The sequence below is a fragment of the Puma concolor genome, chromosome B2, assembly GCF_028749965.1.
Source record: "Puma concolor isolate L17-30 chromosome B2, mPumCon1.1.hap2, whole genome shotgun sequence".
NCBI classification, from domain to species: Eukaryota; Metazoa; Chordata; class Mammalia; order Carnivora; family Felidae; genus Puma; species Puma concolor.
Genome location: NC_141671.1, coordinates 208,254 through 278,767, shown reverse-complemented (window position 1 = coordinate 278,767; position 70,514 = coordinate 208,254). Strand labels below are relative to the sequence as shown.

Here is a 70,514-nt window from a genome sequence, read left to right as displayed (position 1 = left end):
TTCATTTGCCCTTTGTCATAGATTCTGGGTCTGGAGTTCTCTCTTGCCCATCAAGAAAGCAGTACGCAGGGTTGAAATGCGAGAGAGGCTCCTGTCCTGGAGGAGACAAGAGCCCCAAGTCAGGGTCCTTGCTCCATTTTTATCAGGATCAGGCTTACAAGCATGATGGGCTGATGGGTGTGCACAAAGAGACAATGAAACCGTGAACATTTACTCATGGGCGTGGGGGAAAGGGAGTTTTGAAGATATATGTGTTAGGGGTTTGAGTCAACACAAAACAAAATTCTGGTGGCACCACCTCTGTTTACCTAAACTGACCTGGGGACAAGAAAGACAGAGCAAGCTACCTCAGGGTCAACAAGGCACCTTTCTCTTTCTAATTAGCTCCACTCTGGGCAACTTCACCCCACAGCAGTCTAAAGTCCTGTTTTTCCTGTTTACCTAATTTGGTCCTTCCTTCCTGTGAAAGCAGCTTTCTGCTATTGGACTAAATTGGAATACCTAATCTTGTTTACCTAATCTTGTATATTTTTATCCTGAGACTTCCTATTCCTACACCTTTGTATAGGGGCTTTTGCCCCATTTACCTAATTTTGTTTACCAAATCTTGTTTACCCAAACTTGGGTGTGTTCATCCTATGGCTTTCTAATTCTTTATGCCTTGTTAACCCATTGGTGCAAGCTCGGGGAATTCCTAAACTTATTCCCCATAGCCCTTCAAACAGATTCAGAAGAACAGCCTAGGTAAAATGTCATGCGACAGAGGTCTTACCAGCTCATAAAACGAAGGTGTCAGACACATACACGTACAAACGGTACAACCGGCCAGTGTGACTCCCTCAAAAACCAGGCAGGTCAGTGCCGGTGCCGGGCGGGTCACTAGGCAGGTCACTGTTATCAGGACAGAGGCCCCTCTTATGTGTTTTCTGGTGTCCCAGGGGGCATGTGGAAAACGGCCCAGAGAGCTAGAATACCACTTCAGAAATGCCAACCAAACTCCATCACAAAGTTCCTGAGAATTTTCATTTATTTATGATTGGAAAAACAATTCATCCACTCTCATGAAGGACAATGTGGAAATACTTACAAATGTAAGTCTTTATTTCTGGATTTTTCCATCATAGTCCATTGATTTGTATGTCTCCCTTTATGTCACTACTACACTGTCTTTATTACTCAAGCTTCATAATAAGTTTAAAATCAAAGTATAATTTTGCCACCTTTTTATTTTTTACAAAGTGTTTTTGGCTATTCTTAGTCCTTTGTATTCTAACTTTTAAGATCAGCCTGTCAGTTTCAAAGGAAAGAAAGAAAGAAAGAAAGAAAGAAAGAAAGAAAGAAAGAAAGAAAGAAAGAAAGAAAGAAAGAAGAAAGAAAGAAAAGAATCCTGCTTTTTTAATAGGTATTGTATCCATAGAGAAATTTGAGGAGAATATCCACTTTTACATTTTCTTCTAGAATTTTTTTTAATTTTCTTATTTATTTTAAAATTTACATCCAAATTAGTTAGCATAGAGTGCTACAATGATTTCAGGAGTAGATTCCTTAGTGCCCCTTACCCATTTAGCCCACCCCCCACAACCCCTCCAGTAACCCTCAGTTTGTTCTCCATGTTTATGAGTCTCTTCTGTTTGGTCCCCCTCCCTGTTTTTATATTATTTTTATTTCCCTTCCCTTATGTTCATCTGTTTTGTCCCGTGAAGTCCTTAAATGAGTGAAATCATATGATATTTGTCTTTCTCTGACTAATTTCATTTAGCATAATACCCTCCAGTTCAATCCACATACTTGCAAATAGCAAGATTTCATTCTTTTTGATTGCCGAGTAATACTCCATTGTGTGTGTGTGTGTGTGTGTGTGTGTGTGTGTGTGTATACACACACACATATATATACATATATATGTGTGTATATGTATATGTGTGTGTGTGTGTATATATATATATATATATATATATATATACATATATACATATACACACATATATATGTATATATACCACATCTTCTTTATCCATTCATCCATCGATGGACATTTGGGTTCCTTCCATACTTTGGCTATTGTCAATAGTGCTGCTATAAACATTGCGGTGCATGTGTCCCTTTGAAACAGCACACCTGTATCCCTTGGATAAATACCTAATAGTGTAATGCTAGGTCATAGAGTAGTTCTATTTTTAGTTTTTTGAGGAACCTCCATACTGTTTTCCAGAGTGGCTACACCAGCTTGCATTCCCACCAGCAGTGCAAAAGAGATCTTCTTTCTTCGCATCCTCACCAACATCTGTCCTTGCCCGAGTTGTTAATGTTAGCCATTCTGACAGGTGTAAGGTGGTATCTCATTGTGGTTTTGTTTTGTATTTCTCTGATGATAAGTGAAGTTGAGCAGTTTTTGATGTGTCAGTTGGCCATCTGGATGTCTTCTTTGGAGAAGTGTCTATTCATGTCTTCTGCCAATTTCTTCACTGGATTATTTGTTTTTTGGCTGTTGAGTTTGAGAAGTTCTTTATAGATTTTGGCTACTAACCCTTTATCTGATATGTCATTTGCAAATATCTTCTCCCACTCTGTCAGTTGCCTTTTAGTTTTGCTGATTGTTTCCTTCGCTGTGCAGAAGATTTTATTTTGATGAGGTCCCAGTAGTTCATTTTTGCTTTTGTTTCCATTGCCTCCAGAGATGTGTTGAGTGAGAAGTTGCTGCGGCCAAGATCAAAGAGGTTTTTGTCTACCTTCTCCTCGAGGATTTTGATGGCTTCCTGTCTTCCATTGAGGTCTTTCGTCGACTTTGAGTTTATTTTTGTGTATGGTGTAAGAAAGTGGTCCAGATTCATTCTTCTGCATGTCGCTGTCCAGTTTTCCCAGCACCACTTGCTGAAGAGACTGTCTTTATTCCATTGGATATTCTTTCCTGCTTTGTCAAAGACTAGTTGGCCATACATTTGTGGGTCCATTTCTGGGTTCTCGATTCTGTTACATTGATTGAGTGTCTGTTCTTGTGCCAGTACCATACTGTCTTGACGATTGCAGCTTTGTAATACATCTTGACATCCAGGATTGTGATGCCTCCTGCTTTTGTTTTCTTTTTCAAGATCGCTTTGGCTATTCGGGGTCTTTTCTGGTTCCACACAAATTTAAGGATTATTTGTTCTAGCTCTGTGAAGAATGCTGGTGTTCTTTTGATGGGGATTGCATTCAATATGTAGATTGCTTTGGGTAGTATCGACATTTTAACAATATTTGTTCTTCCTATCCAGGAGCATGGAATCTTTTCCCATTTTTTGGTGTCAATTCAGTTTCTTCCATAAATTTTCTACTGTTTTCAGTGTATAGATTTTTCACCTCTTGGGTTAGAGTTATTCCTAGGTTTTTGGAGCAATTGTAAATAGCATCAATTCCTTGATCTCTCTGTTGCTTCATTGACGTTGTATAGGAATGCAACCGATTTCTGTGCATTGATTTTATATCCTGCAATTTTGCTGAATTCGTGAGTCAGTTCTAGCAGTTTTTTGGTGGAATCTTTATGGTTTTCCATATAGAGTATCATGTCATCTGCGAAGAGTGAGAATTTGACTTCCTCCTGGCCGATTTGGGTGCCTTTTATTTCCTTGTGGTGTCTGATTGCAGAGGCTAAGACTTCCAATACTATGTTGAATAACAGTGGTGAGAGTGGACATCCCTGTCTCATTCCTGACCTTAGGGGGAAAGCTCTCGGTTTTTCCCCATTGAGGATGATATTAGCATTGGGTCATTCATATATGGCTTTTATGATCTCGAGGTATGCTCCTTCTATCCCGACTTTCTTCAGGGTTTTTATCAAGAAAGGATGCTGTATTTTGTCAAATGCTTCCTCTGCATTTATTGAGAGGATCATATGGTTCTTGTCCTTTTTTTATTGATGAGATGAATCACATTAATTGTTTTGTGGATATTGAACCAGCCCTGCATCCCAGGTATAAATCCCACTTGGTTATGGTGAATAATTTTTTTAATGTATTGTTGGATCTGGTTGGCTAATATCTTGTTGAAGATTTTTGCATCCATGTTCATCAGGGAAATTAGTCTATAGTTCTCCTTTTTAGTGGGGTCTCTGGTTTTGGAATCAAGGTAATGCTGGCTTCATAGAAAGAGTTTGGAAGTTTTCCTTCCATTTCTATTTTTTGGCACACCTTCAATAGAATAGGTGTTAACTGTTCCTTAAATGTTTGGTAGAATTCCCCTGGAAAGCCATCTGGCCCTGGACTCTTGTTTTTTGGCAGATTTTTTATTACTAATTCAATTTCCTTACTGGTTATGGGTCTGTTCGAATTTTCTATTTCTTTCTGTTTCAGTTTTGGTAGTGTACGTGTTTCTAGGAATTTGTCCATTTCTTCCAGATTGTCTATATTATTGGCATATAGTTGCTCATAATATTCTCTTATTACTGTTTTTATTTCTGCTGTGTTGGTTGTGATCTCTCCTTTTCATTCTTGATTTTATTTATTTGGGTCCTTTCCTTTTTCTTCTTGATCAAACTGGCTAGTGGTTTATCAATTTTCTTAATTTTTTCAAAGAACCAGCTTCTGGTTTCATTGATCTGTTCTATTGGTTTTTTTTTTTTTTTTTTTTTTTTTTTTTGGTTTTGATAGCATTAATTTCTGCTCTAATCTTTATTATTTCCTGTCTTCTGGTGGTTTTGGGTTTTATTTGCTGTTCTTTTTCCAGCTCCTTAAGGTGTAAGGTTAGGTTGTGTATCTGAGATCTTTCTTCCTTCTTTAGGAAGGCTTGGATTGCTATATACTTTCCTCTTATGACGGCCTTTGTTCTGTCCTGGAGTGTTGGGTTGGGGTGGTATCATTTTCATTTACTTCCATGTACTTTTTAATTTCCTCTTTAACTGCTTGGTCAGCCCATTCATTTTTTAGTAGGATATTCTTCAGTCTCCAAGTATTTGTTACCTTTCCAAATTTTTTCTTGTGGTCGATTTCGAGTTTCATAGCATAGTGGTCTGAAAATATGCACGGTATGATCTCAATCTTTTTGTACTTACTTAGGGCTGATTTGTGTCCCAGTACGTGGTCTATTCTGGAGAACGTTCCATGTGCACTGGAGAAGAATGTATATTCTGCTGCTTTAGGATGAAATGTTCTGAATATATCTGTGAAGTCCATCTGGTCCAGTGTGTCATTCAAAGCCATTGTTTCCTTGTTGATTTTTTGATTAGATGATCTGTCCATTGCTGTGAGTGGGGTGTTGAAGTCTCCCACTATACTAGTATTTCTATCAATGAGTTCCTTAAGTTTGTGATTGACTTATACATTTGGGTGCTACCCCATTTGACACATAAATGTTTACAATTGTTAGGGATTTTTGGTGGATAGACCCCTTGATTATGATATAATGCCCTTCTGCATCTCTTGATACAGTATTTTAAAGTCTAGATTGTCTGATAGAAGTATGGCTACCCCAGCTTTCTTTTGTTGACCATTAGCATGATAGATGGTTCTCCATCCCCTTACCTTCAATCTGAAGGTGTCTTTAGGTCTAAAGTGGGTCTCTTGTAAACAGCATATAGATGTATCTTGTTTCTTATCCATTCTGTTACCCTATGTCTTTTGATTGAAGCATTGAGTCCATTGACGTTTAGAGTGAGTACTGAAAGATATGAATACATTGCCATTACATTGCTTGTAGAGTTGGAGTTTCTGGTGGTGTTCTCTGGGCCTTTATAATCTTTGTTGCTTTTGGTATTTATTTATTTATTTTAATTTTTCATCTTTTCTCCCCTCAGAAATACCCCCTTAAAATCTTTCAGTGCTGGTTTAGTGATCACTAACTCCTTTAATTTTTGTTTGGGAAACTTTTTATCTCTCCTTCTATTCTGAATGACAGCCTTGCTGGATAAAGAATTCTTGGCTGCATATTTTTCTGATACAGCACATTGAATGTATCCTGCCACTCCTTTCTGGCCTGTCAAGTTTTTGTGGATAGGTCTGCTACAAACCTGATCTGTCTTCCCTTGTAGGTAGGGACTTTTTTTCCCTTGCTGCTTTCATGATTCTCTCCTTGCCTGAGTATTTTGTGAATTTGACTATGATATGCCTTGTTGATGGTCAGTTTTTGTTGAATCTAAAGGGGGTCCTCTGTGCTTCCTGGATTTTGATGTCTGTGTCTTTTCCCGAACTAGAAAGCTTTCAGCTATGATTTGCTCACATAACCCTTCTACCCCTATTTCTCTCTCTTCCTCTTCTGGGACCCCTATGATTCTGATGTTTTCCCTTTTTAATGAGTCACTGATTTCTCTAATTCTCAACTCGTGCTCTTTTGCCTTAATCTCCCTCTTTTTTTTCTGCTTCATTATTCTCTATAAGTTTGTCCTCTATATCACTGATTCTCTGTTCTGCCTCATCCATCCTTGCCACCACAGCATCCATCTGTGATTGCAGCTCATTTATAGCATTTTTTATTTCATCCTGACTAGTTTTTACTTCTTCTATCTCCACAGAAAGGGATTCTAATCTATTTTTGACTCCAGCTAGTATTCTTATTATTGTGATTCTAAATTCTGGTTCAGACATTTTGCTTGTATTTGTGTTGGTTAAATTCCTGGCTGTCATTTCTTTGTGCTCTTTCTTTTGGGGTGAATTCCTTCATTTTGTCATTTTGAAGGGAGAAAAGGAATTAATGTGGTAGAAAAATTAAAATTAAAAATTAAAAATTTAAACACACACACACAAAATCAAATAAATGATGCTAGGTCCTAGGTGTGTTTTGTTCTGCATGTTGGAAGTGGTTTCATAGATTAGAGAAAAAAGGGGGATAAAAGGGAAATCATTTGAGAATTTGAAAAAATAAATACACTGAAGTAGACTAAAATGAAATGATGGGAGTAAAATAGAATTTGAAAAAATTCTGGTAAATGTAAAAAATATAGTAGAAAAAAATCAGAAAAATATTTTTAATAAAAATTAAAAATAAAAATAAAGTTTTCTTTTTCTGTATTCAAGAGAAAGAAAAGAAATGAAAAAGAGGGAAAAAGGAAATTGAAACTTTGAAAAATTGAATACACTGTAGTAGACTAAAATAAAATGATGGAAGTAAAATATAATTTGAAAAAATTTCCATAAAAGTAAAAAATATAGTAAAAAAGTTAAGAAAAATATATTTAATAAAAATCAAAAATAAAATGATTTTTTCTCTTTCTATATTCAAGAAAAAGAAAAGAAGTGAAAAAAAGAAAAACAAAGAAAATTGAATAGATGGACCTGCTAACAGATTGAAATACGACTGAAATTACTTATTTTTCTGCTAGAAGTCAGACTGTGAACTGCTTTATAGCCCATAAACTAAGCAGGCAATGAGACTTGTGTCCCTGAAGAGCGAGGTTGGCCCAGTTGGGCAGGGCTTAGTGTAATGGCTCTGTCCTCCACTAGATGGCACTGCTAGCCTACTGGGGTGGATTGTTGTGGTGCTCATGGGTACGTATGCGCAGGAGCGGTGAAAATGGCGTCTCCCAGCTACCCAGTCTCTAGTATCAGAACTCTGTTCTTCCCAATCAGCAATTGTGCACCATCCTTTGTCATCCACTTTTGTCCACTACCCGCTTTTTCACTGTCAGTGACCAAGCCCCAGACAGTACTTCTCTCCCAAATTTTGTCTCAGATGCAGCTGTTTTTCCCAGCTCCTTACTTCTGAGGGACTGTGGCTTTGACCCATTCCGTGCTTCTGCAGAAGGGTCTCACTGAGCAATGGCCGGCTGCACCCAGGAATGTTTGCTGGTCCCTGCTGCTGCCAGTGTCCTGAGACTGCAGCCAGGTGCCAGCCCACCCCAGAAAAAGTTTGTGAGATAGCGTAGCAGCAGCCTTTCAGGGATTATGGAAAATCCCAACACACATCTGGCACCAGGCTTTACCCTTAACGACCTTGTTCCAGAACCAGCGAATGTGGCTGTTCTCTGGGGTCTGCTGGGCCCAGGTTGCCTCACAGCCTCTACCAAATGTCTTTCCAGCAGTGGGGATTTGCCCTTACCACCAGAGCACCTCCAGGTATCAAGCTGTGGAGTTGCAGACTCTGCGCCCCACCCTGTTTATAGAGTCTTAATGGAATTTAATCCCTCTCCTTTCTCCTTTCTCCCTTCTTAGTTTAGTCCCTGTGGCTGTTTCCAACTTTCCACTTTCTCTCCAGCTGCTTTTGGGGAGGGGTGCTTTTCCCATATTCTCCCCCCACCCCCACAATCTCTGACCTCTCTCCCAATGCAAAAGTGGCTCCCTGCCATCCAAGGCTTCTCTCTCCCCCAGTTTACCTCTCCGCGCTGCATATCTGGTGAGTTCTGTGGTTCAGGTTGTGCAATTGTGTTAATCCTCAGATCAGTTTTCTAGGTGTGCAGGATGGTTTAGTGTTGGTCTGGCTATATTTCATGGATGCTAGACACACAAAAAATTTCTATGCTGTTCTGCCATCTTGGCTCCCCTCTCTTCTAGAATTTTAATAGTTTAGCAGTTAGGTCTGTGATCCCTTTTGAGTTAGTATTTTTGTGTGGTTTGAGGTAAGGAGGTCCAGATCAAAATACTTTCTGTGTGTGTGTGGTATTAATATCTGATTGTCTCATGACAATTTTTAAAACTACTCTCTTGTCCTCATTTAATTGCCTTGGCTGCTTGTCTTTAAGACTTACAGAGAGCATCACGCTTTATAGTCCCTGGGTCTTGTTTTCCTCACCCAGTAGGTGTCTGGCACGTGATCATATTCTTGCTTGCTTGTGTAATCCTCCCGTGCTCATTGCTGGTGATATTCTACTAGTCACTTGTCTAGTTCTGTATGACAGAAAGGTATTTGGGTTGTTTGGCCCGGGACATGTTTTAGTGTTGGTAGCTGGGTCTGCGGCAGTGTGTGAACGCCAATGAGCTACACACTCGTGGGTGCAGGATGGGATTGGGCTGGTGGCCATGCGGAAGTGAACCCAGTCTGACTCTCCTACTTCCTGTGCCAGTTACCTACACACTCTGAAGCTCTGTACTTTCTTCTGTACGTTGGGGATTTGACTTAGGATCCGGCTGTGCTATCATTAGCAAACACCTAAAAATATGTGGCTTTAAAACAGATGGAAGTATATTTCACTCCACATCAAAACCTGTAGGTAGAAGATTCAGAGTCAGTATGGTAGTTCTCTCCAAAAACACTCAGGGCTAGACTCCTTTGACCTCTACTGCTCTTAGGATATGGTTTACGTTTTTATGGTCTGACTGGTAGTTAGCAGCTCTCTTCACTGAGTGGCTGCATCATGAACTGAGGTCAGCTTTTCTCACTCCACCATTTGTCATAAGGTACACCTCCCTCCAAGGCAGATTAAAGGTGGTTACAAACTCCAGGACAATCCTCCCATGCAGGGGGTCTGTTTCCCCCACTCTCAAATCTAGGTTTGTCTGTTTTAAGAGAACCGGCTGTCCTGCCCTGGTCTCTTACTGCCCCAAGTCACCATGTAAGAAGTTTGACAACCATGTCTGAGGGACCATGGGAGAGGTCCTAAGATAACAGGTGGATGGAACGGGATCCAGAAGGATCCAGACAATTGTTGAACAAAGGGGCTAATCATGTGAGTAAAGCTGTCTTTGACTCTGGAGCAGTCCATCTACTGGTTGAACCCCTCTGGACTGTGGACCCAGGGTCCTAACAGAATTAATATTCCTGTCCCTCCCTCCATGGTAATTCGGGACTGGTTAGTGGTCTGTGGGCTGTGGGACCCAGGGTCCTAATGTAATTAATAAGCTCTTTCTCTCCATGGGATGGGAGTCACGCAATCTCTCGCTCCAGCACCATATCAGCCCTTCTCCCTCCTGTGATGCAGAAACAGCCGACCTTCCCCAAGCCTCAGAGCAAAGGCTGGTGGCAAGGAGGGGCTCTGACCTGTATGGCCTCACCTCCCTCTAGGGGTGTGACACGTGGCCCCTACAGCCAGCCCACTTGGGTTCAGATGCCAGCTCTTGTGCTCACCAACTGCATTGTCTGAGGCAAACGATGTAAACTTCCTCTGCTTCGGTTTCCTCCTGTTAAAGAGAGGGGCACGTAGGGTAGGAGGGTGATTACAGGCAAGCTGGTGAAGGTCTGGCCACCAGCTAGGTTGGGGGAGACAGAGCCTCCGTTTGAAGGGCTGGCCAATTTCTGTGGTGTAGACATTCCCGCCGTGGCTGGCCCACCCTTCTTACCAAATTCCCTGCACTGCACAGTCCAGCGCTGGCACGCAACATGGGCCTAGTGGAAAGCTGTAGCAACCCTGCGAAGACCAGAGACCACCGTGCCGGAAGGTCCAGTACCCTTGGCGTCCACGTGGAGACACCGGTTAAGAGTTTGTCGTCACCGCAGCAGAGGGGAGTTTCAGTGCTCCTGAGGGTAAGTGGGAAGTGTGCTCTCCTGGGAGAGGGTAGTTTGGACACGCCCTCAATAGCAGAGTCCAGATCCCACTGCGCTGGCACCTGTGGCCTAGTGACCTCAGCCAAGTTTCTTAACCTCTGAAACAATTTACTTCTTGGTAGAAGTGGAATAAGAGGATCTTCTTTGCAGGGTTTCTGTGAGAACTGGGTGGGTGGGCCGCTTGAGACACAAAGGAAGGACTGAGCACACGGCAGATATGGTAGCAAGTAGGGATCTCTGGGCTCTTACTCACTCTTCTCAGTGGGCTCCCCAGCCCAGGCCCTGGCTCCCAGCGCAGTGCTCACACTCGTGGGGCCAAAGAAACGAGGAAATGCAAAAGCCACTGGATGAATGTGAGGGGAGAAGAGCCAGGAACAAAATGGTAGATGAGAGATAGTGGAGAAGACAAAGATTGGGGGAGGAAAGACAAGGTCCCTAAGGGAGAGGCCACCTAAAGAGATTCAGGAAGAAGAAAGGGGAGCATGGAGAGGCCAAGAGGATGAGGATGAGGATGAGGAGTTCAGAAATGAAAATGAGTTGATTAGGACAATGGCTGGTGGGGGACAACAGAGGCGGGGCTACCATTCAGGGTACAGGACTTGTGAGTCACAAAGAAGTAAAGGGGGTGACTGCCCATTGTCAAGTTCTTCTCTGCCAGGAGATGCTCTGGAGTTGAGGACATTGGTTGCACACCTGGTGAACATATTATAAACCATGAAGTTGCACTCTTTAAATGGGCAAATGTATAAATATATCTCCACAGAAGAAAACAAAGGAATGGTTCATTAGAGATTCAGCGTGGTGGTTGCATCTGGGGCGTGGGCACACTTGGAACATTTGCTCAGCTCTGTAACCTAGTTGCTGGTTGACTTTCTTACTCATTGAACTGTAGACATGTGCTTACTCACACTTTCTTGAATATATAAAAATATGGAAAAAAATTAAAATATGTCCTATAAGAATGATGACAGAAAAAGAAGAAAACCAAGTATGATACAGAAACAGAAACATCCAGAAGATGTACAGCAGGCTGGGAACCAGTGTGAGGAGATGTGGAGGCTGCCCTGCCCTCCGCTTCCCTGAGTGTGGAGGTCACCTAAGGCCAGGAACCCCTGAGTACTTGTCTCTCAACTGCCCCTAGCTACAGCCTCCTGCCCCATCTCTGAGTCAGCCTTCTATGCCCCAATACTCCTCTTTTCTATAGAAGAAACAGTCACCTCCTCTAGGAAGCTTTCCCTGATATATCCACCCAAAGTGGTCTTTCACCTTATTACAAACCCTATTCCCTCATTCACTCAGTATGTTGGAATTACTGACCTTTATATTTTTCAAAATGTTTATTCATTTATTTTTGTAAGGGGAGGAGTGGGAGTGAGAGGCAGAGAGAGAGGGAGACAGAGAATCCCAAGTGCCCTGGTATTACTGACCTTTAGAGCTTGGGGTCTCATCAAGATAAAAAGCTTCTGCACAATGAAGGAAACAATCAACAAAATAAAAGGCAACCAACAGAATGGGAGAAGATACTTGCAAATGACGTATCAGATAAAGGGTTGGTATCCAAAATCTATAAAGAACTTATCAAACTTAACACCCAAGAAACAAATAATTCAGTGAAGAAGTGGGCAAAAGACATGAATAGACATTTCTCTAAAGAAGACATCCAGATGGCCAACCAACACATGAAGAAAATGCTCAACATCACTCCTCATCAGGGAAATACAAATCAAGACCACAATGAGATACCACCTCACACCTGTCAGAATGGCTAAAGTTAACAACTCAGGCAACAACAGATAATGGTGAGGATGTGGAGAAAGAGGAACCCTCTTGCACTGCTGGTGGGAATGCAAACTGGTGCAGCCGCTCTGGAAAACAGTGTGGAGGTTCCTCAAAAAATTAACAATAGATCTACCCTATGACCCAGCAATAGCACTGCTAGGAATTTACCCAAGGGATACAGGAGTGCTGATGCATAGGGGCACTTGTACCCCAATGTTTATAGCAGCACTTTCAACCATAGCCAAATTATGGAAAGAACCTAAATGTCCATCAACTGATGAATGGATAAAGAAATTGTGGTTTATAAATACAATGGAATACTACTTGGCAACGAGAAAGAATGAAATCCTGCCATTTGCAGCAACGTGGATGGACCTGGAGTGTATTATGCTGAGTGAAACAAGTCAGTGAGAGAAAGATATCATATGTTTTCACTCATATGTGGATCTTGAGAAACTTAACAGAAGACCATGGGGGAGGGGGCAAAATAGTTACAAACAGAGAGGGAGGGAGACAAACCATAAGAGACTCTTGGATACAGAGAACAAACTGAGGGTTCATGGGGGTGGGGGAGAGGGAAGAGAGGGCAAAGTGGGTGATGGGCAGGGAGGAGGGCACCTGTTGGGATGAGCACTGGGTATTGTATGGAAGCCATGAACCACGGTAATCTATGCCAAAAACCAAGAGCACACTTTACACACTGTATGTTAGCCAATTTGACAATAAATTATAATTTTTAAAAAGCTTGGAGTCTTTGATAATGTTTCTGTGATATTAATGACGATTTAAATGTGCTTGTGGCTTGCGTCCTGCCTGTGAGCGTCTCAGGGCAGTGACAGACCTGTCTGTGAACCGGGTCGTTAGCCGCAAAGGGAAGACCTCTCTCCTAGATACAACCTCGGTCCTTGACGAGCCCCCTCTCCCCCCGCCCCAACCCCTGCAAGGAGGACGCACGGATTATAAGCAGCCCCACAAAATTCCTCTGACAAATAGAGAAATGATCCACTCCACAGACATAGCTTATAACCCGAAAATCCACTCAAAACACACATGACTTTGCTGGTTCTTCTGGCAAATGCTCAGGGAGGACACAGCTCCCCCAGCAGCACTCAGAGCACAGGGGCGCCAAGGGCACGCAGTGCTGGAAATTTCCACTAGCCTCCTTCACCCGCAGCCCGCCAGCCCCAGACCCCGTTGGAAGTTCCACCCCTCCTTCCGGACGCCCCGTCCCCGCCGCCCCCTCCCTGTGCCCCTCCTCCGAGATGCCTCACCACCGTGCACTCTCCTCCAGGATGCCAGCTCCCCCACCTCCGCGCGCCCCTCCTCCAGGACGCCCCACCGACCTGGTGCACCTGCCAGACCAGGTGAGTTCCGTCCAGTCGGGACAGGAACCGGCCGTGCCAGCAAGAGCTCCCCGGGGGACTTCTCTGCACACCCAGGGCCCAAAGGAACCCCCTGTGCAGATCCAGGGGGGCAGCACCCGCATCATCCTGCTGTCAGTGCAGGCCCCCAGGCTGCACGCCCTGAACCTCTCCTTAGATCTATGCTTCAGCGCAAGCTGCACCGCCCAGATGTGGCCCACCTGGGGCGAATACCACCAGCCTCCTGGGCCGCCCGTTCCTGGGGACCACGGAGTGCGTGGCCACCGCTACGTGGCCGTCCGCTGGCCCCTGCACCATGCTACCCCTGCCTGAGCCAGCAGCTGGCGGCCACCACCTGGGCCACTGGCCTGGTGGAGTCAGCGGTCCTGACACCACCCCCTCTCTGTCTGCTCTTGTGTCCCCACCGGCAGGTGGGTGATATTTTTGTGTGAGGTCCCGGCTCTGATTGCACTGTCCCGCGGAAACGCCACTTACGGTGAGATGCAGGTGGCTGTCGTGGTCCCTCACTGCCCCTGCCCGAGCAGTGCTCAGGTCAAGTCTGCCACAGGGTGGAAGAAGGCGTTCCGGATGCACCCCTCCCACCTCGCGGTGGTCACCCTCTTACGACTCAGTCATTACTGTCTACCTGCAGCCCCCAAATCCTGACGTTCAGCAAAGGGGCAAGTTGTCCAGTCTCTGCTATGCGGCAGGCACTCCAGCACTTAACAACCCTCTCGTTCACACCCTGAGGAACAGAGGGGTAAAGGGGGCACTTGGGACGCTGCTTGGGAGGCACAGGGACCCAAGGGAGTGCTGAGAGCTGCCTGGGTGCTTTCCAGTCCCCAGGGAATCAGCCTGCTTCTGTGGGGATGCCTTGTGCCCCACACCACGCCCTCCTCACCCAGGGCGCCACAGGGCTGGGCAGTAGCTGTGTGTGTGTGTGTGTGTGTGTGTGCGTGCACACACGTGTGCCTGTGTGTGCGCAATGCGTGTGTCCGTCTGTGTGTGCGTGTCAGTCCGTGTGCGTGTCAGTCCATGTGCATGTGTCTGTGTGCGTGTGTCTGTCTTTGTGTGCATGTCCGTCTGTGTGCGTGTGCATCTGTGTGTGTCCATCTCTCTGTGTGCGTGTCTGTGTGTACGTGTCCATCTGTGTGTGCGTCTCCGTCTATGTGTGCATCTCCGTCTGTGTGTGTCCATCTGTGTGTGCATGTATGTGTGTGCACGTCCATCTATGTGTCTGTGTGTGCATCTCCGTCTGTGTATGTGTGTCCATCTGTGTGTGCTTGTAATCGTGTGCATGTCCATCTATGTGTCTGTCTGTGTCTGTCCATCTGTGTGTCTGTGTGTGTCTGTGCGTCTCCATCTGTGTGTGCGTCTCCATCTGTGTGCGTGTCCATCTGTGTGTGCGTGTCTGTGTCTGTCCATAAGTGTATCTGTGTGTGCATGTCCATCTGTGTGTCTGTGTGTGGGTGTCTGTCTGTGTGTGCGTGTCCGTCTGTGTCTGTCCATCTACGTGTGTGTGCATGTCTATCTGTGTGTCTGTGTGTGCATCTCCGTCTGTGTATGTGTGTCCATCCGTGTGTGTGTCCATCTGTGTGTGCTTGTAATCGTGTGCGTGTGCATGTCCATCTATGTGTCTGTCTTGTGTCTGTCCATCTATGTGTCTGTGTGTGCATGTCCATCTGTGTGTCTGTGTGTGTCTGTGCGTCTCCATCTGTGTGCGTGTCCATCTGTGTGTGCGTGTCTGTGTCTGTCCATAAATGTATGTGTGTGCATGTCCATCTGTGTGTCTGTGTGTCCGTCTGTGTGTGTGCATCTCCATCTCTGTGTGTGTGTCCATCCATGTGTCCGTCTGTGTGTGTGTCCATCTGTGTGCATGTGTCCGTCTGTGCGCCATGTGTGTAAGGTAGAGATGGAAAACCTGCTCAGAAGGCACGCACCTCCATGCGAGGTGAGACTATAGGAACCATCATGTATCCGTCCTCTTTCCTTTCTTCCGTCCCGAACTGTCCCCATCTCCACACCATGTGCCTGTGTGCCTGGATCACCGGTCACATCACTGCTTCACCCCCACGTCTGATCCCTGCCACATCATTTTGCTTCTCCCTCAAGTTGTTTCCACTTCTTTATGTGTGTTTGATATTTTCCATCCATTTCACCCTCTCAGATGACAGCAGAACAGGGGAGCCTCAAGCTCTGAAACCAGCCCAGGAACACGCAGCTGACACCTAAGATCCAGGCCCGGCAACCTCTCAAAGGCACTCAAATGTCACAGCCTCCTTAGGCCTGGGGCCAGATGAAGCCCATATGCCAAGCGGGGGTGGTCACCTGGGCACCTGCACCCCACTCCCAATGCCCATGTGTTACCTGGGCACCAGCATTTCTCCCCGCCCCCTCCCAGAGTCCACAGGTCGCCTGGGAACCAGCGTTTCTTCCCAAGCATCCAGGGGTCACCTGGGCACCTGCATCCCGCCCCCAAAGCCCATGGGTTACCTGGGCACCAGCATTTCTCCCCCGCCCCCCCCTTCTCCTCCCCACCCCCGCCCGGGGCCACGGGTCACCTGGGTACCTGCATTCCCCACCCCACACCCACACCCCCACCCCCGCGACTCCCAGTGCCCAAGGGCCCTGCCCGGATCCGCAGGCCAACCTGCAGAACCCCCAGAGCCCTGGCCGTCGGAGGCACGGGACCGTTTGCACAACGCGGGCTCTGGCGCCCTCTGCCGGCTGCTCTCGGCACTGCGCCTGATGTCGGGGGAGGGACCTACCTACCTGAGGAAAGGTGTGTACAATACACATCCCCGTACACATTTCAGGTACCATTTAAAGTAATTTACACATATTAACGCATCAATCCCTGTCACAACACCACGAAGCAGATACTAGCTTTTTCAGATGCACAAACTAAGAAAGATATTTTGGGGCGCCTAGATGGCTCAGTCATTTGAGCATCCAACTCTTGATTTCCACTCAGGTCATGATCTCAGGGTTCATTAGATCGAGTCCACCATCAGGCTCTTCGCTGATGATGCAGAATCTGATTGGAATTCTCTCTCTCCCTCTCTCTCTGTGCCCCTCCCCTGCTCTCTCTCTCTCTCTCCCCCTCTCTGCCTCTCCCCTGCTCACTCTCTCCCTCTCTCTCTGCCCCTCCCTGCTTACTCTCTGCCCCTCCCTGCTCATTCTCTCCCTCTCTCTCTGCCCCTCCCCTGCTCACTCTCTCCCTCTCTCTGCTCACTCTCTCTCCCTCTCAAAATAAATAAAAATAAGCCTTAAAAAAAAAAAAAAGTAAGGCACAGTTTAAGTAGCAGCTGAAGAAGGTCAGTGATTGGTACCCAGGTGGGTGGAGTCAAGTCTGTGTTCTTAACCCTGTGTTTTGGTACAAACAGTGCCTCTTTAGCCCAGGTAGGAAGTCTCAGCCTTTCAGCAAACTTTGAGGAAATCATCCCAATCTAGAAATCTGATTTTCCACATGAAGGAGGTTTCCTCCTGGGAGTGAGAGTTTATCACATGCCTCAAAGCTGCTGGAAGTTTTGTTACAGCTCATGGTTTGTGTTCCTGGCTCACACACACCTCCACCCCTGGATTTCAGGCTCTCAGAAGGCAAGGACTGAAATGTTGCAGAAAATTGGCACCCAATTAATTCTATAAATGAGCAAAGGATTAAATAAATAAATATCTACCAAAAAATGTGTAAAGCTTTCTGGAAGGTCCTAATCCCACAGATGTGGTCTCTTAGCTTTTCCATGGCAATGGCAATTCCAAGTTCTCTTTGGTACATGCTGATAAGAAAAAGAAAAATCCTATGTTTATTCTAGTCCCAACACAAAGTGGCTTTGGCTGAACATGCACAGAACAGCTGTGTTAACTCTCTCCATCCTCCTCTTTCCAGCCATCCGTCCAGAGTAATTTTATTGTCTCCTCCGCCTCATGTTAGACTATGTCCTGATCTTAATGTAGATCCCCCCCATCTTATATTAATATCCTAATCTCATCCCCACAAGTAATGTTGACCTTAATTCCACTTTTCAAATTGCTTAGGTAATTTCTTTTTCCCATGACCACGTCTGCCCTCTTCCTCTCACTGGCATCTGGAAACCTCCAGTCTTTCTGCCTCTTTATCAGCTCTGTTCACACGGAGGCCCTGGTGTGGAAATATGACAGAGAATTAAATGAAGCAGTCTAAGAAACTTTTAATGAAACCTGATTTGTTGAATAAATGCTTTAACACAGGCTTAAAACTAGCATCTCATTCTGAATTAATTCTATGTGTAAAGTTATCTACTAGAAACTTCAGGAGAAAATCTCTACTAAGATTAGTCAACCACAATCCTCAGTGTCCCGAGAAGATACAGATGCTCAGAGGCATATTTCTAGCCTGATTAAGCACCACACAAGTGACTTCGAGGCTCTTGGCCTTAGTAAAAACTGCCAGTCATTTTACCAGCACAAGGAAAAAAGAGAATTACAATCTGGGACAAACAGGTAGGCAAGTCCAGGGGACAGAGGAGAGAGCACACATTTTAAGGACAAAAGGGATGAGGTGGATGAGAAAATATTGGTTCAGAGCGAATGGTCAAGAAAGACTTCTTTTCTTTTTAAAGCACAACTTCCCTAGAACTTAATGTAGTTGGCTTTTTTCTTTTTTACTTTTTTTAACGTTTGTTTTTGAGAGAGAAACAGAGCATGAGTGGGGAAAGGGCAGAGAGAGAGGGAGACAGAACCTGAAGGAGCTGTCAGCACAGAGACTGACACGGGGCTTGGACCCATGCACCATGAGATCATGACCTGAACTGAAGTCAGACACTTAACCGAGTTACCCAGGCGCCCCAGGATTCTTGAGGCATCTTCAGTGTAAAAACATGGTTTTATTAAAGCACAGGAACAGGACCCATGGGCAGGAAGAGCTGCACTAGGATTGTAAGGAGGGACTGATTATATGGTCTTAGTGGGGATAAGTAAGTCTGTAAGGGATTTGGGAGCAAGTTTCCCAGGACTTTGAAGGGATAGCTCCTGTTAGGAAAAGGTTATTGACTACAGAGTAGTAAAATCTCAGTTATGAGACCCTCCAGATGTGTATCAGGGGCTATAAGCTTGGAGGATGATTGCCGGCATATACCTTGGGGCAGTTGAGATCAAGGAAGTTCCCAAAGGGATTGTTAAAGGATCCTGGGGGTTGAGATAATGTTACATTAAAGTTTTGACATCAAGGCAGCTGGGCTCCCAGAAGAAGGTCACTGTGCGTGTCTCAAGGACTTGTCAATGGGCTGCAAGTTGCAAAGAAAATTATTTTCTTTTGTCTTTGTTCCCCACATCACGTTGAGAAGGCTGTTATGAGCTAACAGTCCACTGGAGTAAACTGGGAACTTGGGAGTGTGGTGGCTTCTCAGTGCCTGAGCTGTTGGGAGAGGGGGGCTCCTGCTGGAGTAGCTGAATGGTTTCCACCTGCAAGGTCAAGCCCCCCTCTTCCTATCAGGTCTGCATTTGACCAGCAGTGCTGGGCCTGAAGCGCCCCTTGCCGGCCTCTGGACTCCATTGTGGTGAGATTTCCGTTACTAATTTTCAAAGGCAAACAAGAGGTCCAAGGAACCCAGAATAAAAGAACAAAGTGTATGAGTGCTTGGGTGCCCGGGGAAGCAGAGGATTCTTCTGAGAGGTTTGAACCACGGCAGAGGTAGCAAAATTAATAGGAGATATTCACTGATTTACTGCGTGCAAAGAGCTAAGGCATGTTGTGCATGATGGTGGGAAGATGTGGGAGGAGTTACATCAGGGACCTGAATGATTAAGGAGGAAGGTGGACATTATTTTAGGAATTCATGGAAGCTACTGAATTGGGAAAAACTGGGAAGTGGGACGCTTACAAATGCTTGAAGCCTGTAAGACTTAGGTCCCACGGGGACAGGCACTTAGCCATCCACCTGGTACAATGCTTGAGCCAGAAGTATTTACAGGTGTCATTCAAGAACCTCTGGGTTTTAGTTGCAAATTCAAGTCTGGCCACTGGTTCCCTTCTGAGGCACCCACTGGATAGTTAAGACACTAACGATGGCAGGGGTGGGGCAAGCTGAGGGCCAGGCACAAGCTAGCACCCTCTCCCCCCCCCCCCACCGATGGGATACGTGCAACATTCCTCAGCTTGCACCTCCCCCTCCTCAGGTGAGATGTGTGTGCTATTCCTCAGACAGCACCACTCCCGAGGTGGGATGTGTGTGCTATTCCTCAGGTTCTCCTGCTGCCCAAGGAGGAAGAACAGAAAACAAATAGTTAAACTGATATCATCTCCATCAGTTTATAAACATTTTAGTGATATCAGGGGAAAAGGGCAATCTTATCAGTAGCGTAATCTCCAGGAACTCCGTCTTATGTTGATGCTTTGCTAGGCGGAAAACAACCTTAGCCTGAAGACAGCCAGGCCTCCAGTAAGGAGTCTTCTTTAGCATATGGAAATCTCTTTAAGAAAATTCGTCTTTACTTTACCTCCCCCAGCTCTGTAGCATGTAACCAGTCACTCTTCACAACCCCAATGCAGCTCTTCCTGCGCATGGGTCCTGTCCTCGTGCTTTTATTATTTTATAATCACCTTTTTGCACCAAAGACGCCTTCAAGAATTCTTTGTTGGGGACGCCTGGGTGGCTCAGTCGGTTAAGCGGCCGACTTCGGCTCAGGTCATGATCTCACGGTCCGTGAGTTCAAGCCCCGTGTCAGGCTCTGTGCTGACAGCTCAGAGCCTGGAGCCTGTTTCAGATTCTGTGTCTCCCTCTCTCTGACCCTCCCCCGTTCATGCTTTGTCTCTCTGTCTCAAAAATAAATAAATGTTAAAAAAAAAATTAAAAAAAAAAAAAAAGAATTCTTTGTTGGCCATCAGCTCCCAATCCCACCATCACCCCAAAACCATGCATGGGGTCCAGCTCCCACTGCATCACAGAGCCAGGCTTCCCATTTCTCCCATGCAGAATCAATCCCTCACTCCTGAAGGGCACCAGAACCCACAACCAAAATAGGCCTCTTTGGCATATGGATTATTTCGAGCCAAGGCCGTTGAGGACCAGCGGTGCAGGAAAAGCGCTAAGCAAAGGTAGGCACAGGTCCCTTTGCATCTGTGAGGATGCCTCCCTCCCTAATTCCAAGAGGACTCCACAACTTTGATCAATGAAGTCATTGACTTAAATCTGCAAAACAAGCCTGTCTGTGCAGTCTGCTTTCATGCCTTCCCTGACTTCCTCCCCCAACGGGCTCAGAAGCCCAAGCCCCTTGCCCTTAGTGCAGCCTAGAATGGGCACTAGTGAGCTCCTAGGTCACTATGAGCATGATGCAGTCACTGTGGGAAAACATTTGTCATTCTCTGTAAGCCTGTCTCCCGCTAGCTGGAGACCTGGAGATGGGTAGAGGAAAGAGAGAATTTTTCTTCCCCCTGTCCCCACCGCTCTCCACACACTGGGAGGGAACATTCCACCAGCCCACCCTCAAAGCCTCAGCACGTTCACGGCAGCGGCTGCCGCCACTGGAGCCCGAGTTTATCTTCCAGGAGAGTCTCTAGTGTCTCCTATCTTACTCCACAGGCCATACGGCGGGCTGCCATATTGGTGACGGGTTTTGAACATCACAGCTGTTTGGGGATGAGTTGGGGGGGGGCACCCTTTCTCTGATTTTCCCTTATGTTAATGGACCATGAAGTGCAAAGAATTCCCTGCTCCAAAAGCCTGAGTGAACAAATCAAAAGGCACCAGTCCAGAGGGGCCCGAGGTCACAAGGACCATGGCAGCAACCAGCATTGGCAGAAAGAGCCAGTGAGGGACTCCGGCTGGCCCTGAAGCATCCAGAAGGCAAGGTCTATCAGGAGGCTGCACGATCCATCAGCTTGGGGTGCAGACAAGCAGTATGAGGAGGTACCATGAACCGTCTCTGGAGGACGCAGACCACACACAGCAGGTGATGGGTCACTCTTTCCAAAGGCAGCTTCAACAGCACATTTATCCTGTCCCATGAGCGTTTTTACAGTGTGACATTCATTCCAGGACGTGGGGCCTGTGTTTCTGGCACTTGAACGTGCAAGGCCTTGGGACGGCCTGGACCAATGGGACGTGGCAGAAGTGACACCATGTGACTTTCAAGGCTGTGCCAGAAAAAAGACAGCTTCAACCTGGCCGGCTGTCTGCTCCCGTGTTTCCCAGGATGCACATCTTTGGAGCCCAGCCACCATGTCATGAGCAATCCCAGGCCACGTGGAGAGGCCACGCCTAGGGCTCCACCGGACCACCCAGCTGAGGTCTCCACTGATGGACATCACCCATCTTTGGGCCCTTCTGACGACCTCAGCCCCCAGCCTTCAGCTGTCTCCAGTATCTCCCCACTCTCCCCTGCGTGAGCTCCTGACCCACAGAAACCCGGAGATCAACAATTACTCATATTTTAAGCTGCTGTTTTAGGGCAACAGGTTGTGCAGCAACGAACACCAGTACTAGAAGTCTGGCTGCTGGCTCTACTCGTTAGCAGAGTGACCCCGGACCCCAGACCAGGGCCACGCTCTGCCCGAGCCACAGTGTCCTCGCCAGATGAGGGTCTCGAGAGCACGACGCCTTCCTTACAGGCTGTCCTGAGCCTCAGAGCTGTCACCTACAGACCTGCCTACCTCCTTTCTGCCTCCACCTACACCCTCACTCATTAGAGAACGTGCACCCAGGAAGCCTGTGTTGCTCGCTGCGCCCAGAGGAGCTCCTGCCCATGTGTTCCCAGTCAGAACTTGTTTGTAGAAACACCACCAACATGGCATAGAGCTCTCCCGAAATTCTCTGATAGTGGGTGCCCAGGCGGGAAGCACAGTGCAGCCAGGTGGGCAGTCCAAAGCCCAGGGCACTCCAAGCTCAGCTCCAAGGTCACACGCCTGTGGGAGAATCCATCCCCACAGAGGCAGGGCTGGAAGCACCTGGCTCTTCCAACTTCCTTCCAGCAGGGCATCTGCTCAGCTGGTTTCCTGATTCCCACAGCATTTAGCTCACCCTCGACCTCTGCAGAGCTGTGCAAAAGACATCTGAGGCAGCAATAATGGTCTTTAGGGTCTACCCTGGGGCTGGAACAGCACATTTTCCACACCACAGGCTTGCCTACCGCACAGGCTTCTTGCCTTTCCCTGAGAAGGAGCCGCTGTGGGAGCAGGGGAACTTGCAGTGCGTGCAAATGGCCTGCAGTGAATAATCACAGTGGACTGGTGTTCAACCATTGCTCTGGGACTTAACCCACAGCAGCTCTCCTGGGACTTCAGAAAGGCCTTCCGAACAGGACGATGAAGTGAGAGGACCACCCAGGCCTCCAATCTTCCACAAAAATGTGAGCATTGCTTTAAACAAACAGTACCAAAGGGAAACACAAAAGCTGAGCTGCAAAGAATCACTTCACTCAGACAACTCAGGGAATCATTTCCTCCTCTCAGAGAACTCAAGAAATCACCTGCTCCTCTCAGAGAACTCGGGGAATCACCCGCTCCTCTCAGAGAACTCCAGAAATCATCCACTGCTCTCAGAGATCTCAGAGACCTCACAGCGAAATTATCCGCTCCTCTCAGAGATCTCGGGAACCACTCACTCCTCTCAGAGAACTCGAGGAGTCAGGAGTCCCCAGGTTTCCTTGCCCTAATGGACCACTCAGTACTTTCTGTTCTCTGACAGCAGTTTCCTTGCCAGCTGCTCAGGGTTCTCAGAGACTGAAGGCAGGGGGTGCTCAGGGGCCGCTAGGCCCAAGGTCACCAGCACCCGCCATTCTTCTATGGTGCTTGATCCCTAGCAGGGAGGGTCCTCGCGTCTTCTCAGGCATGTGCCCCAGGCTCCAGTGAGCACCCAGCACTGTCACACACGTCCTTGAACAGCAGCGACAGTGCCTGGCACTCACCAGCATCCTCCGCGGGCCAAGGACCACTCCAGGCCGCGGTCCTGGCACCACTGGACAAAGGGCCAAGTGATGATGATGAGCAGGACGAGGCAAGGAGCTCCAGGCACCTTTCCGCAAGTGGTGGTAACGGACGCTCTGCCGCGACTCCAGAGCCCCCACAGTTACGCGCTAAAGTATCACTGACTGGTCGCGGCCCAATCCTGTCCTGCTTTGAGAGGCCCTCAGTGGACCAACAAAACCTTCCTCCCACCCCTCTGCTGTGGGGCCTTTTCACCAGCATGGAGCCCCCCCGAGTTCCCCTCCTGGGACTGAAGCCCAGTGTGTTCTCAGTAAGGGATGAGCTGATGAGTCACACTGTGCACTGGTTTATTGAGATTGGGGGAGACCCCTCCCCAAAGAGACACCACAGTGTGAAGGGGATGTCACCTCCTGCCCGGAGTTCCGTCTGTCCACCCGGGGAGCCTTCCTTTGGTTGGGATTCTCAACCATCACCTACAGGACACAGCCTCCCAACCTGCCCTCACTTCTTCTCCCTTAAATCCCCCCAGAAAAACGCACGACCAGAGGGAGCAGTTCTGGAAAGAAAGACTGTAAGGCCTGGGCAGGGTGAACATAAGCAGGGGGACAAGGGGAAGGGGTGACATGAGCAGAGGGGGAAGGGAAGGGGGGACATGAATGGGTGGGGGGGAGAGTTGAGGGGAGGAGGAGGGGGAAGGAGGGGGGCAGAGGAGGGGAAATGAGCAGGAGGGCAGGGGAGGGGGGACATGAGCATGGGGGAGGAGGGGAGACATGAGCGGGGGAGGGGGGCAGGGGGAGAGGGGAGTTGAGGGGAAGAGGAGGGGGACATGAGAGGGGGCAGTTGAAGGAAGGAGGAGGGGGGAGGAGGAGACAGGAGAGGGGGGACATGAGAGGGGCAGTTGAGGGAAGGAGGAGGGGGGAGGAGGGGGCAGGGGAGGGGGAACATGGGGGGGCAAGGGGAGGGGGGAGTTGAGGGGAGGAGAAGAGGGGTGAGGGGGCAGAAGAGGAGGGGACATGAGCAGGGGGGCGGGGAAGGGGGGACACGCGGGGGAGGGGGGACATGAGCAGGGGGCGGGGAAGGGGGGACACAAGGGGGAGGGGGGACATGAGCAGGGGGGCAGGGGGAGGGGGAGTTAAGGGAGGGAAGAGGGGTAGAAGGGGGACAGGGAGGAGGGGACATGAGCAGGGGGGCGGGGAAGGGGGGACACAAGGGGGAGGGGGGACATGAGCAGGGGGCAGGGGGAGGGGGAGTTAAGGGAGGGAAGAGGGGTAGAAGGGGGACAGGGAGGAGGGGACATGAGCAGGGGGGCGGGGAAGGGGGGACACGCGGGGGAGGGGGGACATGAGCAGGGGGGCAGGGGGAGGGGGAGTTAAGGGAGGGAAGAGGGGTAGAAGGGGGACAGGGAGGAGGGAACATGAGCAGGGGGTGGGGAAGGGAGTGTACATGAGCTGGGGATGGGGGGGAAGTTCGGGCAGAAACCGAGTGAGTGGGAACTGGGGACAAGGGCATCACCTTGTGCAGGGTGGGCACCTATAGCTCTGCTGGGAGGGTGCCATGATTTCCAGGTGCAGAGGGGAGGTACCCAGGCACCACGAGCACGCAGGGAATGCGTCTGGATACACACGGATGCGCCCCACTGGGAAAGACCCGCCTCAGCTACACATGCACACGGGCCAGGAGAGCTTCGGGGTAGCAAGGACACGTGACCCCAGGGGGGAGGAGACAGCACCTGTGCGGAGCAGGTGTGGGCCAGCATGAGCACGCGCAGGTTGAGGCGGGAAGAATGAGCGCCAGGAGGAGGCAAAATTCAAGAAGGACGAACCTGGTGTGAGGGGTGGACCCGGGGAAGGAGATTAGGCGAGGGTGGTAGTAGGTGAGGGTGTGGCAGGAGAGGCGTGCAGAGGTGGGAGGGGCGGAAGGGAGGGAGTATCAGGAGGTGGGCGGGGACAGGGCTGAGGTGGGGGGGGGGGGCGTCCAGGAAGGCGCGAAGGGGAGGGAGCACCAGGAGGTGGGCCCAGGCAGGCCAGGCAGAGGTGGGTGGGGGCAGGGCAGAGGTGGGCGGGAGCGGGGGGGGGGGGGGGGGGGGGGGGGGGGGAGGGAGCATGGAGAAGTGGGCGGGGGCAGGGCGGAGGTGGGCGGGCAGGCAGGGTGGACCGGGTGGGGGGGGGCGCAGCGGCGAGGCACAGAGGGGACAGCGGAGTCCAGTGGACGCAATTTGGTGAGGACACAAGAGACACCGCCAGTTCCCAGAGTCGGAGAGTCCGAGAGGCCACCCGGCCTCACAGAGGGGGGACTTCGCCCCGGCCCTCCCCTTCCCTCCCCCCTCCCAGCCTCACTTGTACAGCAAATGAACCCGGCTCCCGTCACAGCTGAGCCGGTCAGGGGGCTCATGGGGCCCCCTGGGCAGGCCCCCAGAGGGGTCTGGGGGCGTCGGGGGGTGGCGCCGCGGGCGGAGCTGCTGCCTGGACCGGAGCTGGTGGCGCAGCTCAGAGACGCGCTCCTCCTTCTGTGGGAAGAGGACGGGAGAAGGGGGAGTGAGGAGCGAAGTCGGGGGTGGGGGTGGGGGTGGGCAGGGACGCAGAGGCAACAGTGGACAGAGGAATGGAGAGTCAGGAAAGAGAGCACAAGGGTGGGGGGGCGGGGAGGGCAGGGACGAGAAGGGACCAGAGAAGCGAGGACCAGGGACGGGAGGGGTGGTCCGGGCGCCCCCACCGCGCACCTCGGCAATGATCTTCTCCAGCTCCCGGTTCTCCTTCTCCAGCAGCCGGGACTTCTCCTCGTCGTTGTTGTTGGTGGAGGACCCCGTCTTCATGGTGTCCTGGGCCTCTGACTGCCACTCGCCGCGGGTGACCAGCCGGCGCACCTGGGAGGCCAGTGTGGGGGGTGTGGGGTGCTGGGGCGGAGCGGGGGAGGCCACGAGGGGGGCAGGGGGGCAGGGAGCAGAGGCCCAGGATGAAGGCCGGTTCGGGCCAGACCGCGGGGGGCGGGGGCCGGGGGGAGCCTGACCTTGGGCACGAACAGTACCACCAGAGTGATGTAGGAGGAGAACACTATGGCGAGGGACGCGAAGGCAAAGGCGGCGTCCTGCTGACTGGACAAGATCATGGTGACGGGGGCGGTGATGAGGCACAGGACCTGCGGGCGAACGAGCTTGGGACCTCCGGGCTCTCCTCCCCCAGCACGGCCCATGAGGACACATGCTGGCACAGCTACCCTGCCATAGGGGCCCAAATGTGAGGCCACCCTCTTGGGCTCTAGGTCAGCCCTTGCCTCTCCTGCTACCATCACACACATTCAGTCCCCGAGTGTCCCACACCTGGTGGCAAGCCGACCTGGCCAGGGAACCACACACAAGCCATCTAACCTTTCTGCTTCCTCGCCCGTGTAGTGGGGACAGTACCGTGTGCCTCATGGGCGGTCACAGGAAGATTAATGAGACAGTGTCTGCAGCGTGCTTTACCAACTGTAAAGTGCTTGGCAAACCTGGGGCATTAAAAACTATTTAAGACTTGCACCCACTGACCCCAGGCAGCCCCTGGGGTCAGGGCCAGGTGCTGAGGCTCACCGCCACATTGTAGATGGCCATGCCCACAGCCCTGTGGTCGTTGATCTTCTCGGTGGACACGCTCTTAGTCTCATAGGCAAGAAAGATGCCCAGCAGCAGTAGCAGCCCCTTGTAACCATAGAAAATGCCTAGAACGGCAGGAATCGGTCACATGGGCAACAAGCCCTCCAAGCGTCCACCCCTGCGTCCACTCTCCGCCCACACCCCCCACCTACTGCAAACAGGGCTCCCCTCCCGTCGGCCCCTCTGACCTAGCACAGCCATCTCTGTGCATCCCCCAACCTGACCACCTGACCACCTCCTCCTGGGACACAAGTGGATGACTGCTGACAGCAGCTATCCACCAGCCCCGGGGCCACACAATGTCTCACCCCCTCACCCTCCAGGCTGAGGGTATGTTTTACCCTTTGTGGTAAAACCACAAGACCAGAGCAATGTTCAGGAGGCCAAAAGGGGCCTGCCCCAGGCCCTCACAGCTCTGGTCTTCCTATAGGGAACAGACCAGACGGAAGGGGTCAGGCCATCCCCCCTGGTCCCTCCGCCACACCCCTGCTTTAGCCCCCCGCTCCTCCTGGAAACAGTCCAACTCTCCCCCATCCCCAGAAAGGATCAGTGCAATGACACAGAGGAGGACACTCTTCTTCCGAAGACCCTTGTCCCCACCAGCCCGCTGTCCCTGCCCCACCCCCTCCCCCACAGCCCACACACCGAGCCACGTATTCATCTTCTTGGAGCTGCAGTGCTCCAGCTGGGGCAGGATGGACACATCAATGTCTTCCTTCGGCTCCTCCTTGGCAAAAGTCTAGTGGAGAAATTGGGCCACCAGAAAGATGGCAGTCACCCTCCCGCCCACCCCTGCCCCCCCTTTTCTAGGAGACCCTGGATACTGATGCCAGGCCCCGTGCTAGGCCCAGGGGTGTTTTCATGAACCCCAGCTTTCCACATGCCTGGAAGGTCTACACATCCCTCCTGGCTCCCCACTACTCGCTTTCATCAAGGAACCTCGGGGCACCGGAGCACGATGCTGGACAGCGCTCTCCCACGAGTGGCTGCGCGCCTCCAGACCGTACTCAGCCCACACACCAGCGAGCCCCACTCGGCCCTGGCCTCAGTACCTCCTCCCAACCTGTACCTCAATGGTTCGATGCAGGGGGTCCACAATCTGCCAGATGGCGAGAGTGACCACATCCATGCCCACCAGCAAGCCCACCGTGGCATACAGCTTCCAGGGCTCCAGCGTCTGCACAAACAGAGCACAGGCCAGTCGGAAGAAGCCCTCTAGGCCCCGGGAGCCAAGGACCTGAGGGCCGAGGAACAGCAAGCAGCTCACCTTCCTCCACTCCTTCTTCTCTTCCTTCTTCGTGAAGACCGTATGCACCCACCAGATCTTAGTGAACATGGAGCCGTAGCCCAGACTGAACCCCAGACCCAGGAGCCAGAGGCGGGCCTGGCACAGGACGAGAGAGCAGGGCAGTGTGGGGCAGAGCCTCGGGAGGGAACAGGGGTACAGCCGGTGGGGATGGGGGTGTGGAGGGCCAGCAAGGGAGTCCCTGCCTTCAGCAACGTCCTCCCATCCAGCAGGGTGACCGGCCACGATCTCCTGGGGTTACTGGCCAATCGGGCGGGTTACAGCCCCAGACCCTCCACAACACAGCCCCACCCACCTCTGCAGGCCCATCTACGGGGCCTTTGCTCCCCCTGCTCCAGCCACACTGACGTGCCCGCCTGAGATGCTGGCTCTTCTAACCCTGCAAACCACGTGAGTGACCACCTTTATCTCTCCAGCTGATAAAGCCCACGTGTCCTTCGATATTCAAATGCCACCCCTGCTGGGGCCCAGCCATGTCCTGAGCTGCTTCCTCTCTGCTTCCACAGCACTCTGTGCAGACACCCCTCCTAGAGCCCCCTCTGTCTACCTCTCCCACTGCTTTCTGGTTTTACTGGGGACATACAGCCTCTGGCGGGGTGCACGTGCACAGCTGCAGGGTCGGGACAGGCACACAAGGAGGCGTGAGGAGGGCAGGGAAAGAAGGACTATTTCCCACCAGCATAACAGAACTACAGAAGCCAGCCTTTCCCCACAGCCCAGGACCTGCCATGCCCCGAATACCAAGAACGTCCTCCCTGCCCCCACTCCCTGCTGTTAGTTCAGGTCTCCGAACCGCAACCAAGGCCACCCTGGGAACCCAGTTCCTTCTCTCAGCCCCACACAAGCTGCCATTGTTCAAGGGCTCTTTGCGCAGACCCTCCTTCACCCTCAACACCTCCCCTCTTGTCCATGAGGCCATGGCAACCTTGGAACCGACAAGAGAGCCACACAGTGAGAAGATCTGGAGGACAGAAAGAAGGAATGGGGCCAGGCAGGGACCACAGGGGTGGCATTAGGGGGACAGGGACAGTCGAGGAACAGCAGGGACCACGGCCTTCCGGGCCGGGCTCCTGGGCGGGGGGGGGGGGGGGGGGACAGCTTCCTCCTGTAGGGTGTCCGCCCCCACATCCTCCTTACCTGACAGACAAAGGGGAACTGGCTTCTGCCAATGTGGTAGCCGTCCAGCCCGAGGGGAAAGACGGCAGCCAGGGCCAGGGCACAGCCCACAGCAGTCAGATTGTTCAGGTGGGGCTGGGAGTTCTGGATGTAGCTAGGGGCAGAGGCGGGGGGGGGGGGGGAGAGTAGAATTAACCTCTTCTCCTGGGGGGTCAGCTCCTCAGTGCCGCCAGGGCCTGACCCAAGCTCAGCCACGGGCAAGGGTGCATGGTGCAGCCTGGGAGACAAGGCCGCGTGGGCGGGGGCTGGCACAGAGCTGCGGGGAGCTCCCCAGCCCAGGACACCACCTGCACACACTGTATCCCCTGGCCCCAGAGGCTCTTGGTGTCCAGACAGCTGCTTCGGGGCTGGGATGGGGGGTTTCCAGCCCAGTGGCCACTGGGAATGCATTAGAATGAAAGCATCCACCGCCCAAGGCCTCCAGAGGGTCTTATCCTTGGTCCCTCGGGAGGGGAGGGCATGCCCGCTGTCTGGGAGGGGCAGACAGAACAAGGAAAGTGTCAGGAAAGAGACTTACCGGACATGAGAGTTGTAGATGTTAAAAGACAGACAGACCACAGCCAGGACAATGCCCAGGCTGGACAGAACAGAGACGGAGATGAAGAGTTTCTGGGACATGAAGCGAAATGTCTTGATGACCAGGGTCTGGTCAGCCGGGGGGGCCCCTCCTGCATGGCATAGGTGGTAAGAGGGGTCTGGTCAGCTAGGGGTCCCTCCTGCATGGAACTGCAGGTGGGGGGGATCTGGTCAGCTGAGGACCCCTCCTGCATGAAACTGGGGGGGTTCTGGCCAGGTGGGGGGGCCCCTTCTGCATGGCATGAAGGATAAGAGGGGTCTGGTCCCTCCTGCATGGAACTAGGGGAGGGGTCTGGCCAGCTGAGGACCCCTCCTGCATGGCACTGGGGGGTTCTAGTCAGGTCGGGGGGGTCCCTCCTGCATGGAAATGGGGGGTCTGGTCAGGTGGGGGAGTCCCTCCTGCATGGAACTGGGGATGGGGGCTCTGGCCAGCTGAGGAACCCTCCTGCATGGAACTAGAGGGGGTCTGGTCAGGTGGGGGTCCCTCCTGCATGGCACTGGGGGGGACACGGGGGACAAGGAATGAAGATGGGGCAGGTGACACCATCCTAGCCGTGAGGACATGGGGACCCTCGCTGCCCTGGATCGGGGCCCCTCCGGTGCCCACTCCCTGCCGCAGGGGGTCAGGAAGCAGTCAGAAGTGAGGGGTGGAGCTACAGACCCAGATGTATCACCAAAGCCCTAGTCTGTTTCTGTCATTGTCTGTTCCGTGTGTTTTTCTGTCTGTTTTGCAGCAAAGGAAAGTGGGTGGGAAAGAAGGGTTGACAGAGATAAACCTCACGAGGTCTCTTATGACTCAAATCAAAAGCTGCAAAAGACAGCTGTAGAATCATAAATCCAGAAACTTCAAAGTATCCAGGCTGGTCTCCTCACCTTAGGAAAACACTGATCTGTGATTTTTACCCCTCATAGGGTGATATACCCAAAGGTGTTTTCCGGTTATTAATAGGGGAAGCTCAAATGTGTCATCGAGTTCACAGGGGGAAAAAACGAAAAAAAAAAAAAAAACCAATTTCAATTTGTTTCGCTTTAAAAAGAAAAGTGTAATTTAGGCCGTGCAGCATTTATAGCAGCACAGAACACTGTCCTAAATTCAAATTATGAAGAAATGTCAGCTCACCAGCAGTGCTGGGAATCTCTAGATCCCAGCTGGGTAGGGCAGCTGTCCCCACCTCGGTCCCTCCTTTTGTCCACCTTGAGTGTCTTTCCTATTTCTGATCATTTAGCCCACAAAGCACACAAAGAGTAATTGTTTCCTTTTTCCCTTTAAAAAGCACGTTTCATTGGAAGAGAATTACATGAGGTTTCAAAGCCTCTCCTATAGTTTAAGTTTTCCTGACAGAGATGAAGAGGCCATTGTCGGCCTCAAGTAGCTGGTTCAGAGACAGCAAGGCACCAGAACAGCTGGTAAACCCAGACGGGGTTTCCTGGCTGCCCCCTGTGCACCCCCACCCCTAGCCCTCATACCTGAGCAATGTCCTATCCATACCGGTGCATTGCTACCAACCACCTGCCCCTCCCCAAATACACAGCTCCCCTAGCCGCGTCCTAACCTGGGCCCCCGCCCCCAGACTTCTAGCCTCAGGCACCTGCCACCCCCTCACCCCCATTCACATGCACAAGGCTCTCCCTCAACTGCTCAGAGGCACTGAAGGAAAACATCAGCAGGGCCCTGCTTACCAATCCACTTGTCCGTTTTGGACCAGGAAAGGTCATCCTTGGTGCTGTCATAGTAGCCAATCTTCTTGTAGCTTCCACCTGGATGGGGACAAGGGGGGGTGGGGTGGGGGGGGTGAGGGCCCAGCCCGGGCACCAGCTTCCCAGGGTTCTACTTCACCCTGAGCCCCTCAAGGGCACCTGGGAGGACCTGGGGGCCATCTGAACCAGCAATCTGACTGAAAGGCAGTACAGGATGGGCGCCAACGCAACGTAAATACAGAAGAACATCTTCTACGTCTAAATGGTCCGCCGCCGTGCGGCAGCCTCACACCTCTCACTGCGGATGTCTCGCACGTCGATTCTGGCTTCTAAAGCTTTCAACATCCCTGCTCATTCTCCCTCTCATGACAGACAGAATCACAGCATCTATTTTCCCAGTGGCTTTCATTTTAATTTTAGACATTTCTCTTCTGTTGGCTTGGGTTCTAATTCCTTGGAAAGTTGCATCTGCCTCTTTAAAGACCCACAAGACAAGACGGAATGCAACATGCAGCTCCTAAGATTCCTGCTCCACATCTGGTTATGAACAGCTTCCTTCAGAAGCCAGAGCACCGCCCTCCAGCAGGGGTGGGAGGAGGGGAGAGGACAGGGGGAGGAGGATGGGGCGAGGGGAGGGAAAGTGGGGGAGGGGAGGAGGATGGGGGATGGGAGGTAGAGGGGGGGAGGTGGTGCGAAGGAGGAGGATGGGAGGTGGGGGGAGGGGAAGAGGGGGATGGAGGGTGTTTGGGGGGATGGGGTGGGGAAAGGCGGGTTTTGGGGGGATGGGGTGGGATGCGGGGAGGAGGAGGGGGGTGAGGATAGGGTGTGGAGGAGGAAAGGGGGGTGGGAGATGGGAGGAGGGGGGTGGGGGGGCAGGAGAGAAAGAAACTTCCCTCCGAAGGCCACACAATGGCTCTCTTGCAAGGGCTCTAGGAAGCTGGTTGGGGTGTGAACAGTTCAGCTCACAGAAACCTGGCAAATACACACATACATGTGGTAAATTATAAGAAAATGCAATCTAGAAAAACCAAGCTATGTACACCACACAAAAATTAGGATGCTTGTTTATATAGCAGGGAAATTCAATAGGTTGGTTCCTTTACAAATGGTCTCTGCCAGATGTGGCTTTCCTTGAGTTGTGGGTAAGTGACCAACAAGGCGTTAGCCCCTCGTTGGCAAGCCACCCAAGGGAAATTCCTGAAATTAAATGGGAAGCCACTGGGGAAAGACGGGCTTTCACTTTGCCTGCCCCTCTCCAACTCCTGAACACCCACCGTCCCTCAGCTTTTCACTGCTCTCATACTATAAGAGCTTGACGAGCAGTTAGAGGAGAGCAGCCAGAGGTGGGAGGCCCCTAGGTCATTGAGTCTTGCCCCAGGCGGTGACCCCGAACAGCTGGCCCCTGCCCCCTGCGCTCACCCTGCAGCTGCTCGATGAGAGTCCAGGCCATCCGGGAGCCACTGGCATCGAAGACCACATGGCCCTGAGGGAGGGAAACAGGCGGAGGCAGACAGAGGTGATAAAAGCAGGAGCGAAAAGAGACTCAGGGACTCTCTGGATCCTTATGCTTTGATGTAACTGAGCCTCTGAATGAAGCCTATTTCTGGCATTTGCCTGCATATAGGACGTACCCCAGATGCCCATACCCTAGATTCCAGACACATTATTCTGTTGAAAAGAAGCTTCACCCATGGGATTTGAGTGAGAAAGAACCCCAGGTAGAGCACCGGAGACCCGGCCTCTGGCTGTGTGACCTGGGTAGTCAAGAAATCCTTCTGGACACTAATTTCCCCGCTCTGAAAGGAACAGGAGACAACCTATCCGACTATTTCCTCCTCTAACGTTCTACGATTCTCATCTATTAATTCCTACATTGGAAAGAAATGAGGGAGAGGTGGACAGAAAAGGAATACACCACTTTTCCTTCTAGTCTCTTATGGGTTCTTCTGGTTTGGGGGTCCCTACCCCCCAACCCAAGACCCATTATTGCAGAGACTGACGTGCACCTCCAGGAGGACGATGCTGTGTCTGTGGGAGGATGGGGAGTGTGAAGGAGGTCACTGTAACTCACAGAGACGCCCTCGAAGGACGAGGAGTTCATCGCCCGGTAGATTTGGTCAGTAATGGTCTGGTTGTTATAGTTGAAGTCCTCCAGGCGCACCCCCGAACGGCCACCCCCTCCAGACGTCTTGTTCAGAGCCAGCGCCAAGGCCCAGATGGCGTCGTAGGCCAGCGGCGCCTCCTGGAACCCACCGGTCTCCTCGGGGTGTCTCTTGAGTCGCTTGGTCAGCTTCTCCACAAACTCCTGGGATGTCTGCGGAGGGAAGGAGGGGAGAAAGGGTTGGCGCAGGAGGGGGTGGGGGGCACGGCTTCTTATTCTGGCTCCAGAACTTCTGTTGAACGGATGGTTTGTGCTCATGACAGATGGAGCGCACGGCCCTTCGAAATCTAACCATGCCCCTGTATCTCTTAGATCAGCCGGTGAGCTGGGTCCAGGGGCTCAGCGTGCCCAGCCACTAGCTCAGAATGGGAACAGAACGTCTAAGGAACAGTCACTCTGCAGAACGAATGGCAAGAGAAAGGAGACGTGGACGACCTTCTCTCGTGCTCAGACCCAGCACCTGACAGCTCCTCCAGTTCGGAAACACCCTAGATGAGGTTCCTGCAGAGCCCTCCTCACTGGACTCACCAGGCAGGAAGGGGGCTCTTCAGTGTGCTACCTGCCTTACCGTCCTCACGGGCCTTCAGCTCACAGCCCCCCGAAGGGTGTTCGAGAGACTGAGAGCCCAGAAGCAACCTTCATGTGTTTGAGGTCCAATACTCAGCCCCTACCCACACCCTCCCCACCCTCAACGTCTTTCCTCCAGAAGCTAAAGAGAATGAGATAGCTCCTGTAACTGTCAGGAGATGAATAAAGAGCCCTAAACTTCTGTACCTGGCAATGACCTCATTTGGCTAAATAACCATAGGTCAGTTGCTCAAGTTTTTGGAAATGTCTAGCACGTAATGGAGAAAAATCACATCTGTCCTCTGTTACCTCCCAGAGGCCACACAAGGAAATACCCAGAGGCTACCTCTTGGCAAAGCACAAGTAATACACAGGGCACCTCAGAACTCTGTTAGATCTGGAATGTACTAACATCCTCAGACTCTAAGGAAGAAATGAATGATGAAGTATAAATAAAAATCTGTTTCCCATGCCCTGCCCGCTTTTCTTTCTATTCATCTTTCTGAAGATACAGCAGTGGGAGGTGCAAGGGGCAGGCAGTGTGGTAGAGGGGAAACTGCCTCTAAAAACGGGCCAGGACCAAGTTCCATCCGTCTGCACACCCTCAGCCCCCAGCCCTGTGCCCAGCACACCATGGACAAGCAGCAAATGTATCCTGGATTAGGGCAGCAAAAAATACCCCACATGTAATTCTAATGGGAGATACATGTCATTGTACATTTGCCCAAACCCACAGAATATACACCCCAAAAGCAAGCCCTTGTGTAAACTGTGGGCTTTGGGAGATAATGTATCAATGTAGATTCATCAACTATAGGCACTCTGGTGGGAATGGTGATAACGGGGGGGAGGTGTGCACATATGGGTTCAGGAAGCACATTCTTCTCAATTCTGCTGTGAACTTGAATTACTAAAAAAAATAAAGTATTTTTAAAAATGTCCATTGGCACTTTTCCAAAGAAGACATCCAGATGGCCAACAGACACATGAAAAGATACTCAACATCACTCATCATCAGGGAAATACAAATCAAAACACAATGAGGTACCACCTCACACCTGTCAGAATGGCTCACATTAACAACTCAGGCAACAACAGATGTTGGCGAGGGTGTGGAGAAAGGGGAACCCTCTTGCACCGCTGGTGGGAATGCAAACTGGTGCAGCCACTCTGGAAAACAGTGTGGAGATTTCTCAAAAAATGAAAAACAGAACTGCCCTATGACCCAGCAATTGCACTACTAGGTATTTATCCAAGGGATACAGGTGTGCTGTTTCGAAGGGACACATGCACCCCAAAGTTTATAGCAGCCCTATTGACAATAGCCAAAGTATAGAAAGAGCCCAAATGTCCATCAATGGATGAATGGATAAAGAAGATGTGGTATATATATAATGGAATATCACTCAGCCATCCAAAAGAAGAAATCTTGCCATTTGCATAATGTGGATGGAGCTAGAGAGTATTATGATAAATGAAATAAGTCTGAGAAAGGCAAATATCATATGATTTCACTCAGATGTGGGATATAAGAAACAAAACAGATAAATGTATAGTGGGGGGAACAAGACGAGAGAGGGAAACAAACCTCAAGAGACTCCTAATGACAGAGAACAAACTGAGGTTGATGGAGGGAGGGTTAGGGGGATGGGCATTAAGGAGGGCACTTGTTGGGATGAGCACCAGGTGTTGTATGTAAGTGATGAATCAGAGAGTTCTCCTCCTGAAACCAATATTTCACTGTATGTTAACTAACTAGAATGTAAGTACAATTTTGGAAGAAAACAAAATAATAAAAACAACTTGAAAAAATAAAACTAAAAATGTCCACTGGTGGGGGGTCTGGGTGGCTCAGTCGGTTAAGCATCCGACTCTGGTTTCAGCTCAGGTCATGATCTCAGGGTTTGTGAGTTTGAACCCCACGTCGGGATTCTCTCTCCCTCCCTCCCTCTCTCTCTCTCTGCCCCTCCCCTGCTCACACCCTCTCTCTTGTCTGTCAAAATAAATAAATAAGTAAACTTTTAAAAAAATGTCCATTGGATAGATCTCAATTCCAACTGACCCATCTACCTGCTGTGTAACCTGAAATGACTTATTAAACCCCACTAGTTGGTTATTCAACTTTTTTTAAGTGATCTTCAAGCTCACTGAAGAGCCCAACATGGGACTTGACCTCATGATCAAGACCTGAGCTGAGATCAAGAGTTAAACACTTAACCCACTGAGCCACACAGGCGCCCCCTGGTTATTCAACTTTAAAATGGGCATAATACTATCTCGAAGGGTTATTATATAAAATAACAATATATATAAAATACAGGGTATAAAGTAAGTTGCAGTTTCTTTTTGTGAATCTCCTTGTCTCTTAATCTCACTGTTGTCACTGATACTCAGATCTATAATCAGGCTCAGCATTTCAGGACCTGTATCCCCAACTGTCTCTGAGGCATTTGTAACTATACGATCAGTAATCCAAAATTAAAAATATCTAAGACTAAGCTCAATTTTTCTTCACTCCCAACACTGCCCAATACATGAGACTGAAGCTTTAGAACCACCTTGGGCTCTTTCAAATCATGAAGTCCTCTCAATTCTTCTATTGAAATGTTTCATTAATAACCATCAGCCCCTATGGGGCACCTGGGTGGCTCAGTCGGTTAAGCAGCCAACTTCGGCTCAGGTCATGATTTCACGGTCCGTGAGTTCGAGGCCCATGTCGGGCTCTGTGCTGACAGCTCAGAGCCTGGAGCCCGTTTCAGATTCTGTGTCTCCCTCTCTCTCTGCCCCTCCCCTGTTCATGCTCTGTCTCTCTCTGTCTCAAAAATAAATTAAAAAACGTTAAAAAAAATTAAAAAGGGGCACCTGGGTGGCTCAGTCGGTTAAGTGGCCGACTTCGTCTCGGGTCATGATCTCGCAGTCCATGAGTTTGAGCCCCGCGTCGGGCTCTGTGCTGACAGCTCAGAGCCTGGAGCCTGTTTCAGATTCTGTGTCCCCCTCTCTCTGACCCTCCCTTGTTCATGCTCTGTCTCTCTCTAAGATAAATAAACGTTAAAAAAAATGTAAAAAAAAAAAATAACCATCAGTCCCTACACTGAAAAATGTTAATAATAATAGCTAACATTTCTATTTCCTTACAATGTACTAGGTATTTTCTAACATATTTATAAGGTATTTCTAAGGTGTATATATAAATTTATTTAATCCTCAAATAATCTAATGAGGTTTATTGCCCATTTTAGAGATAAAGAAACAGGCACAGAAAAGTTAAACTTGCCAGAAGTTATACCGCACAGCAGGGCTGGGATTCAAGCCCAGGCAGGCTGGCATCAAAGTCCTTACTCTTGGGGTGACTGGGTGGTTCAGTCAGTTAAGCGTCCGACTTTGGCTCAGGTCAAGATCTCACGGTTCATGGGTTCGAGCCTCGCGTCAGTCTCTGTGCTGTCAGCTCAGAGCCTGGCGCCTGCTTTGGATTCTGTGTCTCCCTGTCTCTGCTCCTCCTCCGCTCTCTCTCTCTTTCTCTCTCTCTCTTGCAAAATAAATAAATAAAAAGTTAAACAAAAAACAAATGTGATGGAGGGGCGCCTGGGTGGCGCAGTCGGTTGAGCGTCCGACTTTGGCTCAGGTCACGATCTCACAGTTTGTGAGTTCGAGCCCCGCGTCGTTCTCTGTGCTGACAGCTCAGAGCCTGGAGCCTGCTTCAGACTCTGTGTCTCCCTCTCTCTCTGCCCCTTCCCCTGCTCACACTCTGTCTCTGTCTCTCTCTCAAAACAAAACATTAAAAAAAATTTTTTTTAAGTAGGGAAAAGCTGATAACAAACCTGGAAACAATCTCAGTGTTCATCAGTGGGGAGTGTCCAGACCCACCATGATACATTATACAATGTTAGTTTAAAAGAAATAATTTAGGGGCGCCTGGGTGGCTCAGTTGGTTAAGCGTCCGACTTCAGCTCATGTCATGATCTCACGGTTCGTGAGTTCGAGCCCCGCATCGGTCTCTGTGCTGACGCTTGGAGCCTGGAGCCTGGAGCTTGATTTGGATTCTGTGTCTCCTTCTCTCTCTGCCCCTCCCCACCTCCCCATCTTGCTCTCTATCTCCCTCTATCAAAAATAAATAAACATTAAAAAATAAAATCTTAAAAAAACACAAAGAAACAAAGTCCATAGTCCTCCTAACCACCTTACATCACGTCTGCATGTGGACATGCCCCCTCCGAGAGCACCTGCCCAGCAGAGAGCCGCTAAGCTGAGACTTTGAGTCATCCTCAGCCTCGAAGTCTATCCAATCTCCAGTTCAAAGTAAACACTGGATCAGGAAAATACCCAGATGGAAAGGGATTCATCTGCTAGGAATGGGGTCCTCCCTGACCACATCTTCACAATTTCTGCTGGCTCCAGGTCACTTGACAAACACACTTGACCACGGGGGGCATCGGCCCCCCCTGACTAAAGTTACCAAAAAAATGTTTCCCCTTGGGTCAACAGAGATACAGTTGCAAATGTTCAAGTAGAAACATTACTAGGCAGCTCAAGGAGAGGCAAACAGCAAAACTTCTACAACCCATAGAAATTAATAATCAAGTATAACTTTATGACCCTAATTTTCACCAGCCCTTCTGTTACAGCCCTTTCTGGAGCTTCACACTGACCTAAAGGGTGTGTCCTGGGGCAGCTTTTGATTTTGTATTGTACCAAGATCTGATGAGACCTCTACCCCAAGAGACAGAATCTCATCCCCAGGTACAGCCACCTCCCCACTGCCCCTCTAGCCCCAGAACTGCAATATTTCCCCAAAACTACTCCAACCTACTGTCCTAAACTATGTTTCTCAACATATGCAGAAAAAGGATTCAATAAAAAGGATATCCATTCACAATAAAATCCCTTGGCATTAAGAAAAATAAAAATAAAAATAAATAAACCAGGGTTTCGCAATCTCTGCACTATTGACATTTGGATCAGGATAATTCTTTGCTGTGGGGACTGATCTGTGCCTCATCGGATGTTTAGAAGCATCCCTGGCTTACCCATCAGAAGCCAGTCGTGACAACCAAACTTATCCTTAGATATTGCAACCTTTGGAAAACTACTGCTCGAGCCAACAGTCCTCAAGATGTGGTCTCCAACCAACAGCACCAACATCCCCAGGGCACTGGTTAGAAATGTAGGTTCCCAGGTCCACCTCAGACCCACTGAATCTGAACTTCCAAAGGAAGAGCCCAGTAATGTGTGTCCTAATAACCCTCCAGGAAGGTGAAGCTTGAGAGCCAGTGCCCTTAAGTGACAGCCATCCTTATGGGCCAGAGGCAGTTCTGCTTTTCTCAGTCAGCATGGCTCTGGCCCCTGGGTCCAGCCTGTGCTTCTGGTCCACCCTCCTGGTCCCTGCTTGATTCATCCACCATGTCTTCCCATCAGTGGTTCAGGCTGCTTCTACCCCTGGAAAATCTCGGCTGGTCCACTTGGTGTTTCAAGCTATGAAGCAGACCTCCCGTCACCAGAACAAAGGCTATGGCCTCAAAGGCAGGCACTACCTCTCTCTAGAGACCAAGAGCCAGAAAGAGACCCTCTCGCTCATTGAGTTCCAGAGCCCAGATGTCCCTATTCTCTGCCAGGGACTCCACTGTTGCCTGCTGTGGGGCAGAAGCTGAGACGGGCAGGGCCTGGGCTCTAGGCATCAGCTCCAGTACTCCCCAGGTTCTCTCCAGTTTCCCCAGGATGGCTCGCTGCTCAGGTGCTCTGCAGGAAAGTGATCCCTGGGAACTTCCCCAGACAGAGTCCACAACTGGAGTCCACACAACACAACCCTCTGCTAGAACAGACTGACTGGACCTTCTTCCTCCCCTGCTCCAAAACTCTCACCAGCTCAGGTGTTAGCCAATAAAGGCACAGAGTCTTTAGTCAGAATTCATGGTTTTCCATGGAGGGTGATGGCGCAGAGGGCCTGGGGTCAGACTCCAACAGGGGCCAACTCTGGCCTCACGACTCAGCAGGGACAGGGCCGGAGGGTGATGGGGCAGAGGGGTCTGGGGTCAGACTCCAACAGGGGCCAACTCTGGCCTCACGACTCAGCAGGGTCAGGGCCAGAGGGTGATGGGGCAGAGGGGTCTGGGGTCAGACTCCAACAGGGGCCAAATCTGGCCTCACGACTCAGCAGGGACAGGGCCGGAGGGTGATGGGGCAGAGGGGTCTGGGGTCAGACTCCAAGAGGGGCCAACTCCGGCCTCACAGCTCAGCAGGGACAGGGCTGGAGGGTGATGGGGCAGAGGGGTCTGGGGTCAGACTCCAACAGGGGCCAACTCCGGCCTCACAGCTCAGAAGGGACAGGGCCCCTAGGCCAAGTCACTTAACCTCTTTGCATCAGTTTCCTGGTCGATAGAACAGAATGAAAACCCTAATCAGAGCATTGGTGGCAGGTTCACTGAAATCATGTACCTAAGCTCCTGGTTTACTACACAAAAGCATTTTCACTGAACCTTTGTTTTGATGGGATATTTGGGACTTTACGACCATGAATTTGCCCCTGGCATGCTTTCCAAAACAGGTACCCCAGACCTGGAGCTACCCCTGGGAGTAATAAGCAGGCATGCAGATTGCCCTGTAAGCTGGCTCAAGACGCCCATGGTCCTTGGGGAAAGGAGCGGGTGCCCCTCCCGCGGGGCCACCCCAGCCTTCCCAACCAGATCATTCGCCTCCCAGCTCTAGGTCCGCCACTATCTGTTATCCGGAAGTAACTGATTTCAGAAGTCCCTTTTATATCTGAAATTCTAAAAGGGAATCATTGAAACAACATCAGGAACCAAGCTAATTGAGTATCAATCAGGAGTGAATATTAAGCAAGTGCAAAGGGCCCGGAAGTCACTAAGAGAATAAAAGGCGTTTCAGCTCAGGAACAGCTCTGCCGAGGTGCCTGCGTACACAGCATCTATATGATCATTAACGCCTCTCCTTCACTCGACTTCTTGCCAACCGCTCCTTGTTGCCATGGTAACAGCCCTTCCACTCAGGTGGGCCTAGTGAACTTGCCCCTCCCATCTCTCCTTCCCGCTCCCCTGCCCTGCCAGGTTCCCTCAGTCCTCGCCCCTGCCCAGGGGCTGGCTTCTAGGTCCCCACTCTCACCATGTTGGAGATGCTGCGGGTATTGGCCGGGTTCAGCATGACGATCTCAGTGGTGATGTGGCCTTCCACAGCCTCCGTCATCTCGTCCACTGTGCAGTTGATGGACGGGTCGTAGATCTTGAACCAATTGTCAGCATACCAGCCGATGAGGAACCAGACGTACTTCTTCCCGAAAAGCCGCTCCTTGTACACCTGAATGCAGAGGAGGAGGGAGGCTGGGCCCTTCTTTCCCTTTTTCTTTTATTTCCCTTGACACTCTCCAGCCTCTTGGGAACCAGAGAAGAGCAGAGAATTGAAAAGAGGAATCTACAAGTCTCGGAGGGAGTGGGAAAGACCTGGCAATTCCTCTTTCTAAGCTCCTCCCCAGCTAGTCAGGAAAGATGGGACTCGGGCTCCTGCAGAAGCACAGAGGGTACAAAACTGAGATCTGGAGAAAGTGCTGTGTGTGAGAAGCCAAGATGGGAGGCAGAGTCAACAGACAGGAGCATCATATTACTCGTCATCTCACAGCATCTGCTATCAACCTGATCAGAGATGCAAACAGGAGACCCCGCAACACACCCAACGTACAGAGCCCACCCAGACCCCTGCCTCCTCTGATTCCAACTCTACCTCACAAAAAACTTTCCGGGCTTCGGTCTCATAGAACAGTCCCACGATGATCCGGGCATCCTGGCGCTGCAGCGTGGACAGAAACAGCTGCTGAGGGAGGCCTGGAAACAGCCAGCTGCTGAGGGAGGCCTGGAAACAGCCAGCTGCTGCCACGGCATTCATCCCCTGCCCTAGAGTGCTTAATGCAGGGTTCTGCTGGAGGGGTAGCATAGAAATGTCACTGGACAATGGAAATGAACCTCCCCAGGAGATGCTACTGTCTCGCAGAATCAAAATTCTGTGATGCGATAGAGATGTTAGCTGGGGGGTGGAGGAGAGGGGAAAGTGGGTGATGGGCATTGAGGAGGGCACTTGTTGGGATGAGCAGTGGGTGTTATATGGAAACCAATTTGACAATAAATTATATTCATTAAAAAAAGAGATGTTAGCTAGCATGGGTTGTAATCGTATTGCCACACATCAATGTATCATCATAGCTTATATAATATTACACATCAATTATATACAACCTATAATATGTAACATGCAATATATAACTGCATGCTACATATATATGCATATGTATCAGATCAACTCGTTGCAGGCTGCAAGCTTACACAATGTTATACACTAATTATATCCCAACAACCTGCCTGTCTGGTTCTCCTCTCCAGCCCACCACTGTCCCCCCAACCCGGTCCCTCTGTAGGCTGAGCCCACCACTCCCAACCACCCCACCTTAAGGTTTTTGACAGGCACAGCTGGATCTGAGAAGAAACTCTGGCGGAAAGTAATCTCGATTCCAGCCTCCTTCACTCGTTCCTCTAGGTCGTCCAGAGTCTTGGGTGGGAACAAGAAAAAACGGAGAAAGCACAGGTGCACAGTGGCATAAAGACTGGAGATGCTACCTGGGGATCATACACTCTGAAGTGGAGGAACCGCAGTTCTGACCCTTCCTTCAATGGCATCTGCCCCAGGGTGGGAAGAGCTCAAAGGAAAGCAGCTGGGGTCTCAGGGATGGTCCTACGTGGGAAGGTACTTATGAGCCCCTCGCAAGGATCTGTGTCCTGGGAGGTCACCCTATCCCCCCACCCCCACCCCCCGCCAATCCCTACCAAGCAGCAAACATAGGGGAGAGCAGAACAGAGGAATCGGGAAAGATGAGACAGGGTCTGGTGTGCACACGATGGTCTCAACCTCAAGAGGCAAGTGGGCAGACAAAAGGATCACAGAAGAATGTCCTGGTCACTGAGAGAAAGTCAGGGGAGGATTGAAGGGCTGCTGAACATGAGGGCGGGTGGAGGATCCAAAGACCAGAATAAAAGGAGGGGCTGCCTCCGTCAGGTTCAGAGCCCTGAGCTTCCTCTTTTCCACCCGTGCTGTTCCAGAGACGTCTTCTGCCTCTCCTGTCCCTCCTTCTCCGTTCCCACTCACACCTGCCACCCCGAGTGTCTCTGGATTTGCTGCCTTTCTGGGTTCTTCTCTCACATTCTCTCTCTCATCTCATCTGAACTGTGGAGTGAACCTACTTTATTAGAAGTGGGTCATTTGGGTCTGTCTGGGGAAGAGAACATCAAAGGGAAAAAATGTCCTAAAACTAAGAAGTTGGAAAGAATCTTGAAAACTCAGCTCTGCTTATTCCTCTGGCTACAGAAAGAACATGCACTTAACCCAGTCGGAATGTGTCTGCTTTTGATAAAGAAACAGGATCTTCTCCCCAATAAGGGATCCTGGCCACATGTCTCCACTGGCATGTGGGAAATGCGCTCTCACCGAGGTGAAGACCTCAGTGGTCTGCTGGATGGTGGCGATCTTCCTCCAGCCCCACTTCTCAAAGAGCTTCACCCGGGTGGGATTGTGGAGTGTGGCCGACGGATGAGTTCGAAAGAACGTAGGGAAACGCTGCCGGTTGGACAGGGCCGGTGAGCTGGAGCCGTAGGAAAGCTGAGGGACAGACACAGTGCGGGGCACGCTCACGCTCCAGGCTCCCAGGAGAGGGGACCCTCCCAGACCCACCGCCTGGCACAGGTGCCTGTTACCTGATCTGACTTCACTTCCGTCTGACAAGAAGCTAAGTCAGCTGCAGCTATCAGCCCCCTGCTGCCAGGAGGCCCCAAAGGACCAGGAGTCCTGCACCTGGGTCCCTCCACAGCCCTCTTACATGCTGTCCACCCCTGTTCAGCCCCCACCTTCTGAAACCCCCCCACCCCCGCCTACCACAATGAGGTTCCACATCCTGGCGGCCTCGGCCACAAGTGTGGAGACAGAACTGCAGCCAGGCATGAGGATGATCTTGATGGGGTCATTGTAGAGCAGCTCGTACAGGTACTTGGTGGCTTGGCCTGGGTCACACTGGATGGGAGGGGGTAAGCCTGGGTTCTCCCGGTGCCCCCCCCCCCCCGCATCTCCAACAATCTAGTCACTCGTCGAGGACCCATCCCACCGCCGGACCCTGTGTGCTTTCACCATTTTCTCCTGCCTACCCTCTCCTGCACGCACCTCCATCTGTGTTCGTGCAGACACAATCTTCCCTCCCTTCAGCCCCTGCTCAGACAGCCCCAGCCTCACTTCCTCTAGCACCCCTGTCCCTTTTCCCCTGTGTCTCTGCTCCAAATCTCTGTGAGTCTGCAGGAATGTGAATCAACTCTCCCCGAGTCCGCAGACAGGCATGAAAACTCCTCCCTCGCCTCTCCCCACCGTCCATTTTCCCCAGGCTCTTCCCTTTCCAGGGCTAGAGATAAACAAACAAGAGAGAACAGGGAACCGGACCACTAGGGGGTCCTGCTGGGCGATCCCTCCCCTCCTGCTGGGCGCTGACATTTGACGGGTCCCTTAGAAAAAGAAGCCTGGGGGGGGGGGCGGGCGGCGGAGGGAGAAACAGGTGAGGAAAGAACTGGGAGAATAAATAGAAAAGGACTCTTAACAAACCGGGTGTTTTTCGGGGTGCGTGAAGGGGAGGCAGAGAGCTGGGGAGGGCAGGGGTGCTGGGAGGACGGCACGTGGGGAGGAAGAGCCCCATGGTCTCCCCCTGCCTGTTCCCCTCCTGCTGAAGTTTGACATTTCAGAAGCCGCTGGAGCCCCAAAGGAAGCAGAGAAGAAATGGAAGCCAGTGGGAAGCCAGGGCAGAGGAGAAACAGGAGGCACAGGGGACTGGGGGGGGGGGGATGGAAAAGGGGGGGCCGGCAGTGAGCAAATAAGGAAGGCCCCCTAGAGCTGCTCACTTCCCACTGAGGCCTGACATTTGAGACCCTGTGGGAAGCTGGAGCAGGGAGCCAGGTGGGGCAGGAAGAACAACACTTCCCCTCCCTGCTAGGAGGGGCTTCTCCGGCAGGCCCCACCATCCTGAACTGTCAGGGGGCCACTGCAGATCCTACCCCAGCCCATCGCAAGGCCCCCGGGTGCCCCCCTCCTGGCTTGAAGGAAGGGTAGACAAGAACACGGACATACCAGAGCATACACACAGGGCCACTAGCCTGCCCCACGTCTCTTCCTCCGTTTCTCCTTCCTCCCCTACCTGCTCTCAAACCCTTTCCCTCCACACCCTGCTCCTCACTGCAGATTCCCTCCGTGTGATGCCCACCCCCTCCCCCATAGACTTCCTCTCAGCCTCCCCTCCGCTCTCTTCTGCAAAGGATCCGGATTTGCAGGCAGGAAACCACAGGAAAGCACACATTCCTGTTAGTCTGCTTTCCTCGTGCCTTCTCTCAGGGCTCCCCCCACCTGCTTCCCAGCACCTCTGGGGAGTCACCTCTCATGGTGGAAGAGTCTGAGCCCACATCCAGAGCTCCTGGTGACCCCAGTCATGACACCTGCACCCAGCCCTCCCAGGCTCCCGCCCCAGACTCCCGCCTCCAGCAGCCCTGACCCTCTGCCCTAACTCCTAATTCTTTTCCAGCCCCCCGCTGTGCCTCCACAGGCGTCCTGGGGTCATCTACCTAGACCTCCTGCACGACAGGATTTCGTGCTCCTTCCGGACCAGACAGTTAGAATATGTGTTTGAAACAAACTCCTCTAGCATGGAGAAGTTTAAGAGCCCCTCCCCAAGTGTCAGGAAGGATCTGAGTCCCCTCCCCAAGCTAAGAGTCCCCATGCACCCCACCTTCAACCCCATTCCTGCTCCCTCTTCCCACACAAACCATTTCTAGGTGCAGATGGCTGTTGGAAAGAGTGACAATAAATCCTGAGTCCAGCCAGGTGTAAGATGACCGTTTCGTCACCTCTGCACTCCACGGTCTCCCAGTCCCTCGCGTTTCCGGGGCCACACGTCAGACAGGATAAATCTGAGGCCGGAAGCCACATCCTTCCCCACGTTCCCAATTACTCAAATGGGACATAGGGTGGGGAAGGAAACTCACGGCCGACCCAAATTTTCTCACCTTCAGCCTTCCTCTGGTCCCCGCCTCCCTAACCCTTCGTGCTGGTCCTTTCTCACATCTTAGAGGCCACAGTGCTGAATAGAGGAGCCACTCCAGACCCAAGTTCCATAGGAGCCCAAGGACTGATCTTCACCCCAGCCCTCCTGCTTGCCCCCTCCCCCACTGACCTTTTTGCTGGTTCTCTCTTCTGCCGGTTCCCAGACTCCCTCTATCCCTAGGCTCCTGTGCGGGCTCCCTGCAGACCGCTAACCCAGTTCGTTGCCCATCTCCCAACCGTTAGCCCCTCCCCAAGCACAACACGCAGTGTAACCCACAACCCAGGAACCCTCAACCCGGTTCTGGTGGAGAATGAGCAGAAACCTGGTGGAGCTCACCACTACCTGGCTGTTTCGTTGTGATACATACACGAGAGCACGCAAGTCCCTCAAAATTTCCCTTATTCAGTCCCCATTCCTCCCAGCTCCAACCTGCTGTCAAGATTTACCTCGTTACCATGGAAAACGTGAGCCGGCCTCAGCTCCTGCCTCGGACACCTCCTCCACCCCTCCACCCACCCCAGGAGGTAACGGACTCCCCAGAGGGTCAGGGTCAGCTGGTGCCCTACACCCATCCCCAGTTCCCCCATCCCCGCCCCCACGTCCAGGGGTCCTGGGGAGCGGAAGGGTCACGCTCCCAGCACGACCCACCTCCTAACCCCCTGACCCTCATCTTGAACCTCCAGCCCCTCTGACTCTCCCCAGGCTCCCACACGCCAGCCCACCTCCCTCCAGTCACACGTGGGAGGGGTCCACTTCGCCATCCCAGCGGTCACCCAGGCCAAGGCGCACGGCTGGCCTCCTGCCCCGCTGTCCCCTTGCCCCCTGTCCCCCTATCCCTGTCCCCCTGCCCCCTGCCTCGTGTCCCCTGCCTCTGTCCCCCTGTCCCTGTCTCCCTGTCCCCTGTCCCCCTGCCCCGTGTCCCCTGCCCCTGCCCCCCCCACCCCTGCCCCTGCCCCCTCCCCACCCCCGCCAGGACTACCTTGCTGTCGTGGTGGATGAGCTTGAGCTCGTAGTCCGGCAGGATGTCCCTGCGGCTGTTGACGTCCTCCAGCGCCATCTCCACCGCGGGCTGGCAGGCCTGGCCCCCCGGCCAGCCCCCGCTCATGGGGAACAGCGCCCCGATGTACACTGCGCGCCGCTCTGAGGAGGGGTGCGGGGGGACCCGCGGGTGAGGCCGCGGGAGGTGAGGGGAGTGGGAGGCCCACGCCGGGGCCACCCCCGCCGCCATCACCACCAGGAGCGGCAGCGGCCACCCCGCCCGGGGAGAGGGGACCCCCGGGCCCATGGCGTGGGGGGGGGGGCTGCTTGGTGGGGAGTAGCTCAGGGGGGACACTTTTCCCGGGGAGGGCTGCTGAGGGGGTGTCGAGGCGGCGCCTCCATCCCGGGTTTCGGAGGGCGCAGGGGGCCGGAGCCCCCAGGACGCGCGGAGGGCTGGCTCCCCGTGGGCCCCGCGGCTCCCGCCACCGCCGCTGCCGTGGCCACCGCGGACTCTCCTCGCGGACTGACCGACCGACCGAGGGGAGGAGGAGACGGACGGCTGGGAGGGGGCCCTGACGTCACGGGCGGCGCGCGGCGGCTGGGGGAGGGGCGGAGGGAGGCGCGCGCGCGTGGGAACGCCGGGGGAGGGGCGGGGAGGGGAGGGGCGGCGGACGCGACCCCCGCGGGACACCGGGGAGGGGCGTAGAGGGGAGGGGAGGGGGCGTGCCGGGAGGGGGAAGGGGGGGTGGAGAACCGGGGCGAGAACGGGGGTGTGGACGGACGGGCGGATGGATGGGGCGGGGGCGGCCGGGAGCGGGGGGGGGGGGGGGGGGGGGAGACAGGACAGGACGCGAAGGACCCGGGATCCGAGGAGGGAGAAGGAGGGGTGGGGAGGGCAGGGGCGGGGGTGCGGGGTCTGTGGGGGGGGGGGGCAAGGCCTGGCCCTGAGACGCGTGCGCGTGGCTGCCGGGGGCGCCTGGAGAAAGCCCGGGGAGGTCGGGGGGAGCCCCGCGGGGAGGAATTGGGGGGCCCCGCCGGGCTCTGCCCTCCGGGAGGAGCGGAGTGGGGAGGAGGCGGAGCCGAGCGCGGGGCGCCGAGCGGGGAGTCGGGAGGGACCGCAGCCTCGCAGAAAACCGGGACTGGAGGCAGAAACCAGGTAGGAAGGAGGGGCCGGCCGCAGACGGGGGCGGGGGGCGAGAAGGACGGGCCCCCACCGCCTGGGGTGCAGGGGCGCGAGTGGGGGTTCGGGGGTGCAGTGCGCGAGAGGAGGGCTGTCATCTCACCTGAGTGCGGCGTTCGATTCACTGGCAGCAGGAAAGACGGGGATCAGAGAAGAGTTACCACCGGCGCCCGGCTTCCCCGGCCTGAGCCCAGCCCCCTCCCACACCTGTCCATGCCGGGAGGCCCGCGTGCAGCAGAAGCCTGCGTCTCTGAGGGTGGGGGGAAGGGTGCCTGGGGATAAGAGCAAGGTGGGGCTGTGGGTCAGGACCTGTTGGTTTTCTTCTTTCATTGTTCATAGGACAACAGAATTTGAGACAGGACATGGGCAGATTCTGGCTTTGTGGAGCCTAAATATTATAAAATGCAGGGGTCTCTCTTTAAGAAGAAAAAACTGCAAATTACAAATACACTTGATTTTAAACTGTTGCTGTTAAAATCTTACTTTTGCATTTTTTACAAAAAGCTATGACCGTGCGAACACATTACTAGAGCACAGGAAGAGACCCTGGATAGGATTCCCAGTTTCCAGAATGGAGTGGTGAGGTATAAGCAGAGCAATGACATTAGGGGACGAAGCCAGGCCAGGACCTCCAGAGAGTCTGCAAAAGTGGGGGACGCATGAGGCCGGCCTGAATCCCGGGGACAAGAGTGCAGGGGCAGAATCTGGGTGCCCAGGACAGGGGGCATTCTGCTGAATGAAATGACAGAATAGGTGTTGGACACAAGACTGAGTGCCCTGGGGAAGGACGGAGGTTGTCCGAGACCCTCCTTTTCCCCTCCCCCATCCCCGGGTCAGCCTTTAGTGCTCTGACAGTTCTGCCCCCAATTTTAAGTCTTTTTAAATTTCACCCTGATAACTTTCCACCCCAGATATTCTTTCCAATCTTAATGTTTTTTCTGAGTATGATATGATTTATTTCTGAGTCTTTACAATAATCCAGTTATATAACAAATGGAAAGGAATCAATTGTAGAAGAGGGTTATGCCTAGAAAGTTCTAAGTTTAGAGATAGGCTAGGGGAAACGGCAGTGTTTAACCCTTAAGAAAGGTGATGGAGGGGGAGATTCCTAACGGAAAAGAGAACATGTAGAACTGGGAGCAGGGAGGAGATCCCTAAAGAGGAAGGTAGAGGAAGGGGGCCCCAGCGTAGGCGAAGTGGACACTGATGCTGCAGAAGGGGGCTGGAGAGAGGCAGGCGAGGGCAAGAGTTGGGTTTTCACCTCCACTTCCCCAAAGCCCCCCCCCCCATTTTGCATGGCACCCCTTCCCTTCCCGCCATCCCTTCCACCCCGCTCCCAACCTCTGGCACGCGTCCTCAGCTGCATGCAGGCAGCCGGTCCCCTCACCCTGGCAGTGGGGCTTGGGAGCACTCCACTGGCCCTGACTACAGATGCTGCGGGAGCTGCCCACCAGATGGAAGTCAGGGTCACACCGGAAATCCACCCGGGCTCCGTCCAGAGCGGGGAGGTCCCCACCCGTCAGGAAAACCTTCCCGTTTTCCAGGGCCAAGTATGACTTGGAGCAGATTCGGACTGTGGAGAGACACGAAAAGGAAAAGAGAGGCAAGTTGGGGAAGGGGGCCTCAAGCACCCCACTCTTCAGGAAACCTGGCGTCCTCTCCTCCCTTAACCCTGGAAGCATCCACACACCACCCAAGGAAAGGGAAAAGGCGTTTCCATGGTAGGAACCTGAGGTGGAGCTGTAGGTGCACAGAAGGGAATCTTTTCAAAGTCAGTGGCAGTGGGCGGTTCCCTGGCTTTGAGAGTGCGGATGTGTAACTTTAGATGCACAATTGGATTTACCTTTCTTATTATAGTTGGCTTACAGTAATGTCAAAATGGGTTTCGCTTCGTGGGTATATGGCCTCTGCGTTGGAGACAGAGGTATTCAAGACTGCAGTGAAACCATTTTACGAGGGTTTTTGCACAATCTGCCACTAGTCCTCAAAGAGAAGAACTCACAAGCAAGATGAATAATCAAGTCATTTTGTCAAGTGGTCAGTGGCCTAATGCAGGGAGGATGAGATGAGGTGATGTGTGGGCTGCTGACTTTACTGCCTCCAAGTGCGGTAGGGAAGTCCCTCTTACATGGTGTGAGCTCTGTAAATGTCCTTGTGAATTGTGACAGTGGTTGAAAGTGCTGACCTAAGCAATAATGCTAAGTGTGAGGCAGGCCGAGGAATGATCTAGAAGAGAAGAGGGGCTTGGGGATGCTACTCACCGCAGCGGCTGGGAGTGTCCATGTCTGTCCAGGAGCCGTTGGCCAGGCACTTGCGGACCTTGGGCCCCACCACCTCGCGCTCCCCCCGGCACACGTACTCGATCTCATAGTCCACCGGCAGGAAGTTGATCGCCTTCACCTGGTCCCGAGTCAGGCCCCTGTACCTGATGCCCCCTTCCCAGGGCGGGTGTATGATCTGGCACCCTGAGGGGTGAGTGGAAGGCTTCAGAGAGGAATGGCGGGGAGGGGAGGGACAGAGGGCGTGGTCAGCGGGCAGGTGGCGGGCCCAGGGGAGCAGCTGCGGTGCCAGAGGGTGAGGGTCGGGACGGGTGCAGAACCCGGGACGAAAGGAGAGAGAGCTCTGCGAGCTCGCCAGTGAGGAAGGAAGGGCGCAGGTTGGGGGTGATGGGCAGAATTAAGAAATGGTGAAGGGGTACACTGTGCCGGCGAGCTTGGTAAAACAGACTGGAGGAGGATTTTTGAGCGAATTAGGCTGAGAGGGCAGGGGGGCCTTAGGCTCCCTGGGCAGCAGTGCAGGCAAGGAAAGAGGGGTGGGGTTGGGCCCATCATGCAGGGTCCCCGAAAGGTGGCCTATGCAGCAGTGTGGGGCAGACAAGAGGGGGCGCTGGGTCACAGGCGGGGGTGATGGAAAGGAGGTCAGGGATGTCACAGTGGGTCCGGCGGACGGGACAGGAATGGGGACCAGAAAAAGGGAGGGGGAGGGGCAGGGAGAGGGGGAAGGGGATGGGGGTGCCCGAGGTCGCCGGCGAAGGTGCACCTTCGGAGGTGGCGTTGGGGGTCTGCGCCCCGCCCGCGCCCGGGGAGCGGAGGAAGAGCGGCGCCAGCGGCAGCAGCAGCAGCAGCAGCAGCATCTGAGTGACAGGAGGCCGTGAGGGCCGGACCCCCGCCGGCCTGGCCCAACCCGGGAGGCCCGCCCGGCCTCGCCCGCCCGGCCTCCCGGGTCCCGGCCCCGGCCCCGACCCGGCTCCTCCCGCCGACGAGACGCGCGCCCGGCGGAGGAGGCGGGGGCGGAGCCCCGCGCGGGGTGGGGGGGGGGGGGGAGGAGAGAGCGCCGGTCCCCACCCTCCTCCTGCCTCCCTCGGCCCCCCACCCTCCCGGGACTCCACCTCTCGGCCCCCGCGCCCCGGCCCGGCCCTCCCCCGCGCGCCCCTCGCGGAGCCCGGCTGCCGGCCCGGCTCTTACCTCTGCGCCCGGCCGGGCTCCCCGGCTCCGCGGCTCCCCGGCTGCCCGGGCCTGCAGGCCCCAGGCCCGGCCGCTCCTCCCGCTCCCCTCCGGTCTCCCCGACCGTCCCCTCCGCCCGGCCCTCCTCCCGGCGAATCCGCGCTCCGGCCCGGGTCGCCCTGCCCTCGCGCTCCCCCAAACCCCACCCCGGTCTCTGCTTCCCGGGGCGGCGGCGGCCGCGGGAGCGGGAGCCGGGAGCGAAGGAGGCGGCGCCGGGGACCGGGGGAGGCTCCGGGCGGAGGGAAGAAGGAGGGTGCGGAGCCGGCAGGGCGGGGGGGGGGGGGGGGAGGGCGGGGGAGCCCGAGGAGCGGGCGCCTCCCACAAGCAGAGCCCCGGGAGCCGCCCCGGATCCCGGCCCCGCCCTGGACCGCCCCCGGCGCCGGGGGGTAGGGGGCTCGGGCGCGCACGCACCCCGGGCGGGGGGCCGGCGGGCGGGCCTCGGGGCACCGGGGCGGGCTGGGGGGGTGGGGGGGGGGGCGAGGGGCCGCGAGCCGCAGGCGGGGACGCAGGGATGCAGGGTTGCAGGTGGAGGAGGCGGCCCCGGATCGCGGTGAGAGGAGGGAGGCGGGGGCCGCGAGGGGAGGAGGAGAGCCAGGCAGGTGGGAGGGAAGGAGAGCTGAGGTCAGAGCGGGAAGGGCGGAGGAGAAGGGGGGCGGGGGGGGGGGGGGGGGGTGAAGACCGGGCGACCTGAGCGGCCCCCCGAGGCCCAGCAGCTTAGCCTGGCTGTCCTGGGAAGGCCCCTCGGAGAAAGGGCTGGAAGCTAGAGCCGGGGAGAGGAGCACCCCGAGAGAAGCTGAGGCGGCGGGAGCAAACAAGGGATATAGGGGGGCCTCCAGCGGAGCCGGGCCCAGCGGCCTGTCTACTCCAGCGGGGCCCAGCGGCACCCTGTCTACTCCAGCGGGACCCAGCGGCACCCTGTCTACTCCAGTGGGGCCCCAGGCCCAGTGTTTCCTGAATGATGGAAAGGCACAGGCCTAGGGACCAGCCCGTGGCCGTGGCCTTTGTGCAGTGGTGAAGGCTGTGTGTGCGTGTGTGTGTGCGTACGTGTGTGCATGTGCGTGTGTGAGCATGTGTTCATGGTCGTATGAATGTGCGTGTTCGTGTGTGCACACGCATGTGCGCATGTGGTTGTGTTCGTATGCGTGTGTTCGTGTGCCTGCACGTGTGTTTATGTGTGCACACGTGCGTGTGTGTGCGTGGGAGTGAGTGTGGGCTGCTGGAGGAGACGGGATTCCTAATGGGGGACAGGCAAACAGTATGTAACTGATCTGACCTGAGGGTCTCATCCTTTAGCCCTTTTTATAGCACGTATCTTCCAACGAATCTTTTACTGTGCAGAATTGAAATTCATAGATGATACAACCTACCTACACACAGAACTTAAAAATCAACGTGCTTCCCTGTCCATACCATAGAGGAGAAATGACAAAGAATAATTTGTGATAAAATAACATAAACATGTTAATGTGTGACTGTTGAGGCCCCACCACACTGGCCACACCTGTCCACACAAGCACACGCCGATGCAGGTGCTGAGGCAGTGACTCACCTACCTCCAGCATGTTGCCATCGATGAAGTGATTTAAGGAAATGTTGGACAACTCTTGGTACCAAAGTGAACCTTCCCTAGATTTACACAGAACTGTAATTGTGTTCCTAGAAAGTTCATTGTATATTAATACCATTTTTTTAAACACTATTAATTTCCAGGCTCAGATAATTAAACACAGGTTTTCACCTACATGAATGTCCTAGGGGACACTTGGGAATCTGGATGAGGGACAATTTATTGTGCCCGCTATGTTTGGAAGAATATCTTATTCCCCTGCCCTGCTCATAACTGCCAACAATGGCCCCTCATCACTGTAAGCACAGAAGAAAACACCACAGATTGTTTTTTGATGTTCTCTAGGGAGTGTTTGAGATCCTTTGAGCTAGAAGTTGGGCAGAAGGGAGGAAGAGAGTGGGGCAGGATTTCTAACCACTCAAAGCAATAGACACCCTCCTCAGCGTGGCCTGATGTCCTCTCAGCAGGGTGGAACCAAAAAATGTGGGTGTCGACTGAAATAAAGTTACTGACCCCAGGACAACATGTGGATGAGGAATTTCCTAGACTGCTTTGAAAAGAAGAGTTTCCTGTCTGCCTGGTCTGAAGGCTACTTCAGCTGTCTGGCCAGCAGAGCACCCTCTCTCTGTGCTTCTGTGTGGTCCTGGCAAAGCTGATGCCTAGGAGGACACCCCTCCCAGACCCAGCATGGCCTCTCTGGAGGGGTGAATCTGCATAGGCACCCTCTCAGGAGCCCCCAAAGGAGTTCTCAAAGCCCTCATCTAAACCTTCACTCTGGCAGCTTCTCTCCGGCTTCCCTGAAGTCCTGACCCCTTTGCTGGTCTGAGTTGAGGGGGACAGAAGGGTGGAGTGCCCCCCTGGAAAAGAGCAGTCTGTGATTCCGTGAAATTGAACATTATTTTGGTGTTATTTATCGCCACGCTGCTGGTGCTAAATCAGAAAAGGAAACACCTTTAATGTCCATATCACAGAGTATTGGTTTAGTACATTGGAATGTATTCACTCCATGTTTAAAACAGCAGCCAATGATATTAACTTGGGAAAATATGAGAATTTGAGGCGGGGAGACAGAATACAAAATTTGTACAGTTGTGGTATATATGTGTTTAAAAGCTGGAAGAAAATACAGCAAGGGGCACCTGGCTGGCTCAGTCAGAAAAGCAAGTGACTCTTGATCTTGGGGTCATGAGTTTGAGCTCCACGTTGGGTGTAGAGGTGACTTAAATAAATAAAACTTAAAAAAAATACATCAAAATGTTAGCAGTAATTGCCTCTGGGACCATGAATAATTGGGCACCTTTTTTTCTTGATGTTTGTTTTTAATTTTAGTTCCAATGTTTTACAAGTGTTACCTTTATAATCCTTTTTTTAAGCTTTCTTTTTAACTGCCCTCGGGACTCTGAAACTGCTCACCTTTTTCCACCAGCACCTACAACCGCATCCTCCAGTGTCACTGCCCAGATGCCCCAGGACACTTACCAAAGCCCACCCCCCACCAGTACCCAACGCCCATCCACTCCTCTTCCTTCCACCAAGCACCAAACTCCTCTCCTCCAGGGAGGACGCACTCAATCCCGTCCCCTCTGCTTTGTGCCCTTGCTGACATGTCCTTTTACAGTTTCTGACCGTCTCTGACTCCTGAGAACGGTGCCAGTCTTCCCGTTCATGTTATTTCTCGTGCTCCCAGCTCCTTTCCTGTCTTCCGCCTCAATTTCTGCCTGGCATGGAGAGCATAGAGCCCAGAACTTAACACACCACACACCTGACAAACATATTAGCCCAAGTAACCCAATTCACTCATGGTCTGCTGGGCGCTACGTGCCCTCAGTGGGCATCTAACTTAATTCTCACCCAGCCATGCAAAGTAGGTATAACGTCCTTCTTTTGGAGCCCAGTAAGCTGCAATTTGAGGACAGTAAGTACGAATCGGAGGTCACCGGCTATGCAGTTGACAGAGCCAATAGTGGAAACACTTAGTGCGGTTCCAAATTATTTCCACAGTGTCAGGAGATTTGGTTTCAAGGCCCTCCTCTTAGCCAACGTCCACCGCAGGGCGTTCCTTATCAGAGGTCACGCAGCATCTCAGTTTCCCATCCAAATTAGCAGCGGGTGGCGGGTATGCGAAGGGGGTGTTCACGTCCACCTGCCCCTCCTCTTGCATTGGGGTGAAAGTCCTGGCCTCAGGGAAGCCCTTCTGTCCTACGCAGCTCTTTTGATTTAGAAAAGCATATGGGGCAAAGGCTTAAAATTCAAACATTTACATTGCCAGGCTTCACCCTGGTGTTTCAGTGACGGCTTGAACCTTCCTCCATACCGCCAAGGCTTTCTTGTTGGACCCTTCCCATCGTGTTCCATTTCCATGTCCTCCCTCCTCCTCTAATGGGACAGTCTCACAGAGCTGTGGGGCCTGGAGAGGGCAGGGGCGGGGGTAACCATTCTTTAACAAATCTTCTCCACTGCCCCCCACACAGTTCTCTCTCACTGTATGTTCTTGACACTGCTGGCCTTGGTGCTTTTGAGCCAGGAGAAGGAAACAGGAAAATTATAAGGTCATTTCTATTATGTCTTTACAAGCACATCCAGGGGAACGGAGCGTGGAGCTCAAAAAACTTCAGTGAAATAAAAAAGGGCCACACACCCCTCCACCCCCGCTTCCCACAAGGTGCTCTGGGCCAGAGGCAGCTGTCTCCCAGGTGCTCTGAGCCAACAGCCAGATTACAAAGCTGACAGTGGGGTGCCTGGGGAGCTCAGTAGGTTAAGCACCCGGCTTCGGCTCAGATCATGATCTCGCAGTTCAGAGGTCACGATCTCCTGGTTGGTGGGTTCCAGACCCGCGTCAGGCTCTGTGCTGAGAGATCAGAGCCTGGAGCCTGCTTTGGATTCTGTGTCTCCCTCTCTCTCTGCGCCCCCCCTAAAATAAATAAACATTTTAAAAAGTTTTTTAAAAAGCTGACACTGCCCATTGCTTCTGTAAATAATTCCTTCATAAGAGAGCCTTTCTGTAATAAGCAGATGAACACGAGGTGCTGAAATGCTAGGTTAGCCTAAACAACAAACAGGAAAATAATTAGCTTGTCTGTCCCTCCTTCTACAGGGTATACGTGGTCAGGTTAACAGATGTAGAAAAGATTCAGTTCTCACAGACACATTTAGTGAGTATTTCTACTCCTGGAACAAGAGACTCAGATTTTTAAGGATTTCAACGCAAACATGTTTACTAAACTGTGTTTAGTTAAATATATGTAATTGAGTATATACCAGATATGAATATACATAAATTCATAGCAATCCAAAAAGCATATGTATCATAATGCATATATGCTTTTGGGCATTTGGTTGGTGGGGTGTGTGTTTGTTCATTTCGCCGCAAAATATTTCTCTCCCATTATGTCCCGTTCAGGATCCGATAATGACTGTTCATTTATCCAGAGAACACTAGCACAATACTGAATAATACTAAGAGAAGAAGACACATCTCCACAGTTTTCTATTAGAAACTACAGAACGTGGAGGACTCTGTTATTTGACACGTGTTGCAGGTGTAACATCCATAATAAAGTACAATCTTGTTTCTGCAGTAAAATACATGACTATTAACATTAGGTGCAGTAAATAAAGATCATAAATAGCTTCACGTCTGGTCTTGCCACCAAATGAGTTAGAAACAATTTTTTTCTTACTTTCGGAGCACTGTGGATTTTAGAAGTACAGAAAAGGATGTGTGGAGGTGAGTGCACAAACATGAAAAAATATTCACAAATAGATGTTTTAGGAGTCAAATGAACAAATCTGAGGCAACAGACTAGAGATTCTATTCATGGAAATCCCATAAAAACACGAGTTTTATTGAAGTATTATTGAAAGTTTCATTGAAAAACACAAGTGTTATTGAAGGCGTGACCTGCACTGAACAGCATAAAGTAACTGAAAAAACCAAAGAGGTAAAAGAGGTAAAAGATCTGTACGCTGAAAACTACAGAAAAGCTTATGAAAGAAATTGAAGAAGACACCAAGAAATGGAAAAATATCCCATGCTCCTGGGTTGGGAGAACAAATCTTGTTAAAATGTAGATACTACCCAAAGCAATCTACACATTGTGCAATCCCAGTCAAAATAACACCAGCTTTCTCCACAGAGCTAGAACAAACAATCCTAAAGTTTGTATGGAACCAGAAAAGACCCTGAATAGACAAAGGAATCCTGAAAAAGAAAACCAGAGCAGGAGGCATCACAATCCCAGTCTTCAAGCTGTATTACAAAGCTGTAATCATCAAGACAGTAAGGTACTGGCACAAAAACAGACACTCAGATCAATGGAACACCCACAAATGTAGGGCCAACTAATCTTTGACAAAGCAGGAAAGACTATCCAATGGAATAAAGACAGTCTCTTCAGCAAGTGGTGCTGGGAAAACTGGACAGCGACATGCAGAAGAATGAACCTGGACCACTTTCTTACACCATACAAAAAATTAACTCAAAGTGGATGAAAGACCTAACTGTGAGACAGGAAACCATCAAAACCCTAGAGGAGAAAACAGGCAACAACCTTTTTGGCCTCGGCCACAGCAACTTCTTACTCAACTTGTCTCCAAAGGCAAGGGAAATAAAAGCAAAAATGAACTATTGGGACCTCATCAAGATAAAAAAACTTCTGTTCCGCAAAGAAAACAATCAATAAAACTAAAAGGCAACCAATGGAATGGGAGAAGATATTTGCAAATGACATATCAGATAAAGAGTAGCCAAAATCTACAAAGAGCTTCTCAAACTCAACACCCAAAAAACAAATAATCCAGGGAAGAAATGAGCAAAAGACATGAATAGACACTTCTCCAAAGAAGACATCCAGATGGCTCACAGATACATGAAAAGATGCTCAACATCACTCATCATCAGGGAAATACTAATTAAAACCACAATGAGATACCACCCCACACCAGTCAGAATGGCTAACATTAACAACTCAGGCAAAGACAGATGTTGGCGAGGATGCGGAGAAAGAGGAACCCTCTTGCACTGCTGGTGGGAATGCAAACTGGTGCAGCCGCTCTGGAAAACAGTGTGTAGGTTCCTCAAAAAATTAAAAGTAGAACTACCCTACGACCCAGCAATTGCACTACTAGGTATTTATCCAAAGGATACAGGAGTGCTGATTCGAAGGGACACATGCATCCCAATGTTCACAGCAGCACTATCAACAATAGCCAAAGTATGGAAAGAGCCCAAATGTCCATCGATGGATGAATGGATAAAGAAGATGTGGTTTATATGTATACAATGGAATATTACTCTGCCATCAAAAAGAATGAAATCTTGACATTTGCAACAACGTGAATGGAACTAGAATATGTTAGGCTAAGTGAAATAAGTCTGTCACAGAAAGACAAATATATGATTTCACTTATATGTGGAATTTAAGAAACACAACAGATGAACATAGGGGAATGAAAGGAAAAATAAGATATTAAGATAAAACCAGGGAGGGAGGCAAACCATAAGAGACTCTTAAATACAAAGAACAGGGTTGTTGGAGGAGAGGCAGATGTAGGAATGGGCTGGATGGGTGATGGGTACTCAGGAGGGTACTTGTGATGAGCACTAGATGTCATATGTAAGTGATGAATCAGTAAATTCTACTCCTGAAACCAATATATCACTGTATGTTAATTAGCTTGGATTTAAATTAAAAAAAAAAAAAAAGCAAGTATAACCCTGTTACAGTGGGTGGGATGGGGCTGCCCCATCCAGGGACCAAAATGGACAATTCAATCTGAGCAGAAAGGGAAGTCTGGAACGGATGTGAAGCTGGCTCTGCTATCATATCAGAGTCTGAAGGCCGACATGACTCAGACACACCTTTGGATGCTTCAGTGTTTATTACGCTTCGATCAGAGCAGAAACACACTACCTTAGTGGTGCATAACCTACCAACAGTTGACGTTATCTCCCTTAATCCTTCCAGCTGTCCCCGTGTGGTGTGCTATTATTATGATGCATTTTCAGAAGAGAAAACCACATCTCAGAAAGGTGGCTGAGCCAGCCCCAGGTCACCCAGCCAACGCCAGCACAGCTGGGGCTGCAGCCTAGATCCCTGGACCTCCTCCTTGTCACTCATGGTGCTACAGCCACACTGGCCTGATTGCATTCTTGAACTTGTCCAGATACTCTCCGCCCAGGAAGCAAGCAGCCCGGACATGCCCTCTTTGGCCTGCACACCCCATGCCACCCTCACCTGTTTAAACTTAAACATCATCTGCAGAGAAGCCTCCCCTGAATTGCCCAGACTGACCTAGGCCCCGCCCCACCCTGCAGGTGCTCTCCCAGCTCCCGACCTTCGCCATGCAAAACACTCATCTCAGTGGCCACTTTTTTAAAAATTATGGAACCATTTATTTAATGATACGCCTTCCTGAGCAGCCCTCAAGCTCCACGGGAGCCGGGACCCTGAGCGTCGTGCTCATTTTCTCCCCCCACAGGAGCTGCACAGCACCTGCTGCCTGGTTTGAAGCTCAAGGGAAGATCAATCAACAAAACATCTGACTCAAACCTCAGCTGTCACCCCACTCACTGCGTGGAATTATCTCACCACTTCTCAAGCCTGGTCTCTACTGTTTGGCGAAGATCTCCTAGGCATTGGTGAAGTGAGATACTTTCTTCCAGGGGACACATCCTCCACACATTTAAATCCTACCACTATGAGCCTGCAGCAGCTCTCCAGGGTCGATGTCTGGTGCATGCACGAGTTCTTGTCCACGGGGCAGCACTTGCGGTGGTTAGTGGGCCACATCAGGCTGTCAGCACAGTGAGATGTCACCAGCAAGATTGTCCTGCTGCTCTTAAGACAGTGTCTTTCCTAAGACCAGCCTCCCTGGTCTTATCCCCAAGATCCTGCTGTGAAACAGGGGCAAAGGTGGAGAATTTCCAGCTGTGTCTAGAGGAAACTTTTACTCTGTCTGGATAATCATAAGTAGGATGTGGGAAGAGACAAGAAGAAAGAAAGAAAGAAGGAAAGAAAGAAAGAAAGAAAGAAAGAAAGAAAGAAAGAAAGAGAGAGAGGGAGGGAGGGAGGGAGAAAGGAAGGAAGGAAGGAAGGAAGGAAGGAAGGAAGGAAGGAAGAAAGAAAGAAAGAGAAAGAAAGAAAGAAAGAAAGAGAGAGAGAGAGAGAGGGAGGGAGAGAAAGAAAGAAAGAAAGAAAGAAAGAAAGAAAGAAAGAAAGAAGAAAGAAAGGCTAAGAGCCGATGGACCCCAAAAAAAGGGTTGGTGGCCCTAATGTCGCTGATTGTTGTCAAGCAGCCAGCACTAAACAGTTATGAGACTCAAACAAGGTCAAGAGCTCTGGAAGCCTGAAGCATTGCCAAGTATTAGTACTTAAAATTGTATTATGGGAGGGGGCACCTGGGGGGCTCAGTCGGTTGGGCGTCCGACTTCGACTCAGGTCATGATCTCATGGTTCATGGGTTCGAGTCCCACATAAGGCTCTGCGCTGACAGCTCGGAGCCTGGTGCCTGTTTCAGATTCTGTGTCTCCCTCTCTCTCTGCCCCTCCCCTGCTCAAGCTCTGTCTCTCTCTCTCAAAAATAAACATTAAAATAAGAAATTTAAAAAATTGTATTACGGGGGGCGCCTGGGTGGCGCAGTCGGTTAAGCGTCCGACTTCAGCCAGGTCACGATCTCGCGGTCCGTGAGTTCAAGCCCCGCGTCAGGCTCTGGGCTGATGGCTCAGAGCCTGGAGCCTGTTTCCGATTCTGTGTCTCCCTCTCTCTCTGCCCCTCCCCCGTTCATGCTCTGTCTCTCTCTGTCCCAAAAATAAATAAACGTTGAAAAAAAAATTAAAAATTGTATTACGGGAGAGAAGTGGGTTTGAGAATGATTCTCTTACGGAACGAGAATGGGTTTGTGTATCATGTGATAAAGGTAGGAGGCACTCGCGAACGTTGTGTCCGTGGTTTAGAAACAGAAACATGGAGTTTTTCCACTTTCCCAGCCCACAGTGGGTCCTTTCTTGCCAGCCTCCACTAGGAACTTTCTGGAAAGCCCCAGGTGTGGGCAGTGGTAAGTTCAGAGGCACTGCCTCCTCTCACGGCAGAGGCTGCAGACTACATTGCAGTCGGTCCTGAACCCACCAGGAAGTGCCTGTCTGTGCCTCACCTTCCTCACTCTTGAAATGGGGATAATAACATACTCTCCTGGAGTTGTAGGGATTAACTGAGATAATCACACGTGTGCAAGTTTCTAGCCCATGAATGGGTAACTCCCTTTACACCCCTAAATCCCCCTCGGACACGTCTCAGCCCAGCCCCCTGACCGTGGATGCCAGGCCTCACGATGGACAGGATGGGCTTCTTATGTATTCTTCCAGAGATAGACTATGGCTGTGTAAACAAATAAGTTTCCCCTTTATGACACAATAGTAGCATACTATAGTTGAGGGGGTATTCCGTATCGATACTCAGGGGGCTCCCCCTTGCCTCATTATAGCTAAATAATATTCCACTGGCTGGCTGGCTCAGAGATAATTTATGCGGTCCACTTTTGATAGACCCTGACATGTTTATAGCCTTCTGCAATTACAAACAATACTGCATTGAATAACTTTGTACAGGTATCATTTCCCACATGTGGGAGTCTCTCTGTGGAATCACTTCCTATGCAGTAAAACTGGGTGAATTGTGTACGCATTCACCAATTGTGTATGGCATTACCAAACTAAATCCAAAAGGAACTCTTGGGGCACCCAGCTGGCTCAGTGAGAGGAGCACGAGACTGTTGATATTGGGGTTGTGAGTTTGAGCCCTATGTTGGGTGTAGAGATTACTTACAAATAAATAAACTTAAGGGATGCCTGCTGGCTCAGTCAGTTAAGCATCTGACTCTTGCTTTCAGCTCAGGTAATGATCTCATGGTTAGTGAGATCAAACCCAGCCATCGGGCTCTGCACTGACAGCACAGAACCTGCTTGGGATTCTCTCTCTCTCTCTCTCTCTCTCTCTCTCTCTCTCTCTCTCTCTCCCCTCCTCCCCTCACTCTCTCTCTCCCTCTAAAATAAAAAAAAATTTTTTTTAACTTAAAAAGGGGTGCCTGAGTGGCTCAGTCGGTTAAGTTCCCAACTCTTGATTTGGGCTCGGGCCATGATTTCACTGTTGGTGGGATTGAGCCCTGCGCTGGGCTCTGCACTGACAGTGTGGAGCCTGCTTGGGATTCTGTCTCCTCTCTCTCTGCCCCTCTCCTGCTCAGGCATGTCTTCTCTTTTTCTCTCAAAATAAATATATAAACTTTAAAAATATATTTTTTAAAGTATAAAATAAAGTATAAAATAAATATATATAAACTTAAAAAATAAAAATAAATAAACTTAAAAATATATGAATATATATATATATATTTATCAAGGGGGGAGTCTTGGCTGACAAAGAGAACATTGTCAAGAGTTCTGCTCGGAAAGATGAAAACAAAGGATTCAGAATGCTTTTCCTACAGATGTGCTGACATTGCTGGCAAGTGGCCCATAAGAAAGTCCTATTATTGGTCGATATCTCCCATAGCTACCATTGAAAGTATTACAGGTACATAAAGGAAACTTGGTTGGCTGAAGTTTTGTTTGTTTTTCACGAGAAGACAAGCTGTCAGCCTTCATAATCTTTGCAGTCTGGTAAGGTAGTCTTAAAGCCAGAATCCACATTGGGGCACCTGGGTGGCGCAGTCGGTTAAGCGTCCAACTTCAGCCAGGTCACGATCTCGCAGTCCTTGAGTTTGAGCCCTGTGTCAGGCTCTGGGCTGATGGCTCAGAGCCTGGAGCCTGTTTCCGATTCTGTGTCTCCCTCTCTCTCTGCCCCTCCCCTGTTCATGCTCTGTCTCTCTCTGTCCCAAAATAAATAAAAAACGTTGAAAAAAAAATTTTAAAGCTGGAATCCACAAAGACAGAAAAATAAATCCATGCTTTCATTTTATTATGTAAAAAGCAAAACAGGGGCGCCTGGGTGGCTCAGTCGGTTAAGCGTCCGACTTCGGCTCAGGTCATGATCTCACGGTCTGTGAGTTCAAGCCCCGCGTCGGGCTCTGTGCTGACAGCTCAGAGCCTGGAGCCTGTTTCAGATTCTGTGTCTCCCTCTCTCTGACCCTCCCCCGTTCATGCTCTGTCTCTCTCTGTCTCAAAAATCAATAAACATTAAAAAAAATTTTTTTTAAGCAAAACAGATACATATATTCTCTTTTTTAATTTTTTTAATGTTTATTTTTGAGACAGAGAGACATAGTGCGAGTGGAGAGGGGCAGAGAGAGAGGGAGACACAGAATCTGAAGCCGGCTCCAGGCTCTGAGCTGTCGGCACAGAGCCAGACATAGGCCTTAAACTAGTGAACCATGAGATCATGACCTGAGCTGAAGTCGGTCGCTTAACCGACTGAGCCACCCAGGCGCCCCCAGCTACAGCTACTCTTATGGCCACTAACTAAAATATCAAGTCTCCTTAGTGGTGGAGCAAAGGTGGAGTTATTCAGATGCTTAGGCACATGGTGCTGACTAGTAGAGGAAGTTACAATTTAAAATATGGTTAATAACAAAAATGAAATGAATTCTGCATAAATTTAGCTTTGTTGATAAAAACCTCTCCAAACAGCTTTCAGGTCGGGACAAATAATGAAAAGGTATAGAAACCAACACAAAAACTATACAAATGGTAGAGAAAAGTTGGAGGACCGGTAGGTCATGGTTCCCAGTACAGCACCTGAATGTCCCCACGAAGCAGTGTCTGGAAAAGGACACTGGTCCGTAGTCTGCGGCCCAGGCCTCCAGGTCTGGCCGGCCTTGGGCTCCTCACGACTCCTGTGGCCTCAGGCTCATCATCCCAATACAGGTATTTGATCCACTTATGTCGTGTGTTACTGTGAGGGACAAATACTATCATGGAAAATGTTCTGAGGTTAAAAACTCCACATGAACGTAAATTAGTATTTCCTGCATTGATTGGCATCCGCTATCCGTGTCACACACGATCAGGTCCTTAAACTGAGTTCACCCATGGAGCACTGTCTCAGTAAGTATAAACCGTGTGCAGCTTTGGCGAAGGCCTGGGTGCTCCCAGCTCCAGCTCCTCCCCGCGGACTTCTGGCCAGAGCAGTAATTCCACGCGACCACCAGATGGCGCTCGTTACCAGACGAGCCTGAGGTCCCTTCAGAAATTGAGCATTTTCCCTAAGGAGCTTTTGTTCAGGTTTGCTCATTTTGTTGTTTGTTTGTTTGTTTGTTTAGGTTTCTTCATTTTGTAACTGAAAAAACAATCATTATTATAAAGACCATGTGGTGACTGTGAAAATATACCAAACAGTGTAAGAAACAACAAGGAAATCTCCCGTCTCTGGGAAGGCTCGTAAGCGGTGTCCTTCCCTGGTTTGAATGCAATAGTGTGTAGTCCCACTGGCTGCTTGAAATCACCCCAAAAGTACAACCAGACCAACACAAAGCCACTGTGCCCACGTCTACCCACCCCAGACACGCACGCATCCACATCCAGCTCCGTGCTCACCAAGTTTAAGGCCATGACCCCTTCGTCACTTGCTGGCTTCTTGCTGAGGCCTCATCCTTCCAGAGGGAATAGCATTACCAGACTGGCTGAGCCGGCTGGACTTCAGGGTGTTAGCAGGTCAGTAACTGAATCAACAGTTTCAACAAGCATATGAAACATCTTGCAGGCAAATATATTAACATATAGTTCACACACACACACACAATGTTTTTTCTGGGATAAAACTGTAACGACGTTTGCCTCCTTTATCCAGTGACTTAGCAATACCAACTACTCCCCGTGCGGCCAAGAACCAACAGCAAAGGGGAGCCAAAACCCTGGTTGGTCATAAGGTTCATTCAACAAAAGGACACAGTTTAATTCAATTTGATTTGGCTCAAGTTTTTATTTTTTAAAATGTTTAGTTATTTATTTTGAGAAAGAAAGAGCACGAGCTAGGAGGGGTAGAGAGAGAGGGAGCAGACTTCGCACTGTCAGAGCAGAGCCCTGTGTGGGGCTCAAGCTCACGAACCGTGACGTCATGACCTGAGCCGAAATCAAGAGTTGGATGCTTAACTGACTGAGCCACCCAGGTGCCCCTTAGCTCAAGTTGTTAAAGTCCGGACCCCAGTTTTCTCATTCGGCACTCACAGGGTCCCTGAGCGCCCCAGCCTGGGCACTGTGGGTGCAGAAGCACCAGTGACCTCTGGCACGTACACAGTGTCACTGGTGGGGAAAACCAGTGTGTCCCCTTCCGGGAGCAGGAGGGAAGATGGAGCTGAAGCAGCACTCATTTCCTGGACCTGAGGGTCTTGGAAGCTGTGCAAATGGCCAGTGAACAGGGAGCAGGGAGGGGAGGAGACCCTGGTTCAGTGACCTACGGTGTGCCTGGCCCCTGAAAGGCAGCAAATCCATTTCCTCCCCCTCACGATTGCTCCCTTTAGGCCCGCAGACACCTGAAGCCCCTCATCCGCACACAAAGCCTTTAATCCAGAATTCAAGATCCAAAGTCAACAACAGTAACATCTGAGTTAACACACTGGTATGATCTAGATGAAGTACAAGGGTAAATATTGAGCTGGTGGGGCTACAGTGCGGGAAGTGTGCCCACAGCCTGAGAGGGAGGAGAACACAGGGGCTGGGGGCCCAGGCTGGCGTCCCCTTTGTCATTCATTCTTTCAACATGCTCCCTATACTGCGAAGCCTGCACTTGCACCTGGGAGGGAGCAGGGAAAACAAGAGAAACCCTGCCCTCCCGGCCCAACTTCCCGGGCACAGGCCCTGCACAGCGGTGCTGTTGTGGTCCTAACGGCGCCAGACACAGGCCAAGCACCTCACGGTCCTGTGTCATTTACTCCTCACAGCAGGCCATGAGGTGGGCGGGATAATCCCCAGTCCCGGGTAAAGACACTGAGGCTGGACTTTGCACCTGACCGCTCGGATGCGAGCTTCCGCCCATCTTCCTCTAGGTGAAGACGCTGGAAGGGGACCCTCTGGGCCAGAGCCCCACCCCCCACCCCCGAATGCCGACTGCCCTTCCACCCAGGTTCCTCTGCTGGGAAAGCCTGTGATGGCCAGGCAGCGAGGTGACGGGCAGAACGACAGGTGCCCCGTTCCAGACGCCCAGCAGCGCGTTTGCCCAGCGTCGGGGAGGCACGTGGGGACCAGCGGGCCCTGGGCATCTGGGTGCGGCCGGGCCGGTGCACTACCTGCCGGCCCAACCGCAAAGGGGAGACCAGCGCGCCGCTGCACCTGCGCCGGGCCCCGCCTCCTCTGCCCCGCCCCCAGAGACCCGGCAACCAATTGTTGGCGGCGGCTTCGTGACGTCCCTGTTGGCCTGCAAACCGGGGGGCGCGTCCGGGCCTTCCCCTGCGGATCCTGCAGGGATGCGGGAGAAAAGGGAGGGGCCGAGGGAACTGAAAGAAGCCAAGGGCGGGGGCGGGGGGGGGCCGAGATCGGTACAAACGGTGCGTATATTCTTGCAGGACCACAGGTTACCTGGGCTTGGCCGTCCGGCGGCGGTAAGGACGGGGAGCTGGCCCCAGCGCCCCGGGGCAGAGAAGATTCCTCGTGGTCCTGAGCCGCAGTCCGCCTTCGAGGCCTTGCACCGGCTGTGCTGCCCCGCGAGGACGCACGACACGGCTCCGTGCCGCCTGCACGGACCGCGCACGACCGTTTGGTCAAACCCGAGCTGCATGCGTGCCCGCCGCACCCAAGTGCCTCCCCCGATTGGGAACAAGCTGGACGCCTTTCTGCACGAAAGAGGGAAACATCGCTGCGTTCCAGAGTGGTAGCGGGGAAGACACAGACGTGGGGAAACGACGTGGATGGTTACAACGTAACGCCCTGGCAGAAGACTGCTGTCCGCGTCTTCCTCCGCCTTTTCAGCACTCAGGTGAACACACCTGGCCGCAACACAGCGCGCGTGCGCACAGGCTCCCGGCGCGCGCTCCCGGATGAGCTGTGCCGGGGCCAGTGCTCTCCTGCACTGTGACACACCTGCCTGTGACACACCTGGTTACATGGGCCCAAGTGAGACCTGGGTCTATCAGTCACCGAGTCTCCGGGGACTCTGCAGACCAACTTCAACACAAATACCATGGAAGCTGGGCCACAAGGGTGGAAAAGAAAATGTCAAATTCCTCTTGGTATTTACAGCACTAGAGGGTCGCAGAAGGAAGGTCGCCGCAGGGTGAACACAGCGCCGTTCACAGGGAGGTGCACGTAACTCCCAGCGCTCCTGGGTGGACGTGGTCATGCCCCCCACTGACAACGGAGAAGCTGAGACACAGTGGGTACCGTGGGACAACAGACACACTGCGTGCAATTTCCCAGTGTTTATTAGAATGGCAGACGCACAGGCTCCACTCTGCGGAAGGCACTGAAGTCCGTGGGCACATGGCCGGGACGCTCACACCACCCCGTGCTTAGCAGGGACCCCTCGGGCTCCTCGTGCTCTGTGTCCTCACCTTGAAGTTCCTAACAGTCTTATCTCTCAATCTGTGTTTTGTAAGTGAAGTCCGAGGAGACTGCGCTGGGGGCCCAGAGCCCAGGCTCCAGGTTGTTCTTGCCCTTCAGTTGTCCCCGCATCCGCAGGACAGCCTCCCAGGCCCCCAGGAGACACCCTCTGTGCTGCGCTTTCCCAGGAGGGGCCGGGCAAAGAGGAAAGGAAGGGTCAGGCAGGCACAACCGTCAGGGCAAGTCTGAGGTGGCTGCCCTCAGCCCCTAAGTATCTGTTCCCGGAAAGAATGTGCCGTTAAATAACAAAAACAAAAACATGCCACCAAGACACATCAAGGGTGAACCCACACAACAAAGGGAGTCCTTCCCTGGTGTTTGGACAAGGTGCCTCAGAGTTCCACTTTGTATGGGGACCCTCACATTACGTCGCTGGCCCTGGCAGACCAATATCCAAATTATACGTCAGAGCACAATGAAAACGGAGTCGCGATACTCACTGACTTGTGCTCCCAGGTGACGTATGACCAGAATACAGCCTCAGGGTGATTGGAATGTGACACACATGAAAGCAAGAGCCTTGTCTGTCTTGCTGAAACTTGTATTATGAGACCCTAATATGAAGCGTGACACAGAGGGTTTTTCCTATGAAATATTTGTTCGTTTATATTAGCTGAATACATAGACACTTAAAAAGCTGAAATAACCTGACTGTTCTGGGAAAGGTAAGTTTGATACATCCATGCAATTGAATACTGTGTAGCTGTAGGGCATGAGTTTGTTCTTCAGGCACTTGTATGGAAAGATCTCTGAGATAAATTGTTACCATTCGTGGAGCACCTGGCTGCCATAGTTGGTAGAGCATGGGACTCTTGATCTTGGGGTAGTGAGTTCAAGCCCAATGTTGAGCATGTGGCGAAGGGGAACAAGGTGGTTCTGGATGGCTGGGGGCGGGGGGAGGTTTTCGAGGTATGTTATTTTGTACCTTTGGATTTTGAAACAAATGCTTATGGGGCGCCTGGGTGGCGCAGTCGGTTAAGCGTCCGACTTCAGCCAGGTCACGATCTCGCGGTCCGTGAGTTCGAGCCCCGCGTCAGGCTCTGGGCTGATGGCTCAGAGCCTGGAGCCTGCTTCCGATTCTGTCTCCTTCTCTCTCTGCCCCTCCCCCCTTCATGCTCTGTCTCTCTCTGTCTCAAAAATAAATAAACGTTAAAAAAAAAAATTAAAAAAAAAAAAAAGAAACAAATGCTTATGAATAACCAAATAAACAAGAATTAATACTTGGAAGACCCGAGAGAGCTCGGGTATTCATTAATGTGGGATTACACATTGCTCAGCAAACACAAGAAGCAGAGCAGTGCCTCTAGGGTCCTTCGTGTAGGATACATGTTTACATGCTTTGCACGTGGTCCGGAGGACTTTACAGCGCACGGCGTTCCTAGACGTCCACGTAGCGAGTGCTGCGTGTTTCGCCTGCAGACAGCAGCTTGCTTAACACACACAGATGCTGTATTTAGGGTGTGTTTCTGCACACGTGACCGTGGACCTGGCCTGTTAGCAAACATCTTCCTCTAGGTGAAGACGTGGGGAGAGGTGTAGACTGAATGGAAATACTGCAGAGAGATGCATACAAAAACAACCCGAGGATGCCTGTGAGGTCACATAATGTGTGCTGCGCAAACTCAGGGAAGGTGACAGTTAAGTGCTGAGAGGAATGCCCGGCTCTGACCAACACAGGGCGGCTTCACCTCATGGGCCTGGTGCCCCCACACCCACACTTCTGCAAATGGCGACACTACTGGCCTCCTTTCTGCCGGTGGCCCCTCCCCTTGTTGAGGTCACCTCTGCCCCAAGACCCCATCGTCCACGGGATAGCTGCCCAGCTCCAGGACCTCAGGTAGTCGAGGGCTCGCAGGTGAGTGAGGTGACGTGACTGGCTTTGGGATAGAACACCCGGCTCGACGCCAGCCCGAGGTGCGTGACCCTGAGCGCCTCACTTAACTTGGGTGCTTCCATTTCCTCGTCTGTGAAGACAAGTGATAATAATCTAACATTGTGTTACTGTTTAAGGTCGGATGCATTAACACATAGAAACCACTTAGGGCACCACCACGTGGAGGCATTCGGTAAGGGTTTTGTGGTGTTTGCTGTTAGTTCTCCAAAGTGGCTTT

The 70,514-nt window shown here is 51.6% G+C and overlaps 1 protein-coding gene across 2 annotated transcripts; it reads right to left on the bottom strand.

Annotated features, from left to right (window-relative positions):
- Window positions 1-24,845: 24,845 nt before the first annotated feature.
- Window positions 24,846-52,537, bottom strand: GABBR1 (gamma-aminobutyric acid type B receptor subunit 1). 2 transcript variants are annotated; one of them, XM_086706008.1, is made up of 23 exons: window positions 52,277-52,536; window positions 51,852-51,945; window positions 51,074-51,277; window positions 50,200-50,385; window positions 48,916-48,936; window positions 47,634-47,794; window positions 44,458-44,592; window positions 44,014-44,184; window positions 42,979-43,080; window positions 42,262-42,327; window positions 41,650-41,841; window positions 33,880-34,122; window positions 33,228-33,291; window positions 31,791-31,868; window positions 30,052-30,202; window positions 29,496-29,628; window positions 28,320-28,436; window positions 28,122-28,229; window positions 27,698-27,791; window positions 26,990-27,117; window positions 26,431-26,559; window positions 26,144-26,287; window positions 24,846-25,930 (listed from the first exon to the last, which is right to left on the bottom strand). In XM_086706008.1, the coding sequence occupies exons 2-23, from the start codon at window positions 51,943-51,945 to the stop codon at window positions 25,757-25,759; spliced, it is 2,895 nt and encodes a 964-aa protein (XP_086562134.1). In that variant the 5' UTR covers window positions 52,277-52,536; the 3' UTR covers window positions 24,846-25,756. The 2 variants fall into 2 exon arrangements, with proteins under 2 accessions (XP_086562134.1, XP_086562135.1); XM_086706009.1 differs by lacking the exon at window positions 26,431-26,559 and having other exon boundaries at window positions 52,277-52,537.
- Window positions 52,538-70,514: the final 17,977 nt, after the last annotated feature.

What these genes read in the sequence shown, in the direction of transcription:
- GABBR1 (XM_086706008.1), bottom strand. Translation starts at nt 51,945, where the DNA reads ATGCTGCTGCTGCTGCTGCTGCTGCCGCTGGCGCCGCTCTTCCTCCGC. An exon ending in CCCGGAAAGTTTTTTGTGAG is followed by an intron (nt 41,842 to 42,261) that starts GTAGAGTTGGAA and finishes CTCTGCATTCAG; the next exon opens with GTGTACAAGGAGCGGCTTTT. An exon ending in CCCTGCATCGAACCATTGAG is followed by an intron (nt 27,792 to 28,121) that starts GTACAGGTTGGG and finishes TTTCTCCACTAG; the next exon opens with ACTTTTGCCAAGGAGGAGCC.